The sequence below is a fragment of the Miscanthus floridulus genome, unplaced genomic scaffold (genome assembly GCF_019320115.1).
Source record: "Miscanthus floridulus cultivar M001 unplaced genomic scaffold, ASM1932011v1 os_1252_2, whole genome shotgun sequence".
In the NCBI taxonomy this organism is placed as follows: domain Eukaryota; kingdom Viridiplantae; phylum Streptophyta; class Magnoliopsida; order Poales; family Poaceae; genus Miscanthus; species Miscanthus floridulus.
Window position 1 is genome coordinate 31,716 of NW_027097616.1, and position 68,483 is coordinate 100,198.

Genomic DNA, 68,483 nt, shown 5'->3' on the forward strand with positions numbered 1-68,483 from the left:
GTCCGGGCCAGCATCGGGAACGACTCGGCCAGGATCTCCGTGGCGCCGCCGTTGTGGAGGGTGAGCGCGAGGAGGCCGACGGCGCGGTACGCGAGGCGGGCCTCCTTGGCGAACGCCGCCGGGGCGGCGCTCCCCTTCTTGATGGAGACGCCGCAGACGGCGAAGATGACGAGGGGCCTGCCGTCGGTGGCCTCGTCGAGCGGCACGACGCCGCCCTCGAGCGCGCCGACGAGCGACGCCAGCGCCGCCTCCCGCGTGGCCGCGGAGGTGGACTTGTCGTGGAGCGCCGCCACGCACATGTCCAGGAGCTCCAACGGGTCCGTCACGTCCTTGGGGTTGAAGTTGACGGACGGTGCTGGCAGCGGGGCCTTCGCCGACGCCGACGCCTCGCCGCCTGCCTTCCTGCCGCCTTCCTTGTTCTTGTGACCCATTGCCGACCGTAGCGGGATCGAGCTGCAGATGCGCGAGTGCGAGGTGCAGGTGCTTCCGGCCGGAGATTGGTCGGGTGGCGCGCTGGCAATTGCGGCGAGCAACGTGCGGCTTCGGCTGGCAACGACGATGCGATGGGGGTGCAGAGGATTTGTAGTACGGGGATTTGTAGTGCGAGGGTGGGACGGGAGGCGGAGGCGGAGGCGGAGACGGAGACGGTGTCGAACTCGGAGTCGGAGTCGGAGAGGCTTGCGTGCGGAGTACGGAGAGCGTGGAGGTGGAGGTGGTGGAAAGAATTGGTGCCGTGCGCGGCGCCCCGCCACCGCCGCCGGAACCGTTTGGAGTTCGGAGTTTGGAGGTCGGACTTGGGGCTCGGCGCGTGCAGTGATGGGCTGAGGGACACGTTTTCGACAAGGGCTCAAGGCCAGTCCAGGAAGGCGTGCAGTTGGGCCTTACAGGATTGTTGTTACTTGTTACGGATAGTCAGGCTGCGGAACAGGCTAAATGGGCTTAGTAAGCCCAACAGAGAATGCTGGGCGTTACCAGCTTCATCATGTTCCACTAAAAAAAGGTAATGTTCAGGAGCAGGCGTCCATCAGATCGGACGTCGTCTTTCTGACCTGCGTGGCCCCATGTCTAATCCTCTTTACGTCTCTCTCTTTCAAAAATATTTACCCACTTACTCGTCCATCGTACGCTTCACAACGCTGTGCGGCTGTGAGTCTGTCCCACTACGCATTTGCCACCACAACCATCTTCCCTCACGCGCCCCACCCTGTGATGTTCGCTTCTCGCTCCTACCCGTCGCGCACTCCCACCCACGCGCTCTCACTCCTTGCTCTTGCAGTCCCACCGGCCGCGCACCCACCAGTGCCGCTCGCTCTCAAGCCGTCAGGCACACCGCCCGCCTCTACTGGTGCTCGTGGTGTTGTGGCGCCTCTGGTTGGTTCCCGGCCGAGCCAAGCGCACCCATGAGAGCAGCCTGTGTTGGTGGTGCTCGCGCCCCGAAGCCGGAATCAACCTGCTCCGACCTCCCATCTCATATATTGTAAATATATGTTTCAAGAGTTTTAGATGTTTTACATGTATGTTGTACGTGTTTTCGTATGGATGTTGCAAAAGTAGATCGGGATGTTGCATATGTTGCAAATATTTCAGAGACATGTAACAATCGTTTGCTCAAAAATATTTTATCTGTTTCAGACGTATGTTGCAAGCGTTTTTTATGAGATGTTGCACATGTTTTCACACCTATGTTGCAAGAGTATGTTCGAAATGTTTCAGCTATTTCAGTTTTATATCGCAAATAAGTGTTTTTATGTTGCAATTTACAAGTGTTTTATCTGGATGTTGCATGTGTTTCACACACATGTTGTAATTTTGCAACTATATGTTCCAAATGTTTCATCTGCTTCGGTCGTATGTTGCATCCAAATGTTTCATGTTTCAGAGGTAGAGAGTCATGGGGGCCACAGCCTGGGCATCAGGGGATGGGACGCGACGAGCCATGGGCCGGCCGGTGGGGCGCGCAGCGCACCTAGGATCCTGCAGATAGGGCATGCTCGTCCTTATGCTGGCTCTCGGGTCCCGCCCGTCCAGAGTTAGAGGAGGAGGTTAGCGGGGAAGGAGCGGTGGGCGGGCGGGCGTCCGATCTCACGGTCGCAGAGAGAGAGAGAGAGAGAGGAGGGAGCTAAGGGGGAGGAGCAGCAGGCGTGGCCTTTTCCACGGGTGGGCGTGGCGAAGGTGGCACGGGCATCTAGACACGCGCTTTTGTCTGAACGTTTGAGCACTAGTATCTAAAAAAACAGCTTCGTCATGCGCAAAAGAAGATAGGTACACTTTTCTAAAAAGAAGTAGAAGAAGATAGGGCCACTCCTACAACGGGATAACTAGCACCAAAAATCGTCTTTACATTAATGGTTCGGTGTTTTGATGATCCCTACCATTTCGTAACTATGAGAATGAGAAGCAATTTCAAGCCTAGGCAATTCCAATAATTACTGGTCCTATCGAAGCAGCTACTTCATCGATTTCACCGTGGTGTGCATTGTTAGCTTCAAGACGAAGGCATTTTCCATATGTAAGCCACAATTTCAGTATCTTATTCTTCTGAACCAGGAAAAGCGTTCTGGTAAGGAGTATGCAAGAAGATTCCTCATCTATTTCTGTTATAGGGGGATGGAAAACTGTTTGAACGATGCTTCACGCCCAATTCACTGTAACTTCCGTATTTATTATCGCCTTCATCGCTGCTCCTCCGGTAGATATTGATGGTATTTGTGAGCCCGTTTCTGGTTTATTCCTACTTCTGCGGCGATCGGATTGCATTTTTACTCAATTTGGGAAGCGGTATTTGTTGATGAATGGTTATACAATAGCGGTCCTTACGAGCAACACTCATGATGTGATTTTTTTGTCAATACTTTGCAGATCGATTGTGTAGGATTAAAAATCATGTATTCCCACTGTCCCTTTTAAGGGTAACTATGGTATTTGTGTTGATCAAACTTTTTAAAGTTTGATTAGATTTGTAGAAAATATGAGTAGCATTTATATCTTCAAACAAGTTGATTATGAAAGCATATTCTACGATTTATCTATCTAATGATATTAATTATGTATCTAAATATTAATATTTTATTATATATATTTGGTCCAAGTTGAGTTTGTTAGACTTTCCGAGAAATGACACTTAAAAATGGATGGAGGAATATTTTCTTATATATATTTGGTCTAAGTTGAGTGTTTAACTTCTAAAAAAGTGAGAATGACAGTTAAAAAAAGGACTGAGGAAGTATGTTCTACCAACCCTTGAAAACAAGGAATTTTAAATTATTTTTTGCAATTTTTTTTGAGTGAAACGGGATGGGAAGCCCCCTACTAGTCTTTTATTATAATTGAGCAAAAGTTTTACAAAGTCAAATCATAAAACAAAAAAAGATAGAAAAAAGATTATACTAATTATGCATAAGCCTCTAGCCATTGAACAATGTGAGGATGATAACTTGCTTTTGCTCGAACAATAATCCAAGCAAATTCCCTTTGAAAGATCCTCTTGCAGCTTGCTATTGAGGGTGCAATGTTTCTGAAAATGGCATCATTCCTGTCTTCCCAAATCGACCAAAGTATGGTAATTATGATTTCCATAAAGAAGGGCACATTCAACATTGTTTTGGCATGATCTAGAAAAGCAAGGCAGTCCCCAGAATGTGGACAAATGAGACCTAGAGTATGCCAACAAGCTGTCAGCTTATGAGAGCCGAAGTATGGCCCAGGGAGACCATGACTTCCGGATCGGCGATTTCCTGGAGATCGTGAGTGCGACACCGACCCGACCTCGATCTAGATTACCAACGCCGGTGATCTTGATCTGTTGCGCCAACGACCGCTCCGGCCATGGCGTCCATGCCCCGCCACCGACCTACAGTTGGTGCCGGACACCGCAAATCGACGGTTAGCCGTTCCGGCGCCGTCGACCACATATTCCCCTAGGTCTGCCGTTTAGGAACCCTAGGTTAGGAAAGTGTTTGTGGCTGCGCTGATCTACGTGCAGTTCCACCAATTTTGCCCTCAACTCAGTTCGTATGGCGGCGGTGCGATGTGGCAGTTCGGGTGGAGGGGATGATGTCCCTAACCCTAACGTGACGGACCTTCTGTGGCGGCTTAACTTAACGTCGGAAGAAGAGGTCGTGGCGGATTTCATTGATGATGAAGAACTGGAGGAGCCGACGCTAGTGGAGTGGGTGGTTGTCGGGAAGGTACTCTCGCCAAAGCCGGTCCATGTGAACACTGTGCGATCAGCGATGAAGCCCGCGTGGGGAAACCCACTTGCACTCAAACTCTTAGCGATCGGAGAGAAACGCGATAATCTATTCGTGGCAGAGTTTGGCTGTAGCATCGACATGGAGCGGGTGCTAGCTGGAATGCCATGGATGGTGGGGAGGTATGCAGTGATTCTGCAACCCTACGATGAGAAACTCAGCGCATCGGAGATTGTCTTCGACAAGATGGAAATTTCGGTGTGCATTTTGAATTTGCCACTCGGTTGGATGAACCAAACTAGAGGATTCCGTGCTGAGTCCGATTGAGCGAGTGGTGAAGTTGGACATGCATGGATGCAGATGGCAAGGCTAGTGGGGCTTTCCTATGTGCTCATGTTGCCATTGACATTGACAAGCCGGTGCGGTGTGGGGTACTTTTGCGCATGAATAAGATGGAAGACCCATGTTGGTTCCAGGCTCAGTATGAAAAGCTTCCATATTATTGCTTTGGATACGGAGTGATCGGACACTTGGAGGTGGAGTGCTTTGCATCCAGCTGCCCATGATGCGCACGGCAAGCTGCCATATGATGTTCAGCTCTGAGCACCAAAGGAGAGAAGGAGGCGCGTGTAGTCCTTCGCTGGTGCTGCAGCTGACTCCTATGGCAATGGCTCTTCCTTGGCGTCTAGGCCTCCTAGGGCAACGCACAGCAGGTCTGGGGATGGCCGATCATCTTTGGGCGGTGAGGGATCACGCTACTCATCTGGCTTTGAGGAGACGAAAGAAGACTAGGAAGAGAAAGAAGTGCAATCCCCACTTAAGCGGTCAGGGAGAGCTAATAAAGAGAAGGTGAAAGCTGGTTCTGGGGCTAGCAGGCAGCTTGATATGCAGCTTGTTAAACCCAGCCGACAGAAGCCAAGGAAGAGGAAGTCAAAGGGGATAAACCCGGGAACACAAACACCAGATCTCAATGTCCCACTGGAGGGGTCGAACACCATTGTTCCTGTTGGCCTGATGAACTCTCGAGTGAGCCAACTGGATGTGAGTGCGGAAATACTAGTGATGGGAGTATGATCGAGACACTTAAGAAGCAAAGGAGAGGTAGTACCCAAAATGCACGATCGGCGATGGCTATGAGCGACAGCCCCCGCTAGGCACAATGAAAATCCTATGTTTGAACTACTAGGGACTTGGGCGGCCCGAGGCAGTTCAAGAACTTCGTAGCTTGTGTGAGCTACATCGCTCATGGGTGGTCTTTCTATTGGAAACACGATACTTTGATGATAGGGTGGACAGTTTGGTGAGATCTCTCGGTATGGAGGGAGGTGTTGGTGTTGGCAGTCTCGGCAAAGGGGGAGGGCTAGCCCTTCTTTGGAGCCGAGAGGTTGTAATTAAGCTTGAGAGCTATGATAAACTCAACATCGACGTGACAGTTCAGTTGGCCACAAACACATCGATGCCTTGGAGATTTACTAGTTTCTACGGGGAGTAGAGGCGGGAACTCAGGTATAGGAGCTGGGAGCTACTAAAATTACTGAAATCCCAGAGCACACTGCCATGGTTGTGCGCCGGTGATTTTAATGAGTGCTTGGTAGCAAGTGAGCAGATAGGGGGATAGGAGAGGCCAGAGAGGCAGATGGATGGGTTCCGTGTTGCGGTGTCTATCTGTGGCTTCACGGATCTGGGTTATATTGGCCTCCCCTACACTTGGGACAACCGACAGCCGGAGGGGCGCAATGTGAAGGTCTAGCTGGATAAGGGTTTAGCTAACGCTGACTTCCTAAATCTTTTTAACACTGTCAAAGTGTGGCATGTGCAAACGACAGAGTCAGATCATTGTTGTTTGATTCTAGAGTGATCACATGTGGTACAGAGAAGAAACAGGAAAAAGCGTTTGTTCTGCTCTGAGAATATGTGGAGGCGGGACTCCTCATATGTGCAGATGGTGGACTCGGCTTAGGGTGGTCACGATACCTTGGCATGTCTAAACTAGTTTGCCGTGAATATTGGCCATGTGTTGAAGGTGATGCAGGAGTGGGAAAGATCCTCCTTGGGATCAGTTCGGCAAGAGCTAGCAAGAATGCGCAGCGAGCTGGAGAATGTGCGACATCAGTCGTTGCATTCTAGGCCGTCGAGGCAAGAAAGGCAACTGATGGCGAAAATGTCTGAACTTTTGTCAAGAGAAGAATGCATGGAGAAACAACAGTCCCAAATTGAATGGCTCAAGGAGGGCGATCGTAACACAACTTTTTTCCAAGCAAAATCGAAGGAGAGAGCAAAGAGTAATTGAATTACGGCTCTAAAAAGAGAAGATGGTTCGGTGGTGTCTACTCAGGAGGAGCTAGACGTGATGGCCATGGAATTTTATACACAGCTATTTACTCAGCAAGAGGTGCATGACTCGGGCCCGATCCTTAGTTGTGTTCCTACAAAAGTCACTGTAGATATGAATGACTTTCTGTTGAGACCATTCACAGCAGAAGAGGTGAAGGAGGCGTTGTTCACGATGGGTGCTGTCAACACAGAATTTCATCCCGTGTTGAGGACACACGCAGCAAGCCAGAAGGGTCCGCTCGATGGAGCAGATCCGCCTAGCTTCAGCGCAGGGGTAGACGATCCTGCGCAATCCTCCCGATGCGTGCCAGTCAATTTGACCCTGCAATTGACAAGGAGAGAAAGTTCATTAGTAATTAAGGGCGGAACTTGCCGGTGTTGCCAGACAGTTCCAAAAGTACGGCTGTGAGAGCCGATATAGAAGAAAATCGGCTAAATAGCCGATCCCAGTATATTCATGAGAATAAGTCAGTTAGAGCTCATGGGGTTATATAAGAAGAATCGGTTATTATTCAGAATAAATATTATTTAAGCAAACATTAATCAATGGCAATAAGATATCAACGATGATCGGTCCATACTGAGCCAATGATTATGAATAACTGAACTCCTTTTTATATAAAGAAACAATTCAACATCACTTAACTATTTAATAAAGATAAATCTAATGAACATGTTAGATCTCATCTATCGCCATGACCAGTGGGGCATGAGGCAGAATCATGCAGGCCGTAGAAACAACAATAGACTCGACGATCCTAACTCATTACTAATATCAGTGGGGCATGAGGCAGAATCATGCAGGTCGTTATACAATAACAAGATCATGGGGCTAACACATCTTTCAACTTATCTATACTTCAACGATCTCGTGATATGAGCTATTTGTGAAAGCATTCGATATCGGCTAAACAATCGATTCAGGCATAGCGCACAGTTAAGGTCATGCCTTCTTAGGAACGGATCTATCAACTAACGATCCCCACTCCACGGTGCTAACAGTGGGGTGAGAGGCAGAATCCCATAGGCCATGATAACGGGCCATAGAACGGTTCTCGCTAACCAATAGATCTACTCAAGATCGAACATGCCTTAACCGCACACTATGCATGATTAAGATTGATATAAAACAGCCAATACAAACATAACTCATCGTTTAAGATATAGATTAGATCAGTTTAAGATTAGCAAACGATGGGTTAAATAAGATATAAGGCCAATCTAGATCAATCTCAATCGGGCAGAGTAATATTGATGTAATTAGATAAACAATGAAATCAATAAGCAATATCAGTAACTTAATGAATCTACCAAAGACTGCCATTCAAAGGTAGAGCCGATAACTTGACCTCGATCTAGTTCAAACAGTGGGGTGTGAGGCAGAATCACACAGGCCGTACTTGAACTAGGCAAGAATCGATAACTAGCCTATACTAGAGTCGGCAGTGGGGGTCGACCAGATCGATGCAGCCATACGAACAGAGGTATAAACCATGACGGTACTTACAGACAAGCGGTGGAGGTCGACCGGATCGATGCAGCCGTACTCGCTGAAGAACTCGCCGAGATCTACTCTACTCCTACTCCTAAAGGGTGACCGGAGCCGAAAAAAGTAATTGACTTGTATTTAATTGATTGATTCCACAATAGCCGGGGTTTGGTATTTATACCCGGAGCCTAAAACGAACCCTATAAGAGTACGACTTAATACAATCTTTGGCATAATGAAAACATTCCTAATTTAAGATAACTTGGACTCTAATCTTTCCCCTTTTGTAGAGTCCGTCACATTCCGTCCTAGCGCTGATTGTAGCCTTTGTCCTTATCTGCTGGCGCTATCTGAAGAAAACCGATTATAATTCTTGCATCCGAATCGGCTAGTTCCGATCTGCATGTAATTGATTCCTTAACGACATGATCTTGGGAGCTTGAGTCACTGCGACCTTTCCAAATTTCGGTGTAAACACATGCCCCCAATTTTGGGATAAAAGAAATTTTATTCCAAAATTACCATGCCTGTGTTTCCAATAGGTCCGTCGTCACGGGTGAAGAATCTTTGATCAGGGGTCTACTGTCTGCCGCCGCCTATGCCAGCTCATGATCCCACGCTTCAGAAACTTTTACGGAGCCTCACGGGCCTTCGGATTTACTTTCCCGGGCCGATTATAAAACGCCCATCTGACTCTGGTGAGAGCAACTCAACAACTCAGCCATGCTTTGTTTCCATCTACTCTCTCGAGTGCCTCCAGTTCCGCCAGACCCTCCATGGTCTGCCCTCTTGTTATGAAGATCTTGAGCGGCTAGAAGAATTCTTGTGCATAGGGTGATTGCGTCACTTATCTTAGCGCGTTGTTGAGCAAGAAGACCAGTCATTGCATTTAGAAGAATCCTTGTGATATCACCTGAGTCTTTACTTCATGCTCACAAAGATGTTCTAGTGTTTGTGAGGGCTAGAATGTTTGATCACCTTCCCCTTGTTATTCCTCCAAACACCCATCGGGAAAGTCTCAGGCTTTTTCCCATAGTTCCTCAATTTATTGAGAAATCTATTGAGCATATGTTAGGCGGGCAATCTTTCTTTCTTCCGGATATAACTTTATTGATGGGCCGATGTGACTTGGTTCACAATGAATTTTGGCCTTGTGGAAATTCGGACTCCCTTCAATCCAAAGAAGTTCTGGTGAGTTAATCCCTGGTCAATGTATCCACCCCATGATATTTTGTAATTTGGGAAAGTAATAAATTTGAGTCCGTTATCTCTTTGTTATCCGTCCCCTGAATTCCTGGAGTGCCGTTCCGCCTCCGTTTCTGATTCACATCTTTGGCGACATCTATCTTTCCACATCCTAGGGCTATATATACGGGTTATGGTTGTGAATCTAACAACAACCCACTTTGCCTCAAACCTTCTACATCCTTATACAGTTCTTGCTCTTTCGTAGGTTTGAGATTATGGAGAACAGCAAGATGCATGCTGTGGAGGGTCTCGATGGATCTGTATCATCGTACCAGCGCATCCATCGTCAAGAGGGCGCATCTCGTGATGCCCTCACTGCCTCAGGGAATAGGGCCAATTCTGTTTGGCCTTTGGGGCCCTCTTCATCGACCGCTCGTCGTCAGTTTCTTTGTCGTTAGAGGAGGTAGTTTGACGACGATGATCTGCTTGCCTCCATTGATCGGCATGGCCAGAGCCTCGCTGAATGCCTCTCCCTCACAGAATTGGCCCTAGCCATGGCTATATGTCGATCACCTCCTAGGGTCGATTCAGTGGAGGATAGGTTGACCAAGGCCGAGGCCAGGATTATGGGTAAGATACATGTCATATCCTCCTCTCTCTTTTAGTTTCATCCTCAAAGCTCTGATCATCTCCCCTTTGAATCTTTTAGATCTATCCGCCCAACTGGAGAGTCTACGATCAGCTGCGGATCATGCGGCGGGATTTGTTAATGCCAGGGGCGCCGTTCCGGTGGTCCGCTTGCATGACATCCTGAATCGTGTTAGGGAGGTCACCCTTCATGGAGTTCGTCATGGAGCCGCCATGGCGTTGGCTACTGCCCAAGCCCGTTCGGGTCATAATCTTCAGCTTCTTCCCCATGGCTTTCCAGACACAGTATACCCTGGGGAGCATGAGCGCTTGGTTGAGGATTTTATGAGTGTCGCCAACTCTGTAGCTTTCAATACCCTAGCCGATGGTATAGTAAGCAAAGTTTTTCCCGACCTGTAGTTTGTAATAGGCGACATTTGGCAAACAATTTCTTCGCCTTGAGTGATTCTCCTTTGCTCTATGCTTCATACCTCGTTCGTGTTCACTTTGGGCAATATACATTGTGCTGGTCTTTTACCCTCCTGGGTTTATTTTTTGCACTAGAAGTGATACCCTTCTGGTATCGGCTAGCCATGAAAATTGGTTGCCAAGCATAAATCCAAACGTTAGGGTAATATTCCTTCAAATATTCCCCATTCGATTGCTTTGTCGAATCCTTCTTCTCCTCCTAGTGCCTCCAAAATGTACCAAGCGCGTAATGCCTAAGCCGATAAGGTTTCTCCTGGTCAGGCGACCATACCGGCTATTTCGCCTTTTGGTCATCATAAGTATGTCCTTGAGAGCATCTCTCGAGTAGAACTGATCATATTCTCTGTTGTCTCCTCCTTTAGCTGAAGAGCCGATTTAATATAGCCGATCCAGACCTCTAGTTCAATCAAGTCTAAAAACACGGCTTTCACTAAGAGAACCATTCGATCTCCTATCCTTAGTTATATGGCGCCATATTATCTTCGACATTCGTGGAGTGGCGTTTCGCCTTCTATTAATTGCAGTTGCCTTTTGCGCGTCCCGAGGCATCCGCCTCTTCACTTCTCACCTTTAAATACCAATCGAGGGCTTTGGTTTTCAAACGCCTTTCTATCTGCTACTGTTCTTTCATTTTCTTCCGTCTGCCAAAACCTTGCAGCGGTTCCACTCTTCTTTCTATAGATTTAGTCATTCCTCATGGCTGGTGAAGGTAATCGAGGTAAGCGCGCGGCAAAGGAAATCCTAGTAGAAGACATGCTGATGAATCAGCATTCCCGATGCACAAGGTAAGATTGGCAACCCCTGTTCATGATGATGATCTGCTCCGACTTGCCTTTAAGCTCATTATGAATGACAGCCTTCACCCTTTTTCTAGGACTGACAATCCCGCTGACGCTGTATCTTCCGCACCAGCTTCATCATCGAGTTCTTCCAACTCGTATAACGGCGATGATGCCCGACGCTTCTTCCAAGAATGGAGGGTGGCCGAGGACCACTATTCCAAGGCAATTTTGAACAACAGCCAGCTGGAGATCTATCTGGGAGTCCTCCAGGCTACTCTTAATGCGGTGGATGAGGAGACCAATGCTGTTCGAGCGTGGCTGGTTGAGTCTGATGCCACTATAGCAGGTAAGATGAGTTCCATGAATGTTTCCATCCTGGTTTCCGTTGCCCTTGTCTTGATATTCTTCTGCAATTGCCAGCTCAAACGGTGCAACTGGAATCTCTTTAGTCGGCGGCGAATGCAGCTGTAGATGTCGTCAATGCGAGGGGGTCCCCCATTGATGTTCGTCTCCAAGACATTTCGGCCCGTGTCTAAGAGATTGCTCTGCATGGTGTTCGCCATGGCGTGGCGGTGGCATTAACTGCGGCGTAGGTCCAAACTAGGCATGATCTCCATACCATGGAGGTTGGCTTCCCGACCGATGATGGTCCTGAGGGACATGAAGATCTGATAGAAGATTTCTTTGTAGCGGCAGAGGCCATCGTGGACATCACACCCGCTCAGGATGTGGTGAACAAGATCTTTGATTAGTTTGTATTTGGGATAAACCGATGAATGTAGACTACTATTACTTTGTGATTGTGCTTCAGTATGACATCTTTGCGTATGACTGTTTTTGCTTTTTGTTTTTTGCTCTATAGGCGATACATATTGTATATGCTTTTATTGCCTTTGAAGATTTTCATTTTTGAACTAGAGGCGATACCCTTACGGTACCGGCTATTAGAGCCAGGAATGAATTGGCTATCGAATGTTGCCTAGACGCCAGGATAACGTCCAGTAGAACTTTCAATATCAAAGATTAGACGAGTAATCAACCCAGGTTAAGCGCTCTATTAAGCGAAACAGAACTTCTCTTAAGAAATCCATTAACTCTGAATCACACTTACACTTTAACTCAGCCTTCACATACGTCGGCCTAAACCCATCTCCAAGACTTAATACTCATTTTCCTTTGATCCAACGGCCGATGTGAAGTTGTGACTTTTCTACTAAAACAAACTCTCAGAGCCGATCGCTTGCATCGGCTGTTGGCTTTCATTGCTGATTTTAATGAAGCCTCCTTCCCATGACTTGCCAGAAAAACACTCGAAATCTCCTAGTTCCCAAAAGACTGGATTGGCTATCGCGATGCTTACGGACTCATCAGCATGAACCAGTTCGACATCATCTACATGCCATTGAATCAAACATTGATGCATGGTCGACGGTATGTAGCAATTTGCATGAATCTAATCACGACCGAGGAGTAAACTGTATGATCCTTTCCCATCAATAACGAAGAACGTGGTGAGCAGAGTTTTACTCTCGATTGTCAGTTCGATGTTTATTGTCCTCGGGTCTTGGATGTATTTCCTCCGAAGTCTCTAAGCATCATATCGGTCTTAAGTAAAACTCCTGGTCCCTTGCCAAGCTTACAGAAAGTGGTGTATGACATAAGATTGACAGAAGCACCTCCGTCCACCAACATCTTGTTCATTGGCTTTCCATCAACAAAACCTTTCATGTATAAAGCCTTTAAGTGCTGATGCATGACTGGCTTATCAAATATTGCTTACTGCACAACCGTTAACTTGGCAACCATCTCTTCATACTCTGAATCATCGAAGTCTGAATAAACTCCCTGATCTGCCAGAGCTCTGAATTCTGATGGTAACAGAAAAGCCATTTGGATATTAGCCGATGGTTGCCTCTTATCAGCTATCTGCTTGGTATGCCATACTTGAGTTTTATCGGGTGCCTGAGCCTATTCCATCTCTCTGTTCCTTAGGCGCTGCACCCTCCTCTTTTGGCTTCTCGTTAAATCTCCTGGGCACCACTGGCCTTCCTTCCACGTGTATATTCTTTTAGTGCCTTCCTCTTCATGATCAGCCCAGTTCTGTCCAATGACTCTTTTCCCCAACCGATCGTGCACACTTTTGTTTTTAAGTGCCGATCCATGTTGTTATAATGATATGCATCTTGAGCATGGATAGACCGGCGGTTGGTTCAAAATTGCCTATACTCTCGATATTGATTGCTGCATTCTGGACAGTTATGTCTGGTAGGCAACTTCAAACCTTCATTCCAGCAATGTCTAAAGAAGGGACAATTCCAATGTAATTTAGCTTGTTCCCTTTCATACTTCTCTTCTTCTAATTGATGCTGGTATGCTTGATCTTTTAACCAATGCTGATAATCCTTTTCCTTCCACCGCTACCATTTATCCAACAGAATCCGAGATGTGATCTGCGGCTTTGACGTCTCTGCTTTTGACGTCTTCCCCTGCTTGTATTGGCTTTTTTGTTCGGCATGGTGTCTTCTAATCTCTCTGTACTCATCAGTCGATATTTGTATTTCAGGATCAACTGTTCTAGCTTCTCTTGATTTAGTCGATGTTAGGACCTTGGTTTTTCCTTTGAACAGCCCAGCATCAACCATGTTCTGATCTCCTGGGAAAGGATTATCATCGACTTTCATCTTCTGAGGTGTATCAAATTTGAGCCTCCCTTGCTAAATAGCTCTCTGTATATGCTACCTGAAGATTCTGCATTCATTCATGGAATGAGAAGTAGCGTTATGAAATTTGCAGAACTTCTTGTTCTTCAACTGATCAGGGGCAACATGACATGACCATCGGGCAACTTGATCTGCCCCTTCTCAAGCAAGAAATCAGAGAGCTTGTCCGATTTGGTAACATCAATGTCATAACTCTCCTCAACTCCTCTTCCCCAAGGATTTGGCACCATCACTGTCTTCTTGCCCTAATTCCATTCAGCTGCAGCAACCTCTTCTTCTTCATCTTCATAGCCGTCATCGACTGAATATGGATCGTAAGCTTCGGCCACTGAATTACTCTTCTAGAATCTGGTATCTCTGCGTATGCTCTAGAATTGGCTATTAAGTGCTGCCACTCGTTGAGCCAATTGACCCAAGTTGTTAAATTCCTGTCCTAGTAGTTTCTCTTTCCACACCAGCAGCATTCCTTGGATGGCTAAAGCAGCTAACTGATCATCGTCCAAGCTCAATGAGAAACATAGATTCTTAGTCTCTCAGAATCTTTAAAGAAACTCAATGCTTGATTCATTAGTCCTTTGTCTCATGGTTGTCAAATAGGTTATTTTCTTCTCTCTAGTCTCAGTGTAGAAATATGTATGAAACTTCTTCTCTAGGTCAGCCCAATTGGCAATGGAGTTGACTAGTAGTGACGAGAACCAAGTGAAGGCCGGCCCTGACAGGGACAAGGAGAAGAAATGAACTCGATGGGCATCCTCAACTGATGCTTCACCCAATTGTGTAAGATACCGACTAGCATGTTCTATTGTGCTTGTACCATCTTGACTAGTGAACTTGATGAATTCCGGGAGCCTGTAATTTGTTGGGAGGGCGACCAAATCATACCATTCTGGATATTGGCGTTTGTACGAAAAAGTCATTCCTTTTGGCTTTAGACCAAACTGATTCTTCATCATCTCGGTCACCTTGAGCAGCAACTCATCAGCTTGCGGATTCGGATTTCTCAGTACTTGCTGACCCATCTGTGGATTGAAATCCCATGTGCCTTGATATCCTAGATTTGGTATCATGTGAGGGTGTTATAATCTGTGCCATAATGATAGCCTTGTGGAATCTCAATCTGTTGGGTCCTTTGCTGGCTTACTACTTGAAGTCTCTGATTATAGACATAAGGATCTATATCTCTACTGGTCCTCTGAATGGATGGTGCTATCTTCTGAGCCAACGATGGTATATGGCCTGATGTGCCAAAATTGATCATCTGGTTTTGACTTTGCCCCACCGGCTGCTGCACATGTTGTACTGACGGTCCAGGATTGTGTTGTATCTGATTCGTAGTAGTACCTGGAGTTTGTTCAGATGAACCTTAAAGTGCCTGGACTTCACCATTACCAGCTGGTGCTACTTCTTGATGGCTAGTGCCAACTTGATTAGTCCCTTGGGTCAACAGATCTAGAATGTTGTAACAAGTCGATCCAACCTGACTAACTAGAATTCTATGAATCTCCTCTTTCACGGCGTTGTGAAATGCGTCAACGAAAGCTTCATTGTGGCTTGATAGGGCATCACGAACAGATTTGTCTATGGCTTCCACAAAGAAACGCCTATCTTCAGCTTCAACTGTATCTGTCTGTCCGTGTAGTAGAACTCTTGGTTGTGGAAATTTCTAAATAATTGTGTTGTCACGTGTTTTGGTGTAGGACAACAAACACTTCTTCTGAAATTCTTCCATAGCTTTGTTGATGGTATCCCTATCTTCATCAGGTAGGTCTTCATAATGTACCATAAGGATGTCGTCGTTGTTGTGAACCACCATGACGATTGTGGTGTCCCACTGAGCGTGCCAGAAACATGTGTCGACACATAATTTCATCTCGTGTCGAGGACACACGCAGCAAGCCAGAAGGGTCCGCTCGATGGAGCAGATCCGCCTAGCTTCAGCGCAGGGGTAGACGATCCTGCGCAATCCTCCCGAGGCGTGCCAGTCAATTTGACCCTGCAATTGACAAAGAGAGAAAGTTCATCAGTAATTAAGGGCGGAACTTGCCAATGTTGCCAAACAGTTCCAAAAGTATGGCTGTGAGAGCCAATATAGAAGGAAATCGGCTAAATAGCCGATCCCAGTATATTCATGAGAATAAGTCAGTTAGAGCTCATGGGGTTGTGTAAGAAGAATCGGTTATCATTCAGAATAAATATCATTTAAGCAAACATTAATCAATGGCAATAAGATATCAACGATGATCGGTCCATACTGAGCCAATGATTACGAATAACCGAACTCCTTTTTATATAAAGAAACAATTCAACATCACTTAACCATTTAATAAAGATAAATCTAATGAACATGTTAGATCTCATCTACCCGGAGCCTAAAACGAACCCTATTCGAGTATGACTTAATACAATCTTTGGCATAATGAAAACATTTCTAATTTAAGATAACTTGGACTCTAATCTTTCCCTTTTTGTTGAGTCCGTCACATTCCATCCTAACACTGATTGTAGCCTTTGTCCTTATCTACTGGCGTTATCTGAAGAAAGCCGATTATAATTCTTGCATCCAAATCAGCTAGTTCCGATCTGCATGTAATTGATTCCATGACGACATGATCTTGGGAGCTTGAGTCACCGCCACCTTCTTTCCAAATTTCAGTGTAAACAGGTGCAAACAAGGCACCTAGTCCGGATGGTCTAACAGTGGGCTTCTATTAGTTCCACTAGGAAACATTGGGACCAAGTGTCATAGGAGCTGTGCTGGATTTCTTGAATGGAGGTGTTATGCCGAAGTCTGTTAATAGCACTACCATAGTGCTAATTCCAAAGGTCAAGAATCCGCAAGAGATGAAACAGTTTAGGCCAATCTCTCTTTGCAATGTGATTTACAAGATCTATTCTGAAGTCTTGACCAATAGATTGAGGTCTTGTCTGGATGATATAATCTCTAAGGAACAAAGCGCTTTTGTTCTCGGACGCCTAATTATAGACAATGTGTTAGTTGCTTATGAGTGCACTCATTACCTGTAGCACAAGAAAGGGAAAGCTGGTGCCTGTGCAGTAAAACTAGATATGGCTGAGGCATATGACCGCGTGGAATGGGAGTATCTCAATGATATTATGTTGAAGTTGGGCTTTCATGAGATGTCCATTGCACTGATCATGAAATGTGTGACGTTGTTGCCTTTCCCTCGCTGGCGCCCATCGCCGGAGTCGAGGAAGTTGGCTGGAACACCCTGGAACGCAAGAGAGAACGCACGCACACGAACACAGTGGAACACAAGATGTTTTGGTGCTGCTCAACCGGCGCAGCTTTTTCTGGACTCTATTGCTGATATAAGAAGATGATTACAGGACTCTAATACAGGCCACGATCGGCCACGACGCTGCAACGTCTTCACTCCACCATTGCCACGCCATCCCACAACTGGAGTTGTGAAATTGCCACCACTCCTGCAAACACGCCTGCCACGTTCTCCGACTGGCCCGTGCCATCCCACAGGCAAGAGCACAACGAGCGCCCCCAACTCTACTGAAGCTACAAACAAGCATAGCCTCTGCATGAACGCAGCATGCAACAGGCTAAGAACAGACGCTCTCGGTTCGGTCAACACCAGGCTCGAGTTAACTTTAGCTAAGATCGAGATACAATGGAGCAAATGAGCTTGGATTATCTAACAATCTCCCCCTAATTTATGCTCATTTCAGTTTGACAACGCCCACCTGATCACGAAGCTCACAGAATCTCACGTGCCCCAGGGCCTTTGTCAGGACATCGGCAAGTTGCTCCTAGGTATTTGCATAGTCCACGCAGATCTTCCCGCTGTCCACACACTCGCGTATGAAATGAAATTTTATGTCAACATGCTTACTGTGGTCATGGAGAATGGGATTCTTGCATAGGGCGATCACGGACTGATTGTCCATCTTTAGTGTGGGCGGCTGAACGACGTCGTCGGTGATGTTGCTCAGCAGCTGGATGAGCCACATGGCCTGGCATGCCCCGGCTGCTCCGGCCATGTACTTAGCTTCGCAGGTCGAAATTGCCACCACCTTTTGCTTCTAGGATTGCCATGTGACTAGCATGTCACCTAGGAAGAACAGGACGCCTACGGTGCACCTCCTCTCATCAACATCCCCGCCCATGTCGCCGTCGGTGTAGCCGATCAGGTTGTTGTCGCCGCTCGACAGCTTGGGGTAGACAAGACCGTAGTCGATCGTCCCTGCGATGTAGTGCAATAGGTGCTTGTCAATGACGAGATGCTCTTGCCGGGGCTTCTCCATGAAGTGACTAACGTAGCCCACGGCAAAGGCAATGTTGGGCCGTGTGTGCACCAGGAGCGCAGGCTCCCCACCAGGCTACGGTACATCATCGTGTCCACCTCCGGCGTCGTGCTCTTGGTGGATAGCTTGAGGCGGACCTCCATGGGCGTTGAGCATGGATTGTAGGAAGCTAGGCCCGCCTTTTATAGCAACTTCTTCACGTACACCGCTTGCCCCAATGTGATCGCGCTCTGGCCCTGCTTCACCTTGATGCCGAGTTAATAAGAGAGCAGGTCGAGGTCACTCATCTGAAAGAGCCAGCACATCTCCTCCTTGAACGCGCTGACGTCCTCCAGGCTTGCCCCTATGATGATCAGGTCATCTACATAGACACCCACCACCACTCTTGTCTTGCCGGCGCCGCGTGTGTACATGTCGTGCTCACTCACACAACGCTTGAACCCGAGCTTGTGCAGGCTGGCATCGAGCTTCATGTTCCATGCCCACGGCGCCTGACGGAGCCCATACAGCGCCTTCTGCAGCTTTAGCACCTTGCCTTCGTGCCCTACAGCGACAAAACCTAGCGGCTATCGGACATAAACATCCTCCTATAGCTCTCCATTAAGGAACGTTGACTTGACATCCATGTGATGGACAAGCCAGCCCTCCCGCGCAGCCACAGCGAGTAGCATCCGAATGGACTCCATCTGAGCAACTGGAGCGAACACCTCATCGAAATCAACTCCCTCTTGCTGGACGTAGCCCTTGGCAACAAGGCGAGCTTTGTGCTTGACGATGGCGCCCGCCTCATCGCGCTTCACCTTGAACACCCATTTCAAGCCAATCGGGCGATGGCCATGAGGAAGGTTCACTAGCTTCCATGTCCCGTTCTGCTCGATGGAGGCCATCTCCTCCTTCATCGCCTGGCGCCAGCACTCCTCCCACCGAGCTTCTTCGAACGTCGCCGGCTCCTCTCCCACGGCTAGAAGCAGGTCCTTGTCGACCGTGACTTCATGATCTGCCATGCTCGCCACCTCGGCCGGTCCAGTTCCTAGCACATTGTCAAGTGTGTGGAAACGGAGTGGAGCTTCATCATCATGATCGTAGTCGAGGTCCAGAACACCGGAGGGAGGCGTCGCAAACTCCACTGGAGGATTCGATGCAGGTGAGGCTAGTGTTCGGGGGGCACCGCTCCCATGCACGCTCCCTGGTGTTCTGATGCTCGATGCCGATGCACCCGGCATGGCTAGCGTCTCTCCGGACATGTCACCACTCGAGTGTGCTGGACTTCCACCAGACGGGCTACCTGGGTCACCACCTAGCTGTTGCTCGCCTATGTACTCGATGTGGAACGGCTCCGTGTCCACCGCGTGAGCGCCACCATCACGGTCGGTCCAGTCCCACGCCCTTCCTTCATCGAACACTGCGTCTCGCGAGATATGAACTTGCTTGGACATAGGGTTATAGAACCTGTATGCCTTGGTCCCAAACTCATAGCCGATGAACACCATAGGGGTGCTTCAGTCATCAAGCTTCTTGAGGTGTCCGCCGACGACCTTCACATGTGCAACACAACCAAACGTGCGAAGGAAGTGCACATGTGGTTTCGATCCATACCAGGCTTCAAACGGGGTGATCCCCTCTAGGCTCTTCGTCGGCGATCTATTGAGGATGAAGACAGCCATGAGCATAGCCTCCCCCCAAAACTAGTTGGGCATGCGCATGGCCTTGAGCATGCTGCGTGCCATGCCCAGCACGATTTGGTTCCGCCTCTCCACCATGCCATTTTGCTGTGGCGTATACGGCGCAGTGAGATGACATTGGACGCCCTCCATGGCATAGTACTCCCCGAAAGCACGTGATGTGAACTTGCCACCGCGATCGATACGTAGCGTGCCGAGTTTGCGCCCTGCCTTAGCTTCAGCACACGCTTGGAGATGAACGATCATGCCCACTGCCTGGTCCTTCGAGCTTAGGAGCACAAGCCACATGTAGCGGCTTTTATTGTCAATGGCAAGGAGGAACAGCCGATTGCCGTGCGTGTCTCTGGCGTGACCGGCCCACAGAGGTCTGCGTGAACCAGGTCGAGTAGATTCTTGGCGCGGTAGTTGCTCGCAACCGAGAACGGGCAACGTCGCTGCTTGCCCGCCAAGTAGCTGTCACATATCTGCTCGATGTGGTCAATCTGCGGTAGTCCTCGCACCATCTGGCCCTTGGACAACTCCTTCAATCCCTGAAAGCTCAAGTGCCCGAACCTAGCGTGCCACTGCCATGCCACCTCGGAACACCCCGCAGCGAGGAACACCGAGCGGTCGATTGCGAGGTATAGCATGTACAAGCGGTTTACAGAACAGGGTACCTTGTCTAGAAGATGCCGTCGTTGATCCCAGATCCTCAGAACACCATGTTCGATGAGGACCTTGTACTCATCCTCATCGAGCTGGCCGAGGCTAACAATGTTTGTCGTGAGCCTCAGAATGTAGTAGATGCCCGCCAGCTCTTGGTGCTCCCTGCTCTTGAGCTTGAAGAGGATGCTCCCACGCCCTTCAATCGCCATGGTGGAGCCATCTCCGAAACACACGGTCCCGCGCACACCGGTGTCCAACTTGGAGAAGATGGAGCGCACGGCCATCATGTGGTTCGTGGCTCCCGTGTTGAGGATCTAGTGAGTGCTTCCCCCTTCAGTCTTCTCGCTGAGCTGCACGAACAGCTTGTCCTCACAGACATGGATCGACTCCTTGGCGTCCGACGATGCAGACGACGCTGGCTTGGTGATGCTCGCCGTGATCATGCCCACAAATAGCGTCGGGGGGATGTCCTCCTCCAGGACCCAGTTCACCTCTCGATGGGTGAACAGCACAGGGTGGGAGTCTTCCTCCTCGAACACCCAGCACGTGTGTGCCATGCCTTCCTCATCCTCCAGGTTGGTGTACAGCTCCCTCAGAGTCACCTCGGCGTCAAGCGACGTCACGATGAGGTTGAGCGCAGCCTCTTCCTCTTCGGCCTAAGCAGCGTGCGCCGCCTCATCCCTCTTCTTCTTGCGGCATTCGTGGGCCCAATGACCTATTTTGCCGTAGTAGGCACACTCATCGCCGGCAAGCTGTCGGCCCTTTTTCTTGTTCCCACTAGCACCACCGTGGCCATCGGTAGGTGGCCTGGAACCACCACCATGCCCTCCATCGTGGCCATGACCATCGCACCCACGACACTGGCTTGATGACAAGGACGACTTGCCATTGTCACAACCTGATCCCTCACCTGAGAGCTACAGTCGCGCCATGACGTGCGCGACCAGCTCGTCCTTGGTGAGATTCAGGCGCGCCGAAGAGCCACCTCCACCACCGCTGTTGAGGTCGTATCGCTCCTCGGCCGCCTTGAGTCTCCCGATCAGCTCCTCTATAGAAATCTAGTCGAGGTCAAGCAGGGTCTTAGTGGCCATCACGATTTGCGCATACCTCTGTGGAGTGGCTTGCAAGAACTTGCGGATGATCTCTGGCTCCAGGTATGCTGCGTCGAGGACCTCAAGTTGATTTGCGAGGTCACTGATGCGGACGCCGAACTCGTCCACCGTCTCCCCATCCTTGAACTTAAGATCTTGGAACTAGCAGCACAGCGTGTTCGCCCTCGCCTGGCACACACGATCAACATCGAGATGCATCTTCTTGAGTGCGTCCATGCCGCCTTCGCCATAGCCTTGCTGGCAATGCTGCCATGTAGCTCCTCCGGGACGCCCAGCACGATGGCCTCCAAAGCGTTACGGTCGTCGATGAAGTCGGCTGTGCCGACATTCACCGCCTCCCACAAGCTCTGCTCCTAGAGCTTGAGTTTCATGAGCGCCGCCCATGAGTAGTAGTTGGTTTTGGTGAGGAGAGGGTACTTGTGTTTCCCACCCTCCTCATGCATGACCCGATGTAACACCAGGCCGCGATCGCCATAGCCGCCGCTGCCCGAACCGCTCCTGCCGAAACTCCCCCGTCGCGGCAAGGATGAATGATTCCTCCATCGATCCATGAAGGCAGCAGCAATCGCATGGTCGTGTGTCCACCAACGGAACCTGGCTCTTATACCAGTTGTTGTCTTTCCATCGCCAGCGCCCATCGCCGGAGTCGAGGAAGTTGGCTGGAATACCCTAGAACACAAGAGAGAACACACGCACACAAACACAGTGGAACACAAGATGTTTTGGTGCTGCTCAACCAGCACAGCTTTTTCTGGACTCTATTGCTGATATAAGAAGATGATAACAGGACTCTAATATAGGCCACGATCGGCCACGACGCTGCAACGTCTTCACTCCACCATTACCGCGCCATCCCACAACTGGAGCTATGAAATCGCCACCACTCCTGCAAATGCACCGGCCACGTTCTCCGACTGGCCCGTGCCATCCCACAGGTGAGAGCACAACGAGCACCCCTAACTCTACTAAAGCTACAAACAAGCATAGCCTCTGCATGAACGCAACATGCATCAGGCTAAGAACAGACACTCCTGGTTCGGTCAACACTAGGCTCGAGTTAACTTTAGCTAAGACCGAGATACAATGGAGCAAATGAGCTTGGATTATCTAACAGACGTCTGTCTCTTTTTCAATTAAAGTTAATGGGCATTTGTCAGCTATCTTCAGGCCTTCTAGGGGGATTTGGTAGGGACCCAATTTCCCCTTATTTGTTTCTCCTTTGTGTTGAAGGACTCTCATGTCTACTGAAATCGGTCGGCCCAATGCATCTCTCCAGGGGTGTTCACGTGGGAATCCATGCTCCCTGGGTTTCACAGCTTCTTTTTGTGGATGATTGTATCATTTTTTTAGAAGCATCGCAAAGAGGGGCAGTTCGATTATAGGAAATTTTGGAGACCTACAATCAGGGGTCTGGTTAGATGGTGAATAAGGATAAATCATCAGTCTTTTTTAGCTCAAATTGTGATGAGCAGGTGAAGCAAGAATTTAGGCATGAGCTGCACATTGAAACAGAAGCTTTGTCTGACAAATACCTGGGATTACCAACTATGGTTGGAAGATATTCTACTGAGGTTTTTGATTTTATGGCAACAAGAATAAAAAATCTGGTTGGTGCTTGGAGTGGTAGGGAAGCGAGCTGCGCTAGCTGTGAGGTACTTCTTAAATCTGTGGCTCAGGCAGTCCCTACATACTCTATGAGTTGCTTCCTTCTATCCAAGATGATGTGCAAAAATATGAGATCAACAATTGCAAATTATTTGTGAGAGAGTTTAGCTGATAATAGACATATTCATTGGTTGAGATGGGATCGGTTAACTTGGCACAAATCCATTGGAGGCATGGGTTTCTGGGGCTTACATTTCTTCAACAAAGCAATGTTGGCGATTGGTGATGTGATCTGATAGTCTATGCGCACGGGTGCTGAAGGGAAGGTACTTCCATGACAGTGATTTTATGCACAACACTAGGAGAAAGCGTGCTAGCCATACTTAGTGGGCAATCCTAGCAGGAAGGGAACTACTGGAAAGAGGCCTGATTAGGAGGATTGGGAATGGCGAGCATACCAACATCTGGAGGGACAGGTGGATACCTGCACATTTTTATGCTCGACCGATCACTCCTGGAGATGGCTAGGCACTAACTATGGTGTCTGAACTCATGACTGAGTTGGGGGTTTGGAATGAGGTACTCATACATGAGGTTTTCTCTCTCGATCGATGCAAGAGCTATCCTCAATTCCTATACGACAACAAGATGAGGATTGGTGGGCGTGGGAGCTTGAGAAGCATGGTAACTACTTAGTCAAGTTGGCCTATCGAAAGCTATATGTGATGAATGGTCAAGGAGATGATGAGTGCTGAGTGGCTCAGGCGATGATTCCTAGACAAAGATTTGGATGTTACAGGTACCTTCGAAAGTCAAGGTTTTCTGGTGGCGAGTTCTACACGAATTCCTTCCAGCAAAGGAGATCTTACATCAGAGACATATTGAGCCAATGACCTTTTGTGAGTTGTGCGGTGCTAATAGAGAATCAAGCAAGCACATACTACTGAGTGCACTGTGGCAAAGATGTTTTGGCGAGAGTTGAAGATAATTACTGTCGGGGACAAAAAGTAGGGTACCCAAAGAAGAGGAGTTGATACCCATCAACGCTAATTCATCAGAGCAATCAAGAACGTAACTACATTTCCTAGTGGGTCTCGCCTCATCCAAACCACCAAGACTGTGGGCTCCATTTCGTTCGATGTCTGAGGGTTGGCTCCACCTCGCCCGACGTCTGAGGACAAACTCTGTCTCGCCTAACCCCTGAGAGCTGGCTCTGCCTCGCTCGATGTCTAAGGGCTGGCTCTGCCTCGCTCAACATCTGAGGGCTGGCTCTACCTCACCCGAAGTCCGAGGACAATCTCCGTCTTGCTCGACCCCCGAGGGCAGGCTCCGCCTCGCCCGATGTCTGAGGGTTGGCTCTACCTCACCCGATGTCTGAGGGCTGGCTTCACCTCACCCGATGTCTAAGGGCAAACTCTGTCTCAACCATCCCCTGAGGGCTGGCTCTGCCTCGCTCGATGTCTGAGGTCTGGCTCTGCCTCGCTCGACGTCCGAGGGCAGGTTCCGCCTCGCCTGATGTCTAGGGACTGGCTCTGCCTCGCTCGACGTCTACGCGCTACTCCTTCATAACTACACGCGTAGATAAGGCAGGGCACTCAAGTCAACCGCAATACCAAGGACTATACCCTGCACAACTACAGGAAAGTACCATTAGGATGTGACAAGATGGGCACTTTAAGCCCTTTCTAGGCATGTCAAAGCCCGAACAGTATTGTAGCCGTCGACATTTGTCTTACAATGTTGTGGGCGCATCCATTTGCCCTCGGGCGTGGATCCTAATGGAAGCTCACAACAACCACTATGGTCTAGGAAGAAACTCGCATCACCTATAATAACAGACGTGCAGTCTTTGCACTATCTGCTACTTGTATGGCCGCGAATCAGCACCCTAGTCCACCACGCCGCCCATCGGGGCGGGATAGGACATGACAATTTGTTGACCACACCAGGACATGATAGGATCAGCGGATGTGCTCCTAGCGTGGGGCTATACCTGGCACCACCTACCATGTTAGCGAGGCTCGCACAGAGGAAAAGAAAGACCTAGTATCTTTGAAGGACCTCCTTTACCTTTAGTTTTTCTTCTTTCTCCCATTTGTAATCCCTGCTCTCCCTTGGCCTTTAAAAGGGACGGTAGGGCACCCCACTAAGGGGTTGATGCAAGACACCATGCATCACATCACACATAGCTAAGCAGCGATCAAGCTCTCAGCACCCATTCGACCTTCCCATCAGAGACTTGGGACCTTTCCCTCTCTCGCCCGTTTGTAAACCCTACTATGAACTTTTTGATGCTAATAACATAAGCAGCAGCCACAAACTAGACGTAGGGACATTCTACCCGAACCAGTATAAACCTTGTGTCTTTTTAGCACACCATCTAGGTCAGATGTGTAATAACACAAATTTACTCATTGGTGTTTACTCAAAACACCGATAGTTGGTGTACTAGGTAGGGGACCTTTGCACATTCTGGCATTAACATTTGGCCACGGATGGCAAGCCCTGGTATTAGCTAGATCCTGGGTGCACACGTGCGCTTCGGAGACTTGGACTTCATCATCCCGGTGGGGGGAGAGTTGTCATTGGCTCACGCCTCCATCCAACCTCTCCCCTCCATCGGCCTCAACTATGGGAGGCTTGAGCGCCAGCTCGGTGTCTCCTAGGGACCCTAGCCATCTAGGGAAGACCCATGTTGCCTCACCTTCTCTAACGCCAATGACATGGTGTGGCTCACTGGAGGGGAACCCCTCTCTCTGGAACACCTCATACGAAGCGCCCCGATAGTTCTTTCGTTCAGTCTTCGCAACACCGTGGCGATCGTTAGCCACCTTGTGGCACAACTCATGATTCCACCTCCCACAAAAGACAAATTCATGGGGGTGATTGAACACATCGCGGAATTTTCTAGGACCTCCTAGCAGAGGAGCTAGAGTCGCCCTCTGGCTCTGACTCCAACAGGGGAAGCCATCACCCCTCTCATGAATGCTTCATGATAGGTACCCCCGAGGGGCACATTGAAAGCATCCACGAGGGGGAGGCTACCCCAATAAATGACCTCGACGATGAGGCCGAGAGGGAGATAGCGGCCCCGCCACGCATGCCAGTGGAGCAGCTGAAAGCCCGACACTGAGAGATCAAGGAAGCATGACTCTAGCTCGAGCAGGAATGCGTGGAGCTCGATCAGGAGATAGAGTGCCATAGAGAATGTGGGCGCGCACGTGCCATGGCCCACAATGTGAACTGGAGGTTCATCATAGATGGTGAAGCCCTCCCTCGCTTCGCCCGAGCAAGCTAGAACATCACCGCCGCCGTGGCCTTGCTCCATGGCCTTCTAGAGGCCGCAACGCATGAGGATCATCAGGCCCACCGTGAGATTCGCACGCTTCTCGAGCATACGGTGGCATAGTAGGCTGAGAGCTCATTGTCTCGGTGATGCAAGCTCAGAGCATCCAGGTAGGGATGCGTCGGTCCACTAGGCGCTACAAAGCAGTGGTAGCACGCCATGGTCCTAGTGCATTAGCATCTCGGCCACAACCATGATGCACGCAACACCCTTGATGCTCGTAGGCGTACCCATGGTGATCCAAGAAAGGGAGCAAGCCGCGGCCATCACCCTTGCCATGGCGGACGCTACGATAGTGGTGTGGACCGAAGCCCAAGCCCCAGCCTACAGAGGCCTTAGGCCTTCGGCCAACACATCCTCAACGCTGCCTTCCTACCAAGGTACTGACCACCAACTAACATTCCAAAGTACTCTGGGGAGATGAACCTCAGACTATGGCTCGAGGATTATTGGCTTGCCTACCAAGCCGGTGGTGCGGATAATGACAATTTCATTATCCATAACCTTCCACTGTTCTTAGCCGATTTGGCACGAATATGGTTGGAACACCAGTCGTCCAACAGAATCTAGAGTTGGGCGGACCTGCAGGAGATCTTCATGGGAAACTTCAAGGGCACATACAAGCGCCCTGGGAACCTATGGGACATCAAAAACTACCAGTAGAAGGCTAGTGAGACCCTCCATGGGTACATCCGGTGTTTCTCCTAGCAGTGCAATGAGCTACCTAACATCTCCAATGCCGATGTTATAGGGGCTTTCCTATCCACGACCATCTATGAGCCTCTGGTTCACAAGCTAGGATGCAATGGTCCGCAAACCACCAAGGAACTCCTTGAGATCGCCACCAGCCATGCCTTGGGCGAAGAAGCGGTCGGAGTGATCTTTGATCGCCTTAATGGCAAGTCATGGCAGGACAAGGACACTGGCAAAGGCACCTCCAACCATCCTGCCAAAAAGAAGAACAAGAAGCAACATGCGCGAGGGCTCTCTTGTGGCCACTGCTGATCGGAGGTGTGGTCGGAAGCCCACGAAGGGCACTCCAAACCACTTCAAAAAACTACTCGAGGGGCCATGCCCAAACCATGCCTTCCCCATCAAGCATCTATACAAGGACTGTGCCTCATGAAGTGGTTCTTGTCTGGAAGCTCCAACAAAGGGGAGCATGGGAAGGACCCCGACCCTACTGCAGACGATGCCAAGGGGAAGGATGATGGCTTTCCAACACCGGATGGCTACCTCATGATCTTCAGAGGATCGGAGGCCTATGACTCCAAGCGCCACTAGAAGATCACACACCGCGAGGTCTATGTGACCGAACTGACCATGCCTACCTTTCTCTGGTGGTCGGAGTCTACTATAACCTTCGATCGGACCAATCACCCGGAGAGCGTCTCGTAGCCAGGGAGATACCTGCTCGTGGTTGACCTAATCATTGGCACAAAGTAGCTCACCAAAGTACTGATGGATAGAGGCAGCGGCCTCAACATCATGTACGCCGAGACGCTCAACGCTATGGGCGTTGACAGAGCGCGCATCTGGCCAACTGGAGCGCCTTTCCATGGCATCATGCCTGGGAAGCAGGCCATGCTGCTTGGCCAGATCGATCTGCCTATCACCTTTGGAGGTCCATCCAACTATAGGACGGAGACCCTCACCTTTGAAGTGGTTGGATTCCACAGAACTTAACACGCCATCCTAGGACGTCCATTTTATGCGAAGTTCATGGCCATCCTCAACTACACCTACCTCAAGCTAAAGATGCTAGGCCCCGACAGGGTCATCACTATCGGCACCTCCTTCTAGCATGCCTATGAGTGTGAGGTCGAGTGCTGCGATCACGCCGCGGCAATCATCGCCTTCGGAGAGCTCACGAACATCAAAAAAGAGGTCGCCGAAGAAGCACCCGACCCCAAAATGTTGACCTGGTCCTTCAAGCTAGCAGAAGGCTCTAAAGAGGTCCTCATAGACCTCGGGAGCACTGAGGGCAAAATGGTGTGCATTGGTACCATGCTTTCCTCCGAATAAGAAAGCACGCTCGTTGGCTTCCTCCGCGCCAAGAGACATCTTCATGTGGAAACCCTCAGACATGCTAGGCATTTCGAGGGAAGTCACCAAGCATGCCTTGAAGATCCACCTAGGCTCCAAGCCAGTGAAATAATGCCTGCTTCGCTTCAATAAGGGGAAATGCAGGACCATCGACGAAGTGATCGCAAAGCTTTTGGTGGCCGGATTCATCAAGGAAGTGTACCACCTAGAGTGGTTAGCCAATCCTGTTCTTATATGAAAGAAGAGTGGGAAATGAAGGATGTGTGTTGACTACACCGGTCTCAACAAAGCATGCCCAAAGGATCCGTTTCCTTTGTCGCGCATAGACCAAATAGTTGACTCTACCTTGGGGTGCAAAACCCTCTACTTCCATGATGCATACTCTGGGTACAATCAAATCATGATGAAAGAGTCCGACCAGCTCATGACATCTTTCATCACCCCTTTGGATTGTTCTGCTATGTCACAATGTCATTCGGTCTGAAGAAGGCTAGAGCTACATACCAGCGTTGCATGCTCAAGTGTTTTAGGGACCTCATCGGGCGGACCGTTGAGGCCTACATTGATGACATCGTGGTCAAATCCAAATAGGCTAACCACCTCATAGTCGATCCTGAGTAGACCTTTGCAAAACTCCGAGCAAACTACATCAAACGCAATCTCGAGAAATGCGTTTTTGGGGTCCCAAGGGGCATGCTGCTTGGTTTCATCATCTCTGAGCGTGGCATCGAAGCCAACCCAGAGAAGATCTTAGCCATCATAAGGATGGGCCCAATTCATAATATAAAGGGGTGCATCGAGTTACAGGGTGCCTCATCGTGCTCAGTTGCTTCATCTCACGCCTCGGCGAATGAGGTCTCCCCCATTATCGACTTCTAAAGAAGGCCAGCCACTTTGAATGGACATTCGAGGCCCTGGAGGCACTTGACATGGTCAGACTTCTCCTGACAAAGGCCCTAATCCTAGTTCCTCCTACCAATGGAGAACCCCTTTTGCTCTACATTGCGGCCACCAAGCAAGTGGTCAGCGCCGCCCTAGTAGTGGAGCGGGAAGAGGAGGGGCACGCCCTTAAAGTATAGCACCCTATGTACTTCATCAGCGAGGTCCCATCTAACTTAAAGATCTGCTATCCTTAAATCCAGAAGCTTTTGTACGCCATCCTCATCACCAAGAGGAAGCTACATCACTACTTCAAGTCACATCTAGTGATGGTCGTGACGTCCTTCCCCATTGGTGAGGTCATCCAAAACCAGGATGCCACTGGAAGAACCGCAAAATGGGCACTTGAGCTGATGGGTCAGGGCATTTCGTATGCCTCCTGGACGGCCATCAAGTCTTAGGTGTTAGCTGATTTTGTCGTGGAATGGACCGAGGTCCAAATGTCACCAGCGGTCATCGATCAAGAGTACTAGACGATGTACTTCGATGGATCACTGATGAAAAAGGGCGCCGGTGTGGGGCCAGTCTTTGTGTCAGCCCTCGGGGTATGCATAACATACATGATCCATCTTCATTCCCCTCCTCCAACAATGTGGCCAAATACGAGGTGCTCGTCAATGGCCTACGCATTGCCATTGAGTTGGGCATCCAATGCCTCGACGTTCGAGGAGATTCCTAGCTAGTAGTCGACCAAGTCATGAAGGAGTCAAGCTACCATGACACCAAGATGGCCGTATACTGTCGAGAAGTCTGCCAGGTGGAGGACAAGTTCGACGGCCTCGAGCTCAATCATATCCTAAGGCGCCTCAACAAGGCGGCCGACACGCTTGCGAAAGCAGCATCCGGCTGAGAGCCAGTGCCAACGGGCATCTTCGCCAGTGAACAGCACAAGCCCTCATTTCGCTATGAGGGGTTAGAACAAGGCAGCGATGGTCCATCCAATCTAGGCCCGAGGGCTGACCAACCGTCATCTACATCTGGCCCTAAAGTCATAGAGCTCGAAGAGGACCCAGCGACAGAGCCCAACCCTCTGGTCGACTGGAGGACGCTCTACCTCAACTACCTCCTCTATGAAGCACTACCAATGGACAAGACAGAGGCCCGACGGCTTGCACATCATGCCAAGTCCTTTGTTCTTGTGGAGGGTGAACTTTATGAGCAAAGCCACACCAGGATCCTACAGCGCTGCATCCCCATCGAACAGGGGAAGCGTTTGCTGAGCAATATCCACGGTGGGGTCTATGGTCACCATGTTGCACCTGGAACCCTAGTCAAAAATGTGTTTCAACAGGGTTTCTACTGGCCCACTGTTGTAGCCGACGCCGAGCAGATCGTGCGCACCTACGAAGGGTGTTAGTACTACGCTCGATGGATTCACCTACCGGCCCAAGCACTCTAGACAATCCCTATCACGTGGCCATTCGTGATCTAGGGGCTCGATCTAGTCGGACCCCTCAAGAGGGCGCCCGGAGGCTACACCCACTTGCTTGTCACCCTAGACATGTTTACGAAGTGGATAGAAGCTTAGCCAATCTCCGCGATCAAGTCCGAGCAAGCCATGTTATTCTTCCTCGACATCTTCCATCACTTTGGAGTCCCAAACTCCATCATCATGGACAACAACACATAGTTCACTGAAAAGAAGTTCCTTCGATTCTACGATGAATACCACATCTGGGTCGATTGGGCCACCGTCGCGCACCCTCGAATGAATGAGTAGGTCGAGCGCGCAAACAGCCTGGTCCTACAAGGCCTCAAGCCATAGATCTTCAACTGGTTGAACAAATTTGGTGTGTGCTGGGTCACCGAGCTTCCTTCAGTACTCTAGAGCTTGAGGACAACCCCCAGTCGAGCCACTGGCTACATGCCCTTCTTCATGGTCTATGGTTCCAAGTCTGTCCTCCGAACCAACCTCGACTATGGAGCACCAAGAATTAGGGCGTACAATGAATAGGGAGCCAAGGCATCCCACGAGGACACCATGGACTAGCTAGATGAAGCGCGTGATGTCGCCCTCCTCTGCTTGGCCAAGTACCAACATGCGTTATGATGGTACCACAGACAACAAGTGCGGGGTCGAGCCTTCAACATCAGGGACCTAGTCCTCTACCTCGTATAGAGCAACAAGGACCACCACAAGCTCTCCCCACCATGGGAGGGACCGTACGTCATCATGGAGATGCTCCGGCCGGGCACCTACAAACTGAAGTCCATCAACGGTGAGGTCTTCACCAATGCATGGAACATCGAGCAGCTACGTCGCTTTTACCCTTAATAAACGCACATTTTCTCTTATCAGTTTTGTTATCCAACTCCCAGATTTTTTTAGTGACATCTGACCCAGCAACCGCAGGGGTCGAATCTCACTCAGGGGCTGATATGAGCATATCTATTCGGCAAACATTTTTTACATGGAAAACTTGTCTCAACAGGTAACACGAGTCAATCGGACAGCCTGGCCACTAACAAGAAACGGGTAAGGAGCAGACTAGATCACGCTCAAATCTGGTGGAGGTTTTCCACACCCATCACTCTTACCATCAAGGTAAAACTGGTGCCCAGGTCGATCGAACGGCTCTAAGTCGCCGCCGAGAGACAAGCACCCTTACTTACTTTACGTATTAAATTTCAATACCGAGCCTCCGACCCTAGCAATGGATGGGGTCAAACATCGCTCGAGGGCTGATAGGAGTGTCTATTCACTAGACATTCTCTTTGCCCAACCCCTCCTTACGTTTAAAAACTAGAGGCATGGTGTGCGGGCGCAAAACTTTGAGTAAACTTGGTCGAACTGGTAGGACCCTATGCCCCGGTGGCTATGGTGTTTTTGCCCACCAGCGTGATCAGAGTCCTTGTCTCCGCACTCCAAACCTTAACCTCCACCTTCTCAGGAAGGGTATAGAGGGGCCTACCTATGGAATCTCCATCAAGGAGAGGATGTCAGGTCACCCAAGTCAATCGAACGGCTTGGGCCACTGCCGAATGACAGATACAGAAGAATGGGAGGCTCGTGCAGGTTACACTGGCCCCATCATGAACATTAGACCTAAACCCTGCATGGACACATCCGGTAAGAACTCCCAGAACCTATCACTCATGTCATCGAGGTAACATTACCGACCCCCACTATTTCTTTGTGTGATCATTCATACATTCATCTCACACATCCAAGCATCGCATATGCGATTGCTGCATCACAATGCTTCGTGTCATGTCACGAAGTGGTAGTCATCTCATTTGATATGAGCAGCAACCGATCGAGGTTTGAAGGTTGGCCCATTAAGGGCCTGAGGCCGCCTCATGTCAAATAGAGCTAGGGGAGAAAAACTGAGATCAGCCCTAGTGGCCTTGCCCGACCCCGCTCAAAAGCGGATAGGGACATCTCAACCTTTCTTGTTTGATTCTAACCTCGAACATAGCCCACGGAATCTCTATCGACAAGAGGCCAACGGGCCACCTGAGCCTATCGAACGGCTCGGGCATCTGCCGAGAGGTGGGTTAAGAAGTAGTGTAATGCCATATGAGGGCTATGCCCACCCCGTTAGCGGATGATAGACCTAGATTCCACTCGAATGTACCCATTTGCGAGCTCGCCGAGCATGACACTCGAGCCATCGAGGTAAGTGTCATTAGCTTAGCCCCTCTGGTTGTGGAAACCAAGGATAGGATGATGCATGAAACACGGCCGACACCTACTGATCCCCATGGGGCTCAGCGGCTTGAGCCACCTAATCCTAGATCAAGAGACCGAGGTTCGAAGGCTGGCTTCCGAAGAGCCTAAGGCCACCTCACGTCGAACATAAGCTAGGGGGGAAAATGCAGATGAGCCCCGGCAGCCTATGCCCATCCCACCTAGAAGCGGACATGGTCATCTCAACCTTCTCAATTCGATCTAAACCTCCATCTAAGCCCATAGAATCCCCATTAAGGGGGAATCTATTGGAAGACGGGTTAAGGAGAAACAGAATGCCTCACGAGGGCTTTGCCGACCTCGTCACAAGCGATGAATCAGATTCTATTTGAACATGCCCATTAGCGACCTCACCGATCGTGTCACTCGAGCCATCGAGGCAAGTGACGTTAACTCATTCCCTCTGGTTGCAGAAACTGCAGACGGGGCGACAATCACAAAAATGAGCCGACCCTCGACCGAATCCCTGCTATGCGTAGGGGCTCGAGGAAGGTTGGTGTTGGTGCAGAAAGTGACCAACACGTAAATATTTATAGTTTTTCCGTATGTTGTGATCGGAGGTGGCCTAGCACTCAATGACATAGGATTTATACTGGTTTAGGCAACGTGCCCTATGTCCAGTTTGAGTCGGTCGGTGACTTTATTCCTGATCCTAGGTGCTCGAAGTTTGTAGTGGGGTTACAAACGAGAAGGAGAATGATGGGGGGTACAAGAGGTCCGGTCGGACTCTGATCAGAGGGACCAAGAGCGATGGGAGCTCTGCTATGTGCTAAGTGTTTGGACATGTGCTCGAGGTTTGAACCTGGTGGTTCTACTATTGTGTACTAGTGAACTTGATCGATCTAAAATGTCTCTGTTGGGAGAGAGCGCATCCCCTTTATAGATGAAGGAGATGGCCTTACAAGTGAGAGGGAGAGAGTACATATGCTACTAAGCCTTGCTGCCCACACCGGCGGGTACAGGACAATGGTAGGCACCCACAATACTGTTGATTGTCAGATGCACATGGGAGGTTGTCTTCTTCAAGTATGGTAGACGTCGGCGCCTGCCACACTATTGATACCTAAAGACATGAAGGGGTTTTACCATATTCGCTTGGTATGGTAAATGCTGGCGCCCACAACACTATTGATGCCCAGAGGCATGTGGGGGGAGCCTTACCGTATAGGAGTTAATGGCGCCCATAATACTATAGGGGAAAATGTCAGCGCCTACAACACTGCTTGCGTTCTGCCATGCCAGGAGGGTTGTAGGGTACTACCTGGCAGGTGCGCAGGGTATGGTCCCTGGTATTGTGATTTGACTTATGTGCCCTGCCTTACTTTCTTCGTCTATTCCCTGGTCCTTACCGAGTGGGCGTCCCCGGTCGGTTAGTCCCAGTCGGCTCTAAATGCGCCAGTTGGAGAAGAGCAGTGAGCAGGGGTTTGGTGCATCCCTAGTTGGAGACGTGGGTCAGAGTCGGAAGTAGTGCTTTGGCCATGCCTTCCAGTCGGAGAGGTCGTCCAGAGGTGAGCTGGAGACCGAAGTGAGCGCTTTAGTTAGAGAGGTGGGCCAGAGTCAGAAAACAGGCGCCGTTCCTCCTCGGCCAAGCCTTCCGGTCGGTGATTGGATCACCCTTCTGGCCTATCGTTTAGGTACTTGGGCCGGCCCATGAGTTGCGTGTTGTTTGCAACGTTGCCTACTGGGCCGAGCCTTTGTTGGGAAGCTGATACATGAGGGACCCTGGGTTTATGAACCTAATAGTTGGACTTACAAGGAGACCAAACCACGATCGCAGAATGATAGTTAAGATCCTAGGGAGGGGGTACGTATGAATACAAGAGATGCTTTCACCTGCTAAGTTTTGCTATCCTCTCCTTGATTTTTAGTGACATCCAACCCTAACAACGGCAAAGGGTCGGATCTCACTTGGGGGCTGATAAAGGCACCAATACACTTTTTCTGAAACAGTCGCTGTGTTAGACCTCTTCTTCATGCTAAGCCTAGCAGCAAGATTTGTGGACACGAATAATTGATCATGTCCGGTTAGACTACAAAAAACCTACACCTCGGCGCCTATGGTGCCTTTGCTCACCAGCGTGATCAAAAGTTCTCCTTTCACACCTCGGGCCCTATAGTCTTAACGAACGGAAGGGTCAGAATACATGAGCTTTTTCTTTTCACATACAAAACAGGAAGGAAACAAGTTCAATCAAACAAAACAAAATAACAAAATTGTTTTTATGATACATAAGGATCGGCACTTGTTCACAGATTACAATAAGGGTTCATCCGATCTATTTGACTAACTAGCCCCTCGGAGGGGGAGAACTATGTCTTTGACTCTATTTGCCAGGTCCCGCACAAGAGGAGCCACCACCGTCTCTATCTCATCCAACTCGGAGGCTTCGTAGCCAGGTGCGAAACCAAGGCTCATCGTCTCCAAGTCAATGTTGTCCGCGTAATGCGAACGAGCAATCACAAAAGCTTGGGTGATTCCAGCGCAAAGAGCTTCCCTCTTGAGCTGGTGCACCTGCGCCATGATACCTATGGCACGGGCCACAAGCGAGCGGGTCCCCTCCAACCATGCCACCTCTAGGTCATCGCAGACCACTCCGAGGGCAACGCGTAGGAGATCGTGCTTGTTGCTCTGCACCTGAAGGCTCCTCCATGCCTCGGCAGGCTCCATGGCCAGCCCGATGGAAACGCTCTCGACCTCTAGCCTCTAGGTTGTCGTGGTTCTAAGCTCGGCCTAGAGGGAGCTGATCCTTTGCTATGCCTCGTCACGTTCTTGAACTACCTGGTCATGCTCCTCACGGGCCATGCCACACTCTGAGCGAAGCCTTCCCGTGGTCTGGAGCAGCTCGTGTTGCTCCTTGCGCAGCCGGGCAACCCACCTTGGCATCCTAACTCGCCCTCCGCTCTAGGGCTATGAATTTCTCCTTGGCTACTAAATTTAGGTCCTGCTCCTTCTCGGCCTCGGCCAGGAGGTCGAAGATCTACTGGTGGGCCGCAGCATCCCTCTGAAGCAGCTCATCCCGCTCCCTCCAGACTCTGGCGACCTCCTCCTCCTCATCTTGTCGTGTCCTCGCCAATAGGTCCTAGAATGCATTCTTGGTTTCCTCCTCATGCCGACAGGCCTCCGCCTCCCGTAGTCTAAGACTAGCAACCTCCTCGGCTAGGGGAGTCAGCTCTACCACCCTCTATTGGGTGGCAACCAGCTGGGCGGTCACATCCCCATGCAACCGAGCCTCTTCGACCAGGCGGTCCCAGCTCTCCTTATGCTCGTGAAGGAACCAGGATTTCTCCTGACTGCGAGCAATAAGGGACTGAAAAAAAGACGATGGTTAGAACACAAAAATACATGAAGAAAGAAGAGGGAAAAAGGCAAGATTAAGTGAATACCCGACCGGTGGGAATGACGACATCATGTAGGGCACCCCTGGCCTAGTTTAGAGCTTCCAAGCACGGCCGAAATCCCCTCGTTGAGACTCTCCCGCTCCATGCTCTCAACAACGTCGTCGAGGGAGAAGAGTGTCGACGTTGGGTCTTGTGGATCTGTCCACTAGAGCACAGGCTCACCCTGTGTGGGCAAGTGGCTACGTCCCGACGTCAGGGCCAAGGGTGACTCCTCGCTAGTCCTCTCCACCACTGCCACGACGCCCGGGGACCCCTCAGCTGTGTCCCCCTCTGTTCGGCCCATGTCGAGCACAGTCATTTGGGTCACCGAAGGTGTGGGTCGCACGCTACCTCAGGCGCTGTCATAGAGGCATCTGGCTAAGGACCGCCTATCATGGCTACCACCACCTCCACCTACATTGATGGGGCATCATCCTCCTATGTCACGCCCGCCATGGTCGACGCCACAAGCACGGTGTGAAGCTCCGACCGACCCATCGTCGGCAACGGCACCACCTCTGTTGTTGGTTCTTCAGCGACCTCCAAGGGCGCCCTTCGAGCCCCCATGTCTGCCTATCCCATTGAGGGAACGAGCATCCCCATGGGCGGCGCCTGACTAGCTGACGAGGCAGTAATGCTGGCACCGCTCCCGCTCGAAATAGGTGCGACGTCGACCGACGGTTGCCACCTCGCCTAGAGGGCGATGCTCTTCTTGGCCCATCTCAAAACACTACAAGAGATAAAAGACATAAGTCACACTAAAAGTAGAGAAAAATAGAGGAGTCAATGACTTACATCGACGCTGTTGGGCAGAGGATATGTTTAGGGGACGAACCCCTAGGTCCTTGCTCCACCTCATTGGGGCAGGGCCATTTTGAGCCTGGCCCTGCTCTTGAGTAGAGGGGCTCACCTCCCTTGCATCCAAAGGCATAGCGGTGGAGCCACCCCCCTCCATCGGCACCTCAGGCATGGTGGTAGATCCGCCCGCCTCGGTTGGTTCTTGGGGCACGGCAGCGAAGCCACCCCCTCCACCGGCACCTCGGGCATGGCGGAAGATCCACCCACCCCTGTTGGCTCTCGAGGTGCGACAGTAGGGCCACCCCCCTCCACTAGCACCTCGAGCACAGCAGCAGATCTGCATGCCCCCTGCTAGTTCTGAGGATGGGCTGGCCTGCCTTCTCTAGCCTCACAGACGCACCCCCTACGTGAAACAGGAAGGGTCCCTACAAGGACGAGCGGGTACCTATCAGCATATCCTCTCTCTCCAGGTCATCCCACTCGGTGTTGGCAACTTCCTTGTTGTCTTCCTCATTGTCATCGGCGTCATTGTTACTATCCATGTCCTTCCCTTGCTCCCATGCTTGTAGCTTCTGCTGCTTCCTCCTCCTCTCGTCCTCCTTCACCTTCCTCAACCGCTCAGCTGTGGCATGGTTGGCCGCCATCACAGATGGGTCCTTCGGCATCAAGGGGTTTCCTCGGTTGGTCCCCCTATCTTAATATTAGCATCAAGGGGTTGGGAGTTTAGTCAAAAAGGAGGCATGAGGAAAGAAAACTTATGAAGACGATGTACCCTGGCTCTAGCCACATCAGAGGGTGCCCAGCACCGGATACATGAACTCGAGGAGAGCGACGGCATCATCCCACAGAGGCTCCATCACCTCCTTGATGTGCTGCACTACTTTAGAGGGAGAGAGCACTCCCTCGGTGAGCACCGTCCTATCGAATGATGCCTTAGGTGCCATCGCATACAGGGGAAGCGTGTGCCTCATCAGCGGTGCCACCCTCCTCGTGTGGTAGGCACCGATGATCCCTAACCCCATCATGCCCTTCTCCTTCACAATTCAGATGGCGGTGAGATGGTCCTGGATCCTTTTCTTGTCTTTTTCTAGGACTCCCCACTTCCTCCATGAGTTCAGGACCTCTTCAATGAGGTGCCCGGTAAACTCTGGCAAGGGGGCGGTTGCGTCGTTCTTAATGTAGAACCAATGCGAATGCCACCCCTTGTTGGAGGTCGACAGACGCATCGGTGGGTACTCACTGACCTGGTTGTTGTGGAGCTAGATGCCACGCATCCCATCAGCATGTTCACCTCCTACTTCTTCTCCTGCTTCTTCAAGAGGGTGACGGTGAAGAAGTACCGCCATAGGTCAAAGTGAGGACTAATCCCTAGGAATCCCTCACATAGGGCGACGAACGCTGCAATGTGCTAGATTCCATTGGGGTTAAGGTGCTGCAGCTCTACCTTGTAGTAGTGCAGCAACCCCTAAACAAACTTGTGGGTGGGGGTGGCAAATCCCCACTCATGGAAGTGAGCGAAGGACACGACATAGCCATTAGGCGGCGACGGCACGTCTTCCTCACCAGGCAGCCACCACTCCTCGGTGGTGGTCCATGCATAGAGAAGACCACGGCAGACAAGGCCTTCCATACACTAGAGGGTGATGTCAGAGTGGCACCACGGCTCCATTAGAAGATGGGGGTGGGAGTATTCAAACTCAATGGCGGCGAAGACACGGATACGAGGGGCTTAGGAGATTAGCGGTGAAGGTTGCAGATGCGAAGGCAAGGAGGCAAAGTATGAAACCCTAGGGGTGAACCCTTTGGTTTTATAGGGGTGACAGATTGAGGAAACCAACCGTCCACCTAGATCTCCATGCTGCCATGATCTACCGCAACATCACACTGCAGGATATGCGCATGCAATCCCTATCCGTTCCTGCGGGAAAATCGCCAGACATTTTGCCTCCTCGGGTGGACCAGGACTCATTATGAGTAAAAGGAATATAGATCAAAAGCGCATCTATGACCCATCTAGGCCTAGGAGTCTGATGGTTGGCCCATCAACGGGTCCAACAGCCACTCCAAACACCCCTACAAAGGGTGGAAAGAGCTAGGCCCCACAAATGGCCAGCGCCCGGCCGCACGAGTGCCACGGGCATATTGGCCCACGATTGAGTCTTAGTAAAGCTTACCCTAGCTGAATCCCCATGAACAGGATGCCGAGACCCTAATCGAACTATCTAGCTAAACAACCATCAAAACTCACGACCACACCCACGAAGGGTCTGACCTCGGCAAAAGGGGAATTGCCATCCCTAGGGCACGCCATGGGCGACAAGAGAAAGCCAAGGCTGCAGAGTCCTCCCTTTTGAAAAAACCTCCGAAGGAGTATTCTACCCCTCCGCGGACTTGGGGGCTACACCCACCGAGTGCGATCGCGCGCACCCGCTAGCAAGTCAAAAAAACCTCTGAAGGAGTATTCTACTCCTTCGCAGGCTTAGGGGCTACACCCACTAGGTGCGCTCGCACGCACCCGCTGGCAAGTCGAAACATCCCCTAGACGATTCTACTCGAATCGCCCGAGGGCAAGGGGGCTATAGTCGGGGACCAAAAGTAGGGTACCCAAAGAAGAGGAGTTGATACCCATCAATGCTAATTCATCAGAGCAAACAAGAACGCAACTACATTTCTCAGTGGGTCCCGCCTCATCCAAACCATCAAAACTATGGGCTCTATTTTGTCCGGTGTCTAAGGGCTGGCTCCGCCTCGCCCAATGTTTGAGGACAAACTTCATCTTGCCTGACCCCTGAGGGTTGGCTCCACCTTGCCCGACGTCTATGGGCTGGCTCCACCTCGCTCGACGTCTGAGGGCTGGCTCTGCCTGGCCCAACATCTAAGGACAAACTCCATCTCACCTGATCCTCGAGGGTTGGCTCCGCCTTGCCCAATGTTTGAGGATTGGCTCCACCTCGCCCGACGTCTGAGGGCTAGCTCCACCTCACTTGACGTCTAGGGCAAACTTTGTCTCGACCAACCCCTAAGGGCTCGCACCGCCTCCCCCGATGTCTGAGGGCTGGCTCCACCTCACACAATGTCTGAGGGCCGGCTCTGCCTCGCCCGATGTCCGAGGGCAGGCTCCGCCTCACCCGACATCTATGCACTACTCCTTTATAACTATGCGTGGAGATAAGGTAGGGCACTCAAGTCAACCGCAATACCGAGGACCATACCCTACACGCCTATAGGAAAGTACCATCAGGATGTGACAAGATGGGCACTTTAAGCCCTTCTAGGCATGTCAAAGCCTGAACAGTATTGTAGGCACCGACATTTGTCTTACAGTGTTGTGGGCACCGCCATTTGCCCTCGGGCGTGGATCTTGACAGAAGCTCATGACAACCACTATGGTCCAGGAAGAAACTCGCATCACCTATAGTAACGGACGTGTGGTCCCTACACTGTCTGCTCCCTGTATGGCCACGGATTAGCACCCTAGTCTGTCATGCCACCCGTCGGGGCAGGATGTGTGGCAGAACCACCAAAATAACGCACTTACAGAGGCGCTTGTCTTCCACTGACACTAAGTGCCCTGAGAGCGAGCCACATCGGGTGGGTTCCATCGAGCACACCCTAAGGGAGAGCCCAAATGATCCATGTTTTTCCCAAGGATCCAATAATGAGATCGAGTTACAATACTTAGTCCATTTCATACATCCAGAGTTTTTTAAAATATATTATTACAGTACCAATTTCAGAGTGCGGAATATTAAATAGTGGAATGAAAATAAACAGTAAGTAAGCATCCATCGATAATAAGTAAGGATCCGTCTGTGCACACCAGAAGAATCCTTCACACAACGGCTGTGTCTCAAGCAGTACCTGCAACAGGGGTAAATAAATCCTAAGTACACAATGTACTCGCAAGACTTATCCGACTAGTGAAAATAATTTCCTGACTCTAAGGAATATGATAAGCTTTATGGTTTGCTAGTTTTCTTTTTGTAGAAAGCGATACTAATAGTGAATCCTTATTTATGTTATTATTAGCAGTCATAATTCTTTTATTACTTAGCCATTCTAGGTAAGCACATGTTCTACATTTAAGCAAGAGTTGAGCAAACAGTTCCATTTCATCACCTTTCATCTTTCAGTTCTTACTATGGTGCTAGAGTTTAGACAAGCCGTACCAGATTGCCTGGCGATTCATGAATCAATGTGCCCAGCTGGGTACCCCAAAAACACACGCCCTGCTTGTACTCTAGGCACAAGCAGAACCAACACATCACTCTCTTGTCATGGGGTCCAGGTCCCCATCCAAACTTAGACCCCAAGCCCTCGCTCCTAAGTCCCGGACTCAGTGCGGTGCTTAGACCTCCACCATCACCGCCTCCAATCAGTCGCTACGGAAAGAGCCGGAACCAACGACAAGAGAGCAACAAGTCTTCCATGCACCCATACCTAAGTATGTGCTCGGGATAATAAATCTATGACTTGCCTAGCGTCCATTGCAACGGTCGGTCCTTAACCGACACAGACATGGAAAAAGTGTAACCAAGCTATGCCCCATTGGCCACAGGACACAACCTCTTACACCCACCAATACTCAAACCATATCCTTGCCCGGTATCCATTTTTTCTTTCCACTATTTTATCATGATTGATAATAATCACCTATTGTGAGTAACGGCAGGTTACTCACGCTACCGAAATCCTGAGCATAGCAGCTACTCGACCTATACTAGTAGGACTCATAGGTAGATATATTTATGTATGTAGTTTTCATAAAATGCCTATAACGTAAATGCACATCATATATATCCAGTGATCATTTAAAATAAGGGTTATGCACTGGGGCTTGCCTTGGGCAGGCGGTGTGTCAACAAAGTCAGCAACGAACGGCTCTAGGGCTCCCTCCTGTATGAGAATCTCCTTCTCCTACTCCTCAATGATCTCCTCGTAGTCATGTTCATCCGCAGACACGAACTCTACCAACTCGTTATCTAGATGCATGAAATGATGATGCAACACTTAGTAATACGACAACAGCAACTCTTAAAATACGAATACACCTATCAAGCTACTAAGCTAGTTCTACCAACTAAGGTGCTAAGTTACCTATTGTAACCACTAACAAGTATGAAACATGACATGTATTATCTTAGCAACAACAGGCATTCTTACTCTTAATACTGATTTACTATATATATACGAAAATAAGGAGTACTAGCTACTCTATTTATCGACCTACTTAAGGGCTACAAAATTTATAGTGAGCACATAATAATCTAATGAACCTGTAAAAATTTCATGGCTAAAGCTATCACCAATTTGCCACAAAAATTCCTATAAATATTAAGCTAAATAATACTAAGCTCTCCTAAATGAATTAATGAATCTATCATTATCATAGCTAACTGTAAACTAACTACACCAACAGATAGATAGCATTTTTGTGAACCTAACAAATTTTGTTTCACTATTTTTGGACACATACAGAATTTACTATAATTTTACAAAGATCAGCTCACAAATAAATTGAATAAATATTTATTAATTCACTGGAAAAAGGAAAACCGAATCCACTCGCACGGCACACTGCGTGAGCGGCTCGGCCCACTTCGGCGCCTCGCGTGCGCACTGTGACCCACCAGCGTGGCCCAACGCAGACGCGGCCCATCCGCACGATGACGGCCCACGACGGGGAGGCCCGCACGCTACGACTGTTTTATGAAAACATCCTTGACCTACCGGCAAATCTCCCTAAGACCCACGACACTATTCCTACAGTCAGCTACTTCGTAGATAAGCCCTCGGAACAATCTGTCTTCGCAACGGCGATACCCTCGGGCACCCACGCACGCACCGACGCGGCGGCGCTGACACGGGGCAGTCACGCCGGCCAGACCAGCCCCTTTCCGCCCCAATAGCGAGTCGATGCTCACCTAGACGTAAACTTGAAGCGTTGGGTGGCAAAACGGTGAACGGAGATGTTGTCTTGAGCTCCCTCCACGACGACGGACTCCTCCCTACGACGGTGGCCACGTTCCCGTGAGCCAAGGAATAGACGACATGAACGAACCGAATAATGGGCGTCAGTGACTCACCCAGAATCTACCAGATGTGGTGGATTTACAGGGGACAGAGCAGGTGCGTTTGGCCATGTGCTCACGGCAAGCTTCGCGATGGCGCGACCGAGCCAGCGGCGCTAGGAAGGCAGTGGTGGAGGAAATGGGGTGCGCACGGGATGGAGGGGAAATGGGTGAAGGCACAGTGCCAAGCAATTGAATGGAGGTGGACAGTGCTAGGCGAATTGAACAGGCGCTACCGTGGGGTCTTAAGATGGCCAACGGTGAAGGAAGCTTCAAATTGAGCCTTGGCAAGGTATGGTTGCAACAGTGGTTGAGCTCAGCGCGTAGCTAGGATCCTACTCAACCGTCTTGCGCACTCAATTGCACAGATTTGACTGCCGCTGCGAGCTAGCCCCAGGCGCGGCTCAGTGACGTCGGCGTGACGCCATTAAAGGCGGAGGTGACCGGGGCGCAGAGAGGTGTACGCCACTCAAACGAAACGAACAAGGGCACACAGGGAAGGCACACGTGTGCGTACGAGTTAGCATGGCTTGGGCGGCTGCAGCACCTTAACTTGCAAGCCGACGGTGACACGGCCATGTGCCGGTGTAGCGGCTCAGGCGGACGCGATGCGAGCGGTGCAGGCGCACGTGGGCGACCTAGCAATCCTAGCCATGACTAGTAGCAGCGTGAGGACACGGCGAGGTAGGTGGCAACGGACCGGTCAGGCATTGGGCCCACGGCGACAGCGACGGTGGCAGAGCGGCTAGGCTCGCTGGGCCCAGCATCCCGCCGAGCGCAGCGTGTGCGTGAGTGCGTGCGTGAGCGCGGCAGTGGTGGTGCGAAGCCCGCACGGCGGTGTGCACGGGTGCACACGTGGGCGAGCGGCGACATCGGCCGAGGCACAGTGACTGCGCCTAGACACTGCAACCGTCCGGAAATGCGTCATGCACGCTTTTTAAAGCACCCCAAAAATCCAATGCAATGTTTCAATTGCTAAACCACCCATTTTACACTCGAGATGACATGTTAGGCTATCAAAACCAGCCATGAAACCCTACCACTACTTAATCCAATTCGCCTACAAAAATTGCCAAACTTGGCCTTGTCAAACCGCTTCCCGACTTAGGAAATTCGACTAAGTCTCGAACGGATTCGCGTCGAATTCGGTTTCCAAGCTATTCGGTACGCTAGCTAGGGAATTTCTTTCGCGGCCTCAAGTATTTCATCGTCACCTACGAAGCTTATACTACAAACTTTATTAAAGTACCGTATATGCATTCTATAGTATTTTTGTTCAATAAAAATTTATTTAAAACCCTAAGTGATATAACACGACATTGAATGTATCTTTCATTTCACGTTTCCGACGATCGTTTCAAGTTATGTACCTTGCTTTACACCCTATATTACACATAAATATGATGCTCATGTATTGTTTTAGCAAAAGACTCTGCGGTGTAACACCGAGGGTGTTACAGGATGGAACGTGACAACTTGCTGACCATGCCAGGACATGACAGGATCAACGGACGTGCTCCCAGCATGGGGCTATCCCTAGCACCGCCTGCCATGTCAGCGGGGCTCGCACAGAGGAAAAGGAAGACCCGATATCTTTGAAGGGCCTCCTTTGCCTCTGGTTTTTCTTCTTTCTCCCATCTGTAATCCCTGCTCTCCCTTGGCCTATAAAAGGGATGGCAGGGCACCCCACTAAGGGATCGATTCAAGACACCACGCATCACATCACACATAGCTGAGCAGCGATCAAGCTCTCAGCACCCACTTGACCTTCCCATCAGAGACTTGGGACATTTCCCTCTCTCGTCCGTTTGTAACCCCTACTATGAACTTTTTGGTGCTAATAACACGAGCAGCAGCCATGAACTGGACGGAGGGGCATTCTGCCCGAACCAGTATAAACCTTGTGTCTTTTTAGCATACCATCCGGGTCAGACGCGCAATAACACAAATTTACTCGTTGGTGTTTGCTCAAAACACCGACAATTACAGGGGTGAAGCTTCCGAGTCTTCATCCGGTTTCTTGGGCAAGTGACTTGTTGATGGATGAACTGTTGAGTTTGTTTGACTTTCCGAGAAATGACAGTTAAAAATGGATGGAGGAATATTTTTTTATATAAATTTGGTCGAAGTTGAGTATGTTTAACTTCTCAAAAAAGTGAGAATGACAGTTAAAAAGGACAGAGGAAGTATGTTCTGACAACCCTTGAAAACAAGGAATTTTAAATTATTTTTTGCAATTTTTTTGAGTGAAACGGGAGGGGAAGCCCCCTAGTGGTCTTTTATTATAATTGAGCAAAAGTTTTATAAAGTCAAATCATAAAACGAAAAAAGATACAAAAAAGATTATACTAATTACACATAAGCCTCTAGCCATTGAACAATGTGAGGATGATAACTTTCTTTTGCTCGAACAATAATCCAAACAAATTCCGTTTGAAAGATCCTCTTGCAGCTTGCTATTGAGGGTGCGATGTTTCTGAAAATGGCATCATTCCTTACTTCCCAAATTGACCAAAGCATGGTAATTATGATTTTCATAAAGAAGGGCACATTCAGCATTGTTTTGGCATGATCCAGAAAAGCAAGGCAGTCCCCCGAATGTGGACAAATGAGACCTAGATTAAGCCAACAAGCTTCTGCAAAAGGACAGAGAAGGAAAAGATGCTCCAAAGTTTCCTCAATGTGATGGTTACATAGTTCACAATCATAATCCTCCAGCACCATATTCTTCCTTTTTAACAGAGCCCTGGTGTTGAGACGGCTCTTGAGCTATAAGAGCATGGTTAATAACCCAGCCAGCAGCGGGCATAATGATACTACCATGTCAGCTATAGTCATCCTAAGAAACACTCGTATGATAGGCTGACTGATAAGCTGGCGTTTAGCATGTGTTTTTAAAGAATTAACTATTTGATACTTTATAGGTGCACATCATCTGCTGTGGCTATATCTTTGTGGCCATTTCATCAAACATGTGAACAGCATATATATACCACATGAGCATACAAAAACACCAGACTAGGGGGTTCGCACGGGATCGTTCGGTGGGGAACGAAGCGCCTTCTTTTCGCCCGCAGCTGGCTGGATGCGGGCTGTCTTGTCAAATTCAGCCCGGCGAAGAGTAGAACGCCGGCCCGTTTTCTCTCTCCTTTTCTCTCTTTGCCAGATCGTGCCTTTTCCTACGTGGCCTCAATTCAGCTGGCTGACTCAACCTTAGAATACTTGCTCTAAGCAGAAGATCTTTATTTTGTTTTGACAGGATGATTGTCATGAGCTGACTATATATGCCTTAGATGGGGTGAAAACTGAAGAGCCCCATATATAAGTCCAGATATCAGGTGCCTTTTGTTTTGTAAAATTTGCTTCTCGACTCATTTAGTCACGAGTTTTTAAAACCTAGAATAGTATATCTTGGTTTACTTGTTAGCCTCATGGGTTATATTATGCCATAAGATTTTTTTTTTTTTTTTTGCAAAGGTTTAACTGAGATTTACAAGACACTTTGGCAATGTAAAGTTTAACTAAAGAGTTCCAGTCTTGTAGCCCACGAGCAATACAGTTCTTCCAGGGCTCCAGGCTCGGTGCTACACATAGAAGTTCCAAAGAAACTCTTTTGGCGCCAACCTTCGTTGGTTTGCCTTCTTCCCGCCTGAAATTTTACAAACAGAAACATGGGTCGGAGCGTCGGACAGTGCCCTGCACATCCTATCCTGCCACCACTCTGATTCTTGCAGCTCAACACCCGCATCCAATCTCATGAATTCGGGCACCAACTTTTCAGATAGGACGCGTGAACACCAGCGGTTTGCAACTTTTTATAATGGATTCTCGTCAGGCTCGCACTGCAGCAGATGCAGCGATAGCAACAGTGTACTGTGCCGACCTCTGCCACTGCAAGCCTTCCCATGCTTCAGTTTGACCACAGTGAATAGTACAGTGCTATACATGTGGAGCTGTTCGGATCGTAGCTAACTGTTTTTGTTACTTGAGTGTTTTGTTGTTTGAGAATGGCCGATAAGCAGGACAACAACGCGGTACGACAGCAAAATAGCAATGGAGTATTACCATTCCATAAACAAATCAAGCTAGATCGTCTTCAAAAACACAGCATGCAGTGGCCTGCCGCGAGCAGCAGCAAACACCTACCGCCAGCATACATACACTGTAGTAACATTCAGAGAATTGAAACCGAAAAAAATAATCCACATGTATGCCGGCCGGTGCAGCTAGCTGCCGTTCCTGCCGCCGCACTGATGGCCGGCAACCACCCTCTCCGCTCTGCAAAAATGCCATCCTCCCCTCTCCTTGTAGTATACCGTTGCTATGATGTGATTTGAGTGTAGTGTACGGTGGTGTCTGTATAAATACCGTCCACAAATACGGCGTGGTTGGTTTGCTCCGCTCCACGTCATGGGCTCAGTAACTACTCATCGATATTCTCACACGTCGGAGTATAGGTACGAGTCAGACGCAATGTGTGTGGCTCGCCATGTTCATGTGGTCCGTGTAGCCAGCGCAACGCCGGCGAGGTCACCGCCGTACTCCTCCAGCAGCACCAGCAGGTTCCCGCTCGGCTTCAGCCACGACCGCGGCACGTGGTACCTGCAATGCAAATGTGAAGAAATGTCATGTGTGCTCTCCGTGAGGAAACAAGCTTGACAGGTCGCCGCACTTCCCATGTTGCACGCCACGGATGTTTCTACGTATACGTACCATCTCTGGGAGAGGTCGCCGCAGTTGGACATGCACTGGTCCTCGCGGTACGTCCCGGCGTAGCTGCACCGCCGGCAGCTGCCGGAGTAGGCCCTGTACGACCAGTACCGCCCGGCGTGGTGCCCGTTCACCCACATCTGGCCCTTGCCCATGCTGCCCATGTCCAGAGCCACAGGATCGCTCCCCGCCGGCGCGTTGAACAAGGCCTGCGCGTTGTACACCAAACAAGGATATTCATCAACACAAGTCACTTATATCATTGCTGCCATATCTTCAGGTTGCTAACAGACCGACCTTATGCCAAGTCAGTGGCTGCTTGCCGCCGGGGCCGGCCCATTCCACGGCGGAGCTTCCAGTCACGGTGTGGAGGCCAAGCGACTCGCCTTTCAGGCCGACCTGCGCCAGGCAAGATTCAGAGTTCAGTGTGATTCTATGATGAACTCATTAGCATTTCTCATGTGGAGAAAGGCGTTCCTTTGTGGATGCCTGGATGGTACAAGCACCTGATACGTCCATTTCTGATGGCTGAGGTCCCTCTTCCCCTCATTCAGGCCGGAGAGGGTCACTGGCCCGAGGACGCCGACGTTCCACAGCTCAAAATGGTTCCCGTTGTTCTACAGCACCACCGTATTAAGCGTTACAAACATTTCTCCGTAAGATGAATTTTCATGACATTGAATTGGCCTATGATAGAACCGTGAAAGCACATGCACATTTAGACCTAGAATACTACACCGAGAGGGAGATAGGGGAGAGAGAGGGCTGGTGATGAACCTGAGCCTCCAGATGATGTCGCGGTTGTGCTAGCCATCGCGGGTTCGGTGATGGAGGCTGCACACGGGCAGCGACGGGTGGAGTAGAGGTTGCACGGACGTCGATGCAGTGAGGTCGGGCGTAGCAGTGGCGACGGCGAGGATCAGCGGAGCTTCCCGTCGCTGGCTGCGCGCCCTCGTAGATCGGTCTAGGGTTTTGTCGGTGGGTTTGCGGCTCACGGCGAACCTCGTACTTTGAGCCGCCGGCCCCCACCTCTCTATATAGCGCAGTGCGACGGGGGCCCACCAACCATGTAGGGTTGGGCGCCCCCGATCAGGGCGCGAGACCAAGGCCCAATAGGCCGTTGGGCCTACTGGTCAAGAGATCAATCTAACATTCTCCCCCTTGATCTCACTATTACTTTTATCTTTAAACTTTAAACTTCAATCCTTTAAACCTTACTCATTTCTTCACAGATGATGCATAGAGCATGTTTCATCGTCTCGGTCAATCGCCGATAGATTTGACAGCTACAATGCACGTCTCTGATCTGAAATAGTTACTTTAACTTTTGGGCCCTTTATAGTCCAAGAATTATAGGCTTTCCCTTAAACCCATGCCGGCTACATGTTCTCTGAACACGTTGGGTGGTAAGCCTTTTGTAAGCGGATCCGCGAGCATCTTTTCGGTACTTATATGCTCAAGACTTATCATCTGATCCCGGACTTTATCCTTCACAACATAATACTTTATGTCAATGTGTTTGGCAGCACCACTTGACCTATTGTTGTGAGCATACTGTACTGCTGGATTATTATCGCAGTATAATTTCAGTGGTCTATTGATGTCGTCAACCACCTTCAAACCGGGTATGAACTTCTTTAGCCAGTTCACCTGCCCCGTTGCCTCATAACATGCTACAAACTCGGCATACATTGTGGACGATGTAGTGACGGTTTGCTTTGAGCTTTTCCATGAAATAGCTCCCCTTGCGAGAGTAAACACATATCCAGACGTGGATTTTCTATTATCTCCCGCATAATCAGAATCTGAATATCCCACTATATGGAGTGAATCAGATCTTCTATACGTCATCATGAGGCCTTTCGTTCCTTGCAAATAACGCAAGACTTTCTTTACCAATTTCCAATGTTCTATTCCAGGATTGCTCTGGAATCTGCCAAGTAACCCGGTAACAAATGCCAAGTCAGGGCGCGTACACACTTGAGCATATTGCAAGCTTCCGACAGCTGAAGCATATGGAACCACTTTCATTTGATCGATCTCATATTGGTTCCTGGGGCATTGAAAATCCCCATATCTGTCGCCCTTGACTATAGGAGCAGGTGAGGGACTACATTTGTGCATACTAAATTTCTTTAAGACTTTTTCTATGTATGCCTTTTGTGACAGTCCTAATACCCCTTTACTTCTATCTCGGTGAATCTCGATCCCTAGAACGAACGAAGCTTCACCAAGATCTTTCATATCAAACTTTGAGGACAAAAACTTCTTTGTTTCCAGTAGTAGATTGACATCACTACTAGCAAGTAAGATATCATCCACATACAGGACAAGGAAGATAAACTTCCCATTCTTAAACTTTGCGTAGACACAATTGTCCTCAACATTATCTTTAAACCCAAAATTCTTTATTGTCTGATCAAACTTCAAGTACCACTGTCTTGAAGCTTGTTTTAATCCATAAATAGATTTCTTTAGGCGGCATCCCAAACGTTCTTTTCCTTCTATGACAAAACCTTTCGGTTGTGCCATGTAAACATTTTCCTCTAAGTCTCCGTTGAGAAATGCCGTCTTTACATCCATCTGGTGTAATTCCAAATCGTAATGTGCCGCTAATGCCATTATGATTCTGAAGGAATCCTTACATGAGACTGGAGAAAAGGTCTCATTGTAATCAATCCCTTCTCTTTGTGTAAAGCCTTTTGCCACAAGTCGGGCTTTATATCTCTCTATATTCCCTTGAGAGTCAAGTTTTGTTTTGTAGACCCATTTACAGCCTACTGTTTTGGCTCCTTTAGGAATTATCTCCAAATCCCAAACTTTATTTGCATTCATTGATCTCATCTCATCTTCCATGGCCTCAAGCCACTTTGATGAATGGTCACTTTTCATGGCTTCTTCAAATGAGGTGGGATCATCCTCCATTTGAAATTCTTCAGTGTTGTACACTTCATAATCAGCAGGAATAGCTGATTTTCTAACTCTTTGAGACCTTCTAGGGGCCTCGTCAATTGGCACATTTTCTGTTTGAGGCTGTTGTTGCTCCCCCCTATGTGTGGCAATAGGTTCTATAGGATCCTGAGCCACAGGTTCCTCATCATCATTCATTGTTGCCACAGGCGGGATAACAACAGGTGCTGGCACCACAGTGTCTTGTCCTGTTGGTGCAGCAATAGCGGGTAGTGAGAAAAATGGCTCATGAATGATCGGAGTGGGTGCAAACACCCGCTTCTCTTCAAGGTCAATTTCTCGAGCTACCATGCTTCCCCTTATCATTTCATCCTCTAGGAAGACAGCGTGTCTCGTTTCCACAAACTTTGTATGTCTGTTAGGACAGTAGAAACGAAAACCTTTTGACTTTTCTGGGTAGCCAATGAAATGACAACTCACTGTTTTGGGATCTAGCTTCCCAATGTTTGGGTTAAAAACTTTAGCCTCAGCAGGGCTCCCCCACACACGCAAGTGGTTAAGCGAGGGTACTCTTCCTGTCCACAACTCATACGGTGTTTTGGGCACCGACTTACTTAGTACTCTATTGAGAATATGAATGGCGGTTTTTAACGCCTCCATCCACAGACTCGTGGGTAAAGTGGAGTAACTTATCATACTACGCACCATATCCATCAGGGTACGGTTACGCCTTTCAGCTACTCCATTCTGCTGAGGTTCGCCCGGTGTTGAATACTGGGCGACTATACCATTCTCTTGTAAGAACCTTGCAAAAGGTCCAGGAACTTGTCCATATGGGGTATGCCGACCGTAGTACTCTCCTCCACGGTCAGACCTGACTATCTTAATCTTTAAATCATGCTGATTTTCAACTTCTACTTTAAATATTTTAAATTTATCCAACGCTTCTGTTCTTTCTTTAATTGGATAAATGTAGCCAAACCGAGAGTAATCGTCTGTGAATGTTATGAATGAATCATAACCATCCACACTTTTCACAGGAAAAGGACCACATATGTCTGTGTGAATAATCTGTAGAATTCATGTGCTTCGTTTGGCATCTTTCTTAATTTTCTTTACATACTTTCCTTTTATGCAATCTCTACATTGTTCTAACTCTGAGAGCTCTAATGGAGGAAGAATATCATTCTTAACTAGTCTTTCTATTCTCCCCCTCGAAATATGGCCTAAACGACAGTGCCATAATTTCGACAACGCATCTTGAGCTCTCTTTCGTTTTCTGTTTCCATTGTTCGATGAGGATACATTTTCATTCACATCACATACGGAATTAACATTTTCACGAAGTGATAACAAATAAAGCTCGTCTTGTCGGAAGGCAAGACCAATACATTTATTATTAAACAATATCTGACATTTGCCATTTCCAAAGTGGCAATCATAACCATCATGGTCCAACTTTGAAACACTAATCAAATTTCTTTGCAAAGAAGGTACATAAAGAACATCTCTAAGAATAATTATGAAGCCATCAGCAAGCTCTAACGGAAGATCACCAACGGCCTCAACATCTGCTTGTTCTCCATTTGCGACTTTAATGAAACTTTCGCTTCTTTGCAAAGTTCTCATCGAACGGAATCCCTGTAATGAATTAGCAACATGAATAGTTGCACCTGAATCAATCCACCAAGTAGATATTGAAAACTTTACATACAAGGATTCATTTACGAACGTAATAATGTTCTCACCTTTATTCTTCATAATCATCTTTAAGAAATCAGGACAATTCTTTTTATAATGTCCTGTCTTCTTGCAGTGGAGACACTGGTCTTTAGCCACTGGGAATTGCTGGTTCTGAGACTGTTGCATGGGACCTTTTCCAGATGATTTGGAGGAAGAACTGTTATTATAGTTCTTTTTCTTATCTTTTAGGTAGTTGACAGAACCACCTTGTGAAACTTTTATTCTTTCCTCCTCCTGCACACACATGGCAATGAGCTTTTCCAAATCCCATTTTTCAGGCTGTATGTTGTAATTAACAACAAATGTGTCAAATTCTTTGGGCAAAGAAGCAAAAATCAAATGAATAAGAAACTCATCCTTGAGTGCCAAATCCATTGGTTTGAGCTTAGATGCCAGATTGCTCATTCTCAGTATGTGCTCTCTTATGCCACTGCCGCCACCAGAGTACCTTTCTGTGACCAGCTGCTTGATCAGCTGGGTTGCATATGTCTTTGAAGAGCCAGTGAACTGACTCTTTATTCTGTCTAGGTACTCTGTGACCGTGTCACAGTCTGGAATTGAGCCCACAATAGCAGGCTCAATCGTGTTCTTTATCACTGCCAGACACTTCTTGTTGGCAGTGACCCATTTCCTATGCTCAAGGTCATAGGACATCTTTACGGGAGCAAAATCCCGCTCTCTGTTCTGCCATGCAGTATCAGTCTCATCTGTTTCCCTCACCGGTGCCTCAGGTTCTTTAGGGCACGGTGTGGTGACAACCCAGTCCACCTCAGCGAGGATAAAGGCCAGGTCTATCTTTTTCTTCCACTCATTATAGTTATCGCCTTTTAGAGTGGGGATCTCTTTGATACAACTCATTAAGTTGTATCCTCCTGAAAACATAATTCAAATAGGGTGAGAACAGAAATAACAATAATAATTGCATGCCTTAGTTTAACGTTGGTCAAAATTAAAACATACAATTATTTTCTACACTAATTCTACATCACCGTTGGGCAGAAATAGAATTAATGTATAACAAAAAAGCATTATAATATTGTCATTAATCAACGTTGGTCAGAATAACAACAACATTATAATCAATTTAAAACATATCCTTTTTCAAAATTAAATTCTCCCGTTGGTTCGAATTTAATAATGAAAATTACATCTTTAAATACGCAGCGGAAACTTTAGCATTTTATAATCTTTTTCCTATTTTCCAGAAGCAAAATTTACTGTGTACTGAACAAAAAATATCGTTGGATAAATTTTGTACAGAAAATTGTCATAAAAATCAATTCAAATCGATCAAACTGTTTTCTGGAAAATAAGAAAAACAAAACTGTTACTTTACTGTTCACTTGGCCATTTCGGCCCAGCCAGCACACGCGCGGCCCACCTTTTCTTCGGCCCATGGCCTTTTTTTCTCGCGCGCGCGCGCCAGCCAGCACTCCCGGCCCGGCGGCTTGCGGCCCAGCCGCGCGCCCCAGCGCTTCCCCGCTATTGCGGCCCAGCCGCGCGCCCCAGCGCTCCCCCGCGCCCAGGCCGCAACCTGGGCCTGGGCCGAGAATTCGGCCGCGCATCCATTCCCGCCTGGGCCTAGAGCCGGCCCGATTGATCGCCACCGTACGTCGCGATCCGACGGTCGTCCGTCGATTTCGCAGGGATAAAAAAACCCCGTCGGTCGGCGCCTACCCGAGAAACCCTAGCCTCATTTCTCTGCCTCCCCTTCTCTCTCATTCAACAGCGCAGCTCGGAGAAAAAACCCGCAGCAGCGGCCGTCCACCGTGGCCGAGGGAGAAGAAGGGCGGCACCGTCCAGCGCCCTCTCGCCGGCGTGCGTGCTCGCCCGAGGCTGAGCACGTCGCCGTCGAGGGGCCGCAGGGTGGTGCCCTGTTGCCGGGACCGCTTGGCGGGGAGCAGCGCGGATCTCGGCCCTGTCCCGCGTGCCGTTCGGGAGCGACGCCGCGGTCTTCTATCCGCGCGGTGGCGATGCCGCCGGCGGTGGGTAAGAGCCCAGGTTGGCTTCTTTTAGGGTTAGGGTTCCTTTTTAGGGTTAGGTTTTGGTTTTTTTTTTTTTTTTTTTTTTTTTTTGAAATCGGTTCCTTTTCTTTTCCCCCGCTCGCCGGCCTGCTCGACGGCGAGGTGACCGAGCCACCCTCTTCCCCTTTCTTTGATTCATTTGTTCGGATTTTTGCCCGATTTGACGATTAGGGTTAGGGTTAGGGTGGAGACGGCACTGTTTTCTTTTCCCCGAATCACCTTCGGGTTTTAGGGTTCGTTCTTTGTAAGAAAAACCGAGCCCTTCTTCTTTTCTCGGATCCGACGGATCGAGTTAGGGTTCAACCGAAAGTCGGGTGACCCCTTTTCTGCTTAGATCCACACTGGATCTAATCAACTTTTCTTTTTCTAATCGGTACCCGTTCTAGATCCACAAGCTAGTATGGCTCTGGTACCATTGTTGATTTTCAGTGGATCAACTAGAGTAGATCTAGGCCGGTGAACTCATAGAACCGTGAAAGCACATGCACATTTAGACCTAGAATACTACACCGAGAGGGAGATAGGGGAGAGAGAGGGCTGGTGATGAACCTGAGCCTCCAGATGATGTCGCGGTTGTGCTAGCCATCGCGGGTTCGGTGATGGAGGCTGCACACGGGCAGCGACGGGTGGAGTAGAGGTTGCACGGACGTCGATGCAGTGAGGTCGGGCGTAGCAGTGGCGACGGCGAGGATCAGCGGAGCTTCCCGTCGCTGGCTGCGCGCCCTCGTAGATCGGTCTAGGGTTTTGTCGGTGGGTTTGCGGCTCACGGCGAACCTCGTACTTTGAGCCGCCGGCCCCCACCTCTCTATATAGCGCAGTGCGACGGGGGCCCACCAACCATGTAGGGTTGGGCGCCCCCGATCAGGGCGCGAGACCAAGGCCCAATAGGCCGTTGGGCCTACTGGTCAAGAGATCAATCTAACACAATAAACTTACAGGAAGGCCCACTGCTGAGCTTAGGATGGAGATCTTGTTGCTGCCCTGCCACATCTTCACATGTCCATTGAACGTAAGTTTCGGGTTGTCATAGCCACCATAAACAGATCCTACAACATAAACATTCTGTCAGTATAGTCCTGGTACTGGCCTGATTGGTAACAAAATGCTGCTAGAGAGAGAAGTTTGTACCATATGACCTCCCATTGACGAACACCTGCATCGAGTGTCCAGCAGAGTAGACAGTGAGCTGAGGCCACTGGCCAGACTTCAGGAATTGTTCATTGGCACGAATGTTGACACTGCAGTGAGCATGATTCAAAGTTTAAAGATAATCCCTCAGGTTTCAGAAAGAAATGGTTGGAATGATGAAGCCTTATCAAGGCCACTAGGCCAGTCAGTCACTCACTGGGTGGTGTACCACAGATAGTCCGACTTGTCCCATGTCAAGCTGAGTTGCTCGACCAGGCCATCCCTTGTAAACGCACTGTCATCCAGCGAGTTTGTGTCTTCGCTGTAGGACTGCCAAGCAAAGTGTAACACCGGGTTCATCTTCGGCAGCAGAGTTGGCTCCTTCACCTACACAATTATCACATTTTTCTCATTACACTACATGATCCCATTTGTCCTACAGAGAGAATGAAAGATTCAGCCTTCAGTATGTTCTCACCGTCGCAGTGTTGAAGACCGCAGTTTTGCAGTCAGGCAGAATGCTGATGGACCAAGCAGGGAGATCATAATGACGCCCATCAAACCTGATTTTCACAGCAGTCTTCATGTGATAGTTCGACAGGAACGCGGCACAGGCTCCATTCTTCGACTTGAAGACATATGCCTGGAAAGCAATTGTAGGATCAATCCATGAATATCTCCTTATGTTTTCTTGTATTTGGCAACCAATTGCCATGTGGGAAAATTCGTAGCAAAATTTAACCTTCTCGTAGTTTCCGATTGATTGTGTTGTTGGATCGCCAGAAATCAAAGCAGGCTCGGCCTGCTTGATAGCCCTGTGCAGGTCCCTCAGATGACCCCATTTTGGTTGCCTAAGCAGACCTGAAATGTACATCCCAGACTTTTCAGTTCAGCTCAGCCCAACTCATGTGAACAAACAGGTAAAACCACGCTGCAAACTTCCCAACAAATATCTCTGGATGACAACCGAAGGGAATTCAAGTTTGTTAAAGATGGCAATCACTGCATACCAAATTCATCGATGGGGGCATCATAGTCATAGCTGGTTGCGATGAAGGGGCCACCGGCCGTGCGCCCAAAGTTTGTCCCTCCATGGTACTGCATCACATTCAGAACATGCAAATGTGGTCACAACAACAAGAATAGCATTGACTGCAACGGCAGTAATGGTGTGACCAGCATGGCTTCCTTAGCTTTCTCACCATGTAGTAGTTCACGAAGGAGCCTCCTTTCTGAATGAACCGTGCCACGGCGAAGGCCAGGTCCTCCACAGGCCGGTGAGGCACCGCGCCACCAAACTTGGTAAACCTTTTGATATTGTAAAATTACAAAATTAGACCATTTTTAGATATCGAAACGTTTTCACGGGATCGGCATGACTTGGATCAAGAGAAGTACCATCCAGTCCAGGCTTCGGTCCACATGGTCGGCTTGTACTTCTTGTTCGGTGTGAAGTAGTCGCAGTAGAAGCCATTGCAAGTGTTGATCTGCAGTGATCAGTTCACACAATGTAAGAACTGAAAACAGTTAAGCTGCACATAACAAATTCAGGTAATTGACACCAGCCAGCCACGCCACCGTTGAAGGTGCAGGAGTAGTGCGCGACCAAACATACCACAGGGTCCGGGGCGTCATCCTGCTTGCACATCACCCACGGCACGCCGGTGTTGGTCCCAACAGCCATCTGGGCTGCCCAGTGAGCATACGGCTTGGCGCCACTGCCCACGACGGACTCCATCGGCCCAAACTCGTTCTCCACCTGCGCATAGTGGGCGGATGAGGCTCCAAGTTCTGCTTCAATTTCGAGTTGCATTGCAAGTTTGAACTAGAAATGTGACAGTGCACACCTGAGCCATGATGATTGGGCCTCCCTGCCACTCGAATAGCCCCTCCGACTTCATCAGGACACGATCTTCTCCACGAACTTCTGCATTGCGGCCTGCAGTAAAAAAAGATGGAATCAGGCACATCCCTCCCCCATCCCCGCCCAATTGGTGCAAAATGAAAGAATAACATAAATTTATTTCGTTGTCATAACAAAAAAAAATCTCTTTGGGTGAAAGTAAAACAAGCACACTACCTTGAAGGGGCCATTGTCTGTCCTGAACTTGATGCCCGGCACATACTTGAGCCAAACAGGAAAGCCACTGAAAAGAACAGACATCGACTGCAATGTGAGTACATTACAGTAGTTCTAGTAATCCACAACCGAATTACATTACAGGACCAAAAATTCATAGCCTGCAGGAGACAAGAGTGTTGGTGGTGGTGGGTACCCGAAGTTCCACTCGGCGCAGACGTAGGGTCCGATGCGGAGGTGGACGTAGAGGCCGGCCTGCCTGACGAGCTTGACGAAGCGGACGAGGTCGTAGCGGTCGGCGAAGTGGTACTGCCCCTGCACCGGCTCGTGGCCATTCCAGAAGACGTAGGTCTGGATGACGTCGAGGCCGCCGTCCTTGGCCTTCTGGATCAGCCCGGGCCACATCTGCATTCGACTCGGCCGGAGAGCAAGAATCAGTCAGTCAGTCGAGGTGAGAGCCGCCAGCGCCGACCAGCTTCTGATTTGAAGCGGATGAGCGCAACGGCAGGCAGGCGAGGCGACCTGCATTTGGGCGAGGGAGGCGAAGAGACGGGCCATGGACACGGAGGCGAGATTGTACGAGTACGGTACCTCCGGGGTGCTTCTCGGGTAGTGGATAGAGCCGGAGATGAGGATACGGCGGCGGCCGTTGATGACGAGGGAGCGGTGGTCGTACGAGACGGCCGCATTGGCCGCCGAGGCCAACAGGGAGGCCGCCAGGAGGAAGACGGCGAGCAGGATGCGACTACCTCCGCCTCCGCTGCTGCAGGCGGCAAGAAGAAGCGGCGCTGCGGCCATGGTGCGTGCCCGCCGCCCACCTCACCGCTCCTCTCCTCCGAAGAGCAAAGCTCCCAGAGTCCCTGGCCTTTCTCGCTCCTGGAGAAGCAGTGGCCTGCCGCTTCTTGGCGGAGCGGAGTGGCAACGGGGAGGGTGCGAGGTGGTAGCGTTTTTGTCGAGAGGGGCCGGCAATGGCGACGGGGGAGTGCGCGAGCTTTTATGCTGCTGCTCTGCTTTTGCTCGTTGTTTTATCCTTGTTTGTGCGGGCCGCTTTTGGATGGTTACCGCCGGCGGTGAGCTGCCGAGCTTGGGCTGTGGAGTGTGTGTGTGCGTGCACGGGAATGGTGGAGTGGAATGGGTGGGTGCGCGAGAGAGAGAGAGAGGAGAGGGGCTTTTATGGTTGCTGCCAAGTCGAGCTCGAGCTGAGCTGACAGCCGAGTGAAGGCCGTCGTGAATTAGCAGCCCGCCTGCCAATGGTTGCTAGATTTATTAGCAAGTCTTTTTAGATCCGATGCTACTAATTTTAGCTACTAGTCCTCTGTTCCAAATTACAACACTTCACCGGCAAAACACACACAAAAAAAAAGGAACACGAGCAGGTGCTTGGTAAAGCTGTGGCCCCACCTCTTTGTTGCTCTACTTCATTAGCAGGTTTAGAGTCGCTAACAGGTGCTAATAGTTCGTATACACTTTCAACTCACTATCAAACATCTATTAATAGGTAGATCCAAATAGCACCCGCTAAAAAAAATAGCTAACTAAAAATTAGCAACTATTAGCTAGATAATTTTTAGTGCTAATAGATCCAAACAATCCCTAAGGGTGAGAAAGGTATTACAGCATAGGATGCCTCTTCCTACTCACATCCTAGCCACGTTGTTGTGTGTAAGCAAAGCATGTCTCACGTTTGCTTGGTTGCCACGATAGTTGCAGTAGCAAATGATACAGGTTATCTGGCTTGTTGCTCCTCGTTTCCGTGTGAATGAAATGCAGTCCTCTCTATGTCCGGCTTTGTCAATGAAATGGTGTCAATAAAACAGGGGTTTAAACTCTTTCGAACTGCATGCAATTGAATTGGATTTCTAAATTTTCTGAAGCAAACATCTCTTTGACTTTGAGTATCTAGACTATATATATACATTAAAATAACATACATTTTTGTCTTGAGAAATACTAGTTTTTTTTCTTGAACACGCAAAAGATTTGCGCGTCATTGTATTAAGAAAAGAGAAGTTTTGTTACAAAGCGCTTTGCTCGCACTGCAGGGTCTCGAAAGGATTACAATGAAGCTCATGCCCGCCCTAAGGCCATACTAACTAGGCTAAGGCCATGTTCGCTTCGCTGAAAAAACAAGGTAAAATACTGTTTCGGCTGATTTGCTGTGAGAGAAAACACTGTTCCAGCTAAAAAAACTAAAAAGTACGGATTATAAGATAGATGAACAGGACCTTATACTAGGTTCCATAGCACACTATAGCTTTACTAGTTCTTTAAAAACGCATAAAAAAGAAACCAATAAGTTGATGAACAGGGAATCAATAAATAGGTACTATAGAAAACATGTTTAAAGAAAACAAGTTTAGAGAGACGGACACTAGCGCAATACTGTTGTGACTTTGTGAGTACTGGTTGCATGCAGGTTGCAGCAACAAGCCCACTATCGACGTCGAGAGATAACCAAATTTACTTTTGATATTGTTATCTAGGGGCTGTTTTAATTCGGTGACTAAAATTTAGGAGGTGTTACATGAGGGTATTGTATGGAGTGTTCAGATACTAATAAAAAATAAATTACAGAATCCATCAGTACTCTACGAGACGAATTTATTAAGCCTAATTAATTCGTCATTAACACATGTTTACTGTAGCACTACATTGTTAAATCATGGACTAATTAAGCTAAAAAGATTCGTGTCGGTGTTTCGAGTAAACACCAACGAGTAAATTTGTATTATTACGCGTTGGACCCGGATGGTGTGCTAAAAGACACAAGATTTATACTGATTCTGGCAGAATGTCCCTACGTCCGGTTTGCGGCTATTGCTCGTGTTATTAGCACTGAAAAGGTTCACAGTAGGGGTTACAAACAGGTGAGAGAGGGACAGGTCCCCAGTCTCTGATAAAAAAGTTGAAAGGACGCTAAGAGCTTTGTTGCTGCTTAGCTGTGTGTTATGTGATGCGTTGTGTGTTCCATTGACCCGTCCCTTTAGTGAGGTGCCCTGCCTTCCCTATTATAGACCAAGGGGAAGCAGGGATTACAGATGGGGGAGAAGAAAAATCAGAGGCAAAATGTCATTCGAAGGTGCCGGGTCCTCCTTTTCCTCTAAGCCAGCCCTGCTGACACGGCAGACGCTGCCAGGGATAGCACCATGTTGGGCGTCTGCCCGTTGCTGATGTTATGCTTTGGCTTGACCAGCAAGTGGTCACGTCCCATCCCGCCCCGGCGGGCGGCGCGACAGACCAGAGTGCTGAACCACGACCCTACGAGGGGCAGACGGCGCAATGACCCCACGTCCGTACTATAGATGATGTGAGTTTCCTTTTGGACCGTAGTTGCTGTCGTATGCTTCCGTCAGGATCCGTGCCCGAGGGCAAATGCCAGCGCCCATAACACTACAAAGACAAATGTCGACGCCCACAACACTGTTCGGGCTCTGACATGCCTAGAAGGGCTTAAAACGCCCGTCTTGTCATATCCTGACGATACTTTTCTGCAGACGTGCAGGATATGATCCTTGGTATTGTGGTTGACTTGAGTGTCCCGCCTTATCTGCGTGCATAGTTATGAAGGAGCAGTGCACAGACGTCCCCGGACGTCGGGCGAGGCGGAGCCCTAGCCCCCGGACGTCGGGCGAGGTGGAGCCAGCCCCAGGGGTCGGACGAGGTAGAGTCTACCCTCATACGTCGGGCGAGGCGGAGCCAGCCCCCGGACGTCGGGGTGAGACGGAGCCAGCCCCTGGGGGTAGGGCGAGGCAGAGTCTGCCCTCAGACGTTGGGTGAGGTGGAGCCAACCTTTGGGGGTCGAACGAGACGGAGTTATCCCTCGGTCGTTGGGTAAGAGGTGTAGTCACGTTCTTGCCTGTTCGGAACCATCAACATTTGATGGTTATTAGCTTCTCCTCTTTGGATACCCAGTATTTGATGCCTGACAATTCGTCTCGCAAATTAGTCACAAACTGTGTAATTAATTTCGTAATTAGTCTATATTTAATACTCTATGTATATGTCCAACATTCGATAGGACAGCGATTAAAGTTGAAGGAGAAAACAGACACCCTCTTAATTAAAAATCCCTGAAAAGGCCATTAAAAGAACTCTGACACGGGTGCACTTTCGGAGGCACGAAGCGCGTGCCTACCCTTTTCGCTACGCTGTCTTTGCTGCGAGACAAACAGATGCTCCAAACATGAAAAGAACACGCATACTGTGAGTGACGCTGCTGCTGTGGGCTCTGACTCTGGCCAAACATGTTTAAAATCTATCCACACGGTATTACTACATTTTTTATTATCTATATCTTAAATTTTCACCCCGATGTAATGCTGTAAAGAATTAACAATTTTTTCCTTTATATTATAAAAAAATATCAACTTTTGGCAGGGTTAACAGTACTGTATTCCTTATAGATAAAACTTTTGTAATATAAGACCATTTCTATTTTAGAGTTTACTGTGGTATTTTTAAATAACTGTGAACCATTCATTTAACTAGATAGAATTATCTATTACTTTCTAAGAGGTAACATGTGAAATATGTATTTGATTAATTTTTTTTATTTTCTAAAGTAGGATGAATAAAGAAAGTTTTAGCTCTGTAAATCTTTCTTTTAGATCTAATTGATGCATGCGATAATCCTCACATCAATTTGAGCTATACAGTCTGTTCGTTTGGCTGTGGCTTGTCGTAAACGATCGTAAATTTCTAGCCGAAACAGTATTTTTCTCTTACACAAACCAGCCAGCAGTACTTCTTCATGAACCAGCAACGATACGAACTAGCCAACCGAACATGCTGATAATCCTCACATCTTTCTTTTAGCTTTGTAAGTTAGATATTTTTTTCATTCCTATTACAATTGATGTGAGGATTATCAATCCAAATCTATTTTGCAGGTTCTATTTAGGAGAGCCACTGGTTTGGTTTCGGACCAATTTACAAAATGTATGAGGATCGACATAGCGCACATGGTGGGAGGCTTGCAAACTTTCGTGACCATGATAATGAGACTATTTGTGTCCTATGGATGGCCTTTGTTATTTAGAATTGGCTTCTGAGTTGTTTTTGTCATAAAAACTTTATTAGCCAAGAAATATTGAGTTGTAATGAATTTGTCTGATTCCTCCTCAAAGGATGAATCTGTAAAACTTTTTCCATTATTGCCTAAAAAAATGTGCATGTCAAAATGGAAATTCACATTTGTTTTGTCTTTTCTCCTCTTCTGAAAGAACCTTTTTTAGTTCTAAAAACAGTTCTTATTATATATATTATTCTTCTAAGCAGTAGTAGTACTAGTGTAAAGATCTTTTTGTCCTAAAGAAAATTCTAGGGCAATAGCGGAGGAAAAATTCTAAGCAGCAGTAGCACTTCTCTTTCTCCACTAGGTAGGAAAAATTCTAGGGCAATAGCGTCATCCATGCATCTACATATTATATAATTGTTTGGTACCAAGACATTCGTACACGTCAGGAAGTATGTTATTGTTTCGTGATTCCATTCGATAAGACAAAATTAGCCGCGCATGTGTCCTATTAGATCCGGTTTTGGCTTATGCATGCTATCAAACGCATCAGGTAGTGTGGGAGCTAGGCACCATCTAAGCATGCACGTGATGTGAGAGCGGTCATTGTAGAGTGGAGTATTAGCATGTTCGTTTCGTCGTAGACGATCGTGGATTATTTACTGCTGACTGATTTGGCTGGTTTAGTGTAAGAGAAAAATACTATTTCAACTTATAATCCACGAACATATACAATCGTATAAGCCCAGCCAAAAGGCTGGATCCCACTGTCCCTTGCATAGCATCAAACGGTCATAGGCGATGCCTATTTTCAAGGCTGGCCAGACCATTATTGATACTAGCACCACTGCTAGCAAGGATAAATGTGGTTTGATGAGTCATAGGTCATGTTTAGTTGCTCCCAACTCTCAACTTTGGCACTATAAAAAAGAAGATTTTCCGTCACATCAAACTTGTGGTACATGTATGGAGTATTAAATATAGACGAAATCAAAAACTAATTGCACAGTTAGGTTGTACTTTGCGAGACGAACGTTTTGAGTATAATTAGTCAACGATTGGACAATTATTACCAAATACAAACGAAATGCTACAGTACACTACCGTGGCGCACAGTGAATCCGACGACGCCGAATTCGGCTAACTAAACATGGCCTTATTCAGTTTTCATATGTGCGCCAACTATAGACAAAACGGAGGGACGATGAGATAAAGTTTGAGAAATTGAACATTTTGATCTCTAACAAGCAGTTATATGGATAAATATGGTAAGATGATCTCTAACTATCTGTTTTCAAAGGATATCTGCAAAGGCTAATGACGAGCAAAGGCTAGTGACGAGCTAGTTCTAAGTGTTATTTGATGTTGAGAGACACTAAAGTAGTTCAGATTCTTAATTTCTCGTTTGGTCGTACTATAAATGGGGTATGAATGGGTAGCTTGACGCGAACGGATGCTAAGCTGATTGGTTTAGCGCTCTCAGTAGCACCCTCGCGGTGTGGGTTCGAGCCCCAGGTCACTACTAGATAGAGCATCTTTGCCGAGGGCCTGAGGATTTGCCGAGGGAAAATGCTCGGGCACTCGACAAAGAGTCTTTGCCGAGGGCCTGACCCTCGGCAAAGAACAGCCCTCGGCAAAGACTCTTTGCCGAGGGCCAGACCCTCGGCAAAGACAAGCACACGGCAACAATAATTATTTGCCAAGGGCTAAGCCCTCGGCAAAGGGCCGGCCCTCGGCAACACCGCCTGACACGACGTCCATCCTCTGCCGTCAATCTTTACCGAGGGCATCACCGTTAGGCCCTCAGCAAAGACTTTTTAACCGTTTTTAAAATTTTTCTTTTAAAATATTCGTTGCCGAGTGCCCCTGGACCAGCACTCGGCAAAGACAGTCTTTGCCGAGTGCCAAGCTGGCACTCGGCAAATTTTCAATTTTTTTGTTTTTTTACCCTAAATTTTTTGTTGGGCCCGCCTACATTGTTTACAACTTCATGTTCAAATTTGGTGCTTTTTCTAGTTTTTTTGTTATATTTGGTTGATTAATTTGATTATGTTGAATTTTATATATAATTCAAATTTAAACGGCAAGTGCATGGAATATTGTAATCTAGTGCTTCGAAAAATGTTATTCATGGTATTTGGTGTATGTTGAGTCTCTATCCACGAACTCACATCAAATTTCGCGCATCTTCTTCACGTAACATGACGAGCCACTTGTCGGAAAGTGTTTTAAAATTATATAAAGTCTATACGAAGTCCGAAAATCACGAAACTTGTCGAGGTGTCATGTTATCGCATGTGTAGGCTGTGGTAAAAAATTGAGAAGCCTTGGCACTCGGCAAAGAAGCCTTTGCCGAGCGCTAGGTCACAGGGCGCTCGGCAAAGAATTTTTTTTAAAAAAAATAAAAAACCTTTGCTGAGTGTCGCTGGGCCTGGCACTCGGCAAATCTTTTAACCTAAAGGCCCAGAAAGGGCCGGCCCAACCCCACCCCCTCCTCACTCGTCTCCTACCCGTCGCCGCGTCGCCGCGCCGTCGCCGACGACCCCGCCGTCGTCCCCCTCTGGCGCGGTCCTACCGGGCCCGTCCCGCGCCCCCCGCCCCCGTCCCGGCGGCGCTCGCCCCGGCACCCGGTCGGTGCTCCCGCCCAGCCCCGGCGGACCCCGCGCCCTCGCCCCGGCGGACCCCGCGCCCTCGCCCCGGCGGCCCCGCGCCCGCGCCCTGGGTCCCCGACCGCCGCCCTAAGCTCGCCGGCGCCCCAGGCTCCGAGCTCCCCGGGGACAGCGACCCGCCCGGCCTCGAGCTCCCCCGTCGGCCCCGAGCTCCACCGGCCCCGCCGTGCCCTGCGGCCGGCCAACAGAGGGAGAAGGAGAGGAGCAAGAGGAAGAAAGATAAGGGGGTGGAGGAAGAGGAAGAAAGAGAAGGGGGAGGAGGAAGAAGAGGAAGGTGCCTGTGACAGAACCGACCAATTATACGAAATTAAGTAAGAAAATCATCCACCAGAGCAGACGATTGACAAACTTAAGCCCATATAACCCGGTAGTCCATGAAATCACGAAGGATTTCAAACCAACTCGTGTCCCAGCCATGATCGTAATAAGTTTAGCGGTCACCATCACATATTACATAAAAGTTCACAATCTCAAATACATCAGAGTTTCAACATAGTTATTACAAACCAGTTCGAATGAAAGTAGCGGAAGTCTTTTGTTCAAATCACACACACACACGCAGAGTTGAAATATAGTGCCAGCAGATGATCATCTCCAACAAAAGCATCAGATGAGACGTAAGGAATGACCATGCCCATGGTCCTAAGCATCACCCATCGCAGGATAAAGGCAGTTGATACAGTAGCCGTAATACATCTGCCCATCTGCAACAAGTGGGAATAAAACCCTGAGTACTAGAAGGTACTCAGCCAGACTTACCCGACCTAACTGAAAATAATTGACACCAAGGATTATGAAGGGCTTATAGTAGGGTAGCTGACTCATTTGCAAAAAGAAGCATTTTAGCATTTCAAGAACCTTTCTAAAAGCGTTATTGCCAAGTTAATTATTATTAACCTGTCAACTAGGTTTGCACCTATTCTAGAGTAAACATGTGATTAAGCAAATAATGATAACCAATGATCATTAAACAATTTCCATACTGTCATATTCACTATAACTGTCCAAGTGTTCCATAACATTTACTACGATGAAGTAACTCAAGTCAAGTGCTCACTATCCAGGAGCGATGGCGATTCGAATCGATTCCTAACCAGCTGGTGATTTATTCCTTATACAAACCTCACTCACCCGCTAAAGTGAGATATTGATCACCGAGTCAACTTTCTAGGAATCTCGAGTTTGCCAGGAACCACATGTACCCGAGGGCTGACCGACTATACTTTGGTCTTATCATCCCGCCCCCGTGTCCTACCACACCTGCTCCGGTACAGTGCGTTGCGGGCAATCTACTCGGCCCAAAAAATCTCCCAGCTTCGCGGTCGGAAGGTACTTTATCCGGCCAGCTAAATGTAAGGCATGCGTTCAACATGACTCGAGGCCCAACAACGGTCGATCCTTAATCGACACAGACGGAAGCACTACAGTCCAAAACTCTACAAGTCTCCGCCCGGTCTCAACTTCATTTAACACTTAGTTATACCATGACTTCATAGTCATCCAAGCAGATCCAGGTAACCACCTATAGCTCGCAAGTGACAGGAAATCACCCGACTTCTACCGGTCTAAGCCAGCTAAGCATTGACTCGACTGCGGATACCAGGGTAACAAGGATATAGTATAACAAAGGTAAGCAAGGTATAATGCAGCAACGGTTGCAAACAACTCCTGAACGTAATGCATCAATTTAAAGTAAAGTATTTAATTAAATAATTGCAAACCAGGAAAAAAATGCTCCGGGGCTTGCCTCTCTCGAAGGAGCTCGGACGGTGATCGGGGCACTCCGGAAGTTCCTCAACGTCCTCCTCGTCGGCTTCTGGCACTTCCTGCTGCTGCACCTCGAGCTGCTCCTCTGGCTCCTCGGGTATGACGACTGGGTTCTCGGTTTGCGATCCTGTATGATGCAATGCACGTAAGTGATTATGCAAATGGTGCATCGAAGGAGATGGATGCAATGGATAGTTTTAAATGCAAGGTAGTCAACATCATCCAAGAAACTATACTACAAGCACATGTCATCTACTGCATTCTCTTCTACTACTAATATGTTAAGTTAACCTATCTTATGAAATGCTTCAAAGATACACCAAAGCTTTACTAATTTCTTAATCACACTTAAAGCAACACTTGCTTAAACCCTAATTAATAATAGGTTTGAATAGCAACCTATATTTCTGATGCTCCTAAAAATCTAAGAAAATTACAGTAGCATACTACTACCCTAAACAGACTACCATAAAAATTTCATGGCATTTGGATAAGTAAACTATCCTACACAAAAATGACAAGCTATAGCATAAAAATGAGCATGAAATTACTTTGTACTATGAAAAGTGTCAAACAACAGAATTACTATTTTTCCTAGGTTCTTCATAGTATATAATGACTGTCCAAAAATTTTCACATGCATGTTTTATACAAAGTTTGCTCTCTAGCAAAAATAACAAAATTCAGCCATTAATGGTACTTGAACTACACCTCAAAATTTTCCCACAACACATGCATGAAACATATTTTTCCTAGGAAGTACATTACATAATAAGATTAACAAACTTAGAATCATATTTTTATGAAGCCTATAGATTTTTCTACATATTTTTCAAGTTATCAGCAATATTCATGATTAAATAAAATCCTACAGAAAAGTATCCCAAAAATGACATGCAATAATTTTCCCAAGTAGATCTGATGATAAGGAACCTAGCAAAATTTGTTTCAACAAATTTGGAGCAAGTTTAATCATCCAAACATTTTTCAAACCATTTCAGATTTCAAATAATAAAGAAGAAAATGGA

General features: G+C 48.7%; 2 protein-coding genes and 1 pseudogene across 2 annotated transcripts in view; all 3 read right to left on the minus strand.

Moving 5' to 3' along the window:
• The window catches only part of LOC136533845 (uncharacterized), a 1,545-nt gene extending 996 nt beyond the window's left edge, over window positions 1-549 (minus strand). The window contains exon 1 of the mRNA XM_066526358.1: window positions 1-549. This exon is cut by the window's left edge and continues 996 nt beyond it. Coding sequence (XP_066382455.1) covers window positions 1-431 — 431 coding nt within the window. The 5' untranslated portion in view covers window positions 432-549.
• Window positions 550-47,903: 47,354 nt separating this feature from the next.
• Window positions 47,904-48,639, minus strand: LOC136533847 (beta-galactosidase 4-like). Its single transcript, XM_066526360.1, has 4 exons — window positions 48,634-48,639; window positions 48,418-48,519; window positions 48,124-48,329; window positions 47,904-48,012 (listed from the first exon to the last, which is right to left on the minus strand). The coding sequence occupies exons 1-4, from the start codon at window positions 48,637-48,639 to the stop codon at window positions 47,904-47,906; spliced, it is 423 nt and encodes a 140-aa protein (XP_066382457.1).
• Window positions 48,640-55,708: 7,069 nt separating this feature from the next.
• Window positions 55,709-59,131, minus strand: LOC136533848 (beta-galactosidase 4-like; annotated as a pseudogene).
• Between the last annotated feature and the right edge of the window lie 9,352 nt (window positions 59,132-68,483).

Bases quoted from the DNA above. Each gene is read 5' to 3' on its own strand.
- LOC136533847 (XM_066526360.1), bottom strand. The intron at 48,330-48,417 runs GTCGGTCTGTTA...TACAACGCGCAG, and splicing joins AGCCACTGACTTGGCATAAG to GCCTTGTTCAACGCGCCGGC. The intron at 48,013-48,123 runs GTACGTATACGT...TTTGCATTGCAG, and splicing joins GGCGACCTCTCCCAGAGATG to GTACCACGTGCCGCGGTCGT.